The 62,550-nt window shown below is 40.0% G+C and overlaps 1 protein-coding gene and 1 pseudogene across 1 annotated transcript; both read right to left on the reverse strand.

Annotated features, from left to right (window-relative positions):
* Window positions 1-4,453: 4,453 nt before the first annotated feature.
* On the reverse strand, window positions 4,454-29,332 carry LOC131198121 (vomeronasal type-2 receptor 26-like). Its single transcript, XM_058182630.1, has 6 exons — window positions 29,157-29,332; window positions 27,915-28,242; window positions 26,389-27,240; window positions 17,482-17,709; window positions 5,579-5,705; window positions 4,454-5,355 (listed from the first exon to the last, which is right to left on the reverse strand). The coding sequence occupies exons 1-6, from the start codon at window positions 29,330-29,332 to the stop codon at window positions 4,454-4,456; spliced, it is 2,613 nt and encodes an 870-aa protein (XP_058038613.1).
* Window positions 29,333-45,633: 16,301 nt separating this feature from the next.
* Window positions 45,634-56,271, reverse strand: LOC131198122 (vomeronasal type-2 receptor 26-like; annotated as a pseudogene).
* Window positions 56,272-62,550: the final 6,279 nt, after the last annotated feature.

Below are 62,550 nucleotides of genomic sequence, written 5' to 3' on the forward strand. Positions count from 1 at the left end.
GCAGAATTCTTGGGAGCCTCCTCAAAGTGTTCTACAACTCTACTTATGAAGATGAATGAAGTAATACCACCAATGATGAGGTCACCTGGTTGAAAATATTTGTGAACAATTGGGATAGTGGCTTGGATTCTGCATGTTATTGTTTGAGGTTTGCAAGACATATGTGACAATAATAGAAAAAGAACCAATATATCCATGGCCTAGTTTACAAGCTTTCTATAATTTCATGTAATACTTAAAAACTTCCAAGAATATACAATAAATAAATTTGTCTCTTCCTTACATAACTTCCACTAGCTTTTGAACTGCAGAAAAAACAATTGCTACTAACCTGCCTTCCATTGAGGACCTGTATACTGCACGAATCAAGAAGAGGGCTATGAAAATATTTACAGATCCCTCACATCATGGACATAAACTGTTTCAACTCCTACCTTCAAAAGACGCTATAGAGCACTGCACACCAGAACAACTAGACATAAGAACAGTTTTTTCCCTGAACGCCATCAGCCTGCTAAACAAATAATTCCATCAACACTGTCAGACTATTTACTGAATCTGCACTACTATTAATCGTTTCATAGTTCCCATCACCAATCTCTTTCCACTTATGACTGTATGACTATAACTTGTTGCTAGCAATCTTTATGATTTATATTGATATATTGACCATCAATTGTGTTGTAAATGTTGTACCTTGATGAACTTATCTTTTCTTTTATGTATACTGAGAGCATATGCACCAAGACAAATTCCTTGTGTGTCCAATCACACTTGGCCAATAAAATTCTATTCTATTCTATTCTATTCTATTCTATTCTATTCTATTCTATTCTATTCTATTCTATTCTATTCTATTCTATTAGAATAAAAATCATTCTGAAACATCATTCCAATAATGATCTTACTTGTCCCCAAACTCTAAATATATGTTTTTCAAAACATATGAAATAATTAAGCTGTCCGTCTTTGAGGACTTTCAGAAGCAACAAGGTCAATAATAATCTTTTTGATAATTATAAGGGAGGTTGAAGAAAAGTGCAACTTTGAAATTGCCATTGCTCTGTAGAATTAAGAATATACTTCTCTATTCTGAACAAAATATTAGCAATTCCATCCATTTATCAAATAACAGGACTGAGACGTGACAACAGTCCTCAGATATTGCACAATATATGTGATGAAAAGTGAGGGGCATAAATTACCAATGAATGTGTGTTTGATTCTAAAACCAGGCCCAACTTGTAACTCTCACATTCATTTTTTTTATTTTTTTATTTTTATTTACATTTATATCCCGCCCTACTCCGAAGACTCAGGGCGGCTTACTGTGTGTAAGGCAATAGTCTCGTTCTATTTGTATATTTACAAAGTCAACTTATTGCCCCCCCAACAATCTGGGTCCTCATTTTACCTACCTTATAAAGGATGGAAGGCTGAGTCAACCTTGGACCTGGTGGGACTAGAACCTGCAGTAATTGCAGGCAGCTTTGTTTTAATAACAGGCTTCTTACAGCCTGAGCCACACCGCGGCCCTTTAAAATAAAAGTATTTTAAAAATACTTTTATGTCTTGTTGCTGACAAGTAGCAGTAGCTGATGTTATTTCATTTCAGTATCAAACTTCTCAAGTTCTTTTGATTACAACTAAGTGTTGTAGCTTTTGATTACCTATCTCCTCCCACTCTCTCTCTATATAACTATATATATATAACTATATTCGGAAAACAAATAAATATATAAATATATATAACTATATATTAACATCATAACTATGTAGTATGATGGACTTACAGGGCTCGCACAATATGTAACATGTTCATACTGTTGTAATAAGACTGGGTGTTTGTTAACATGATTTATTGGGTTAGGGATTTTCTGTTTCCACTGTGAGTTGTATTGTGTTGGGTGGGGGGTTGCACTGAGGGAGTTCCACCAATCTCATTGTACATATGTTGTGCAGTGACAATAAAGGTTATTATTAATATGTTGCTTGTATTTTATGATTTATATTGTTCTGTTTGTTTCCTAGTTTGATTTCATTGCTTATTAGTAACCTATTAGTAACCTATGAGTATCACTAAGTTATGATTCTTGATGAATGTATTTTTTTCTCTTTTCTTTTTTTTTTCCTTTTATGTACACTGAGAGCATATGTACCAAAGACAAATTCCTTGTGTGTCCAATCACACTTGGCCAATAAAGAATTCTATTCTATTCTATTTAAGGAATCTCACAGAACTGTCTTAACACCTTAGGGCCATGAGTCAGGGTGAAATGCTCCTGGTTTGGACCAGATCGCCCAATTCGGTTGTTCTGGTGGTTCAGAGAACTGGTAGCAAAAATCCCTGAAACCACAACCCCCCCATGCCCATGCCCAGCTGAGCCGCACAATCATCAGAGATTTTTTTTTACTTTTAAAAGCAATTTTTCTTCAGCCGAAAAAATGCTTTTAAAAGTAAAAAAAAAAAAAAAAAACCTCTGTTGATTGTGCAGGTCACCTGGGATCATCAGAGGCTTTTAAAAGCATTTTTTCTACAACCTCTTTGGCCGAAGAGGCTGTAAAAAATGCTTTTAAGGGTTCTGGCGATCAGGCAACTCAGCTGCGATCTTCAGAACCCTTTAAAAGCATTTTTTAAAAGGCTCCTCTGGCAATCTCAGCTGAGTTGCCTGATCATCAGAGGCTTATCAGAGTTAAAAAAAAAAAGTTGGCCATGCCCACCCAGTCACATTACCCCCCCACACACACCAAGCCATGCCCACAGAACCGGTAGTAACAAATTTTACATTTCACCCCTGCCATGAGTGTCCAACATGCAGGTTTCAGGGGGCCTCTCGAGAGCAGCAGTCTTTGTAGATATCCTCATTGAGAACCTCCTTACAATATTCCATCAGGGCCTCCTGGGACCACCCCCTCATGTGGTGCACCAGCTTGTGAAACTCCTGGGTGTATTCAGCCACCGATCTCCACCCCTGATTTGTAGTTTTCATCCTGATTCTAGCCTTTCGCTCAGCTAAGGGGTCATCAAAGTGCACTCGGAGGACAGTCATAAACTGATCATAATTCCTCAGAAGGGGAAAATCCTGATTATGGACACTCACCATCCACTCAGCTGCTATCCTCTCCAGGGCAATGGTGATGCACCTCAAGCATGCTGATTCCAATGTAAAATCCTCTCCATATTCTTGCATATGGTTCTACACTTGGGCCAGGAAGAATTCCAAAGCCTTGGGATCTCCTTCATATTTGACTGCTAGATCAGGAACCTTTGGAATTCAATACCTCTGGGGGACTAACCCCCCTCTAGGGGGCGTGAGCTGCAGCTGCAGCTTGAATTCCAGCAGCCTCCACTAGCTCTGGCCAACCTCTAGGCATCTTTTCTTGGCATGCAGAGGCTTCTGCTCTCCCCACCCCCAGGTATTCATTCAACCTTCCAGGCAAGGAATACCTTTCTTGTGTTCTTCAACTTTTAAGGGCTTCTTTCAGGAGGTGCAGGGCTTGAGTCACCAGGAGGTCTTCTTTACCGGCTTCCTGCCAGGCTGTTTCTCCTTGCTGGTGTCTGGCAGCTGTTACCTTGGGGGGGGATCTCCTCTGGAATTTTTATCTGGCCCACACCCAGTGACCATTTGGCCCTAACTGGCTTTTCTTCAATTTGAAGTTCAGACATTCACTCCAAGGCTTCCCAGCTGTGGCGGAACTGGGGGGCGGGAATGGATCCAGCAGCCCCCATGTCCTCCTAGTCACTGCCTTGGTTAGAAATTCTTTGTTCAGCTCCCACAGTACAGTTCTCTCTAGGATAACAGTTAAAGTAGATTTTGCTTAATGTCAGGTGTGCCTCCATTCAAAACTCAAGAAAGAAAAACCCCAACTCCATGTTTGTAGAGAAAGATACTTTTACTGAGCATGAACTAAATGCAATGAAAAGAAAGCAAGATCTGAGGCAATAGATGCAAAAATTACATATTGAAATTATTCCCAAATTCCTCCCCCCAAAGGACCCTGGCTGAATGTCCAATCCCCAGCTCCCCAAGACATCATGTCAGGTGCATCTTCAGATGGTCCCATCCATCTGGTATGCCAGAACAGTTGACTTTGACTGGCTATCAACAAGTCCATTCAGCTGCGCTGAAGACAATGAGAATTTTCCTCCCTTTTGGCCTCATCACGAGAAATCTCCACCAGCTAACTTCTCCCACCCAAATACCTATACAACGTCCCCATCACTATGGCAGCCAATAGCAAACAAGCATCACAGAGGCTGACACATGGCCTCTTAATATATCAGATTTTTAGTTAAATGAGGGATAATTTGACTGGCTTTTACTCCTACATTTAAAACTTACTCAAACATTTTCATTTCTTCAAATTCAATGATGAATTTACTAGAGCTTTAAACAAATGCTTCTAAAATAGAGAAATGATTATAGGAGAAGAGAATTTGGTTCATATTTTATCAACTTTTTCTCTTAATGAGTTGCTCCCGATTGTTTAGCTGTGGTTTACAAATAATTATGTAACATTTGGGAAAATATATGCAGACAAGCAACCCTGCACTGGAGGCCAAAATGGAGAAAACCTCCACAGCCACCATGTATTTGCCTTTGGTGCTCAGGTAAGATGGAACAAAAGAGAGCCACACACTGCAGAAGATCAGCATGCTGAATGTGAGACATTTGGCCTCGTTGAAATTGCTGGGGAGATTCCTGGAGAAAAATGCTACTGTGAAACTTGCAGCTGCCAGAAAGCCCATGTAGCCCAGGGCACAATAGAACATGGTAGATGAGCCTTCACTGCATTGCAATATGATTTCTTCCATTTCTGAATGGGTGTCAATGTCAGGAAAAGGAGGAAATGTGATGAGCCATACGGTGCAGATGCCAGCTTGAATCAGGGAACAGGTAAGAACAATGGATGTGGCCAGACCTCTTCCCACCCAACTCCTCATTCTGGATCCTGGCTTGGTGGCCATGAAAGCCAGAACCACAGTGATGGTTTTTGCCAGCACAGAAGATACAGCCACTGAGAAGATGATGCCAAAGCTAATTTGTCGGAGGAGACATATTATATTGCCTGGTGCAACGAGGAACTGCAGTGAGCAAAGGAAACAGAGGAGAAGGGAGGTAAGTAGAACATAGGTGAGATTTTGGTTATTGGCCTTGACGATGGGTGTTTGGTGATATTTCAGAAATGTTGCCAGAACCAGAATTGTGCAGGCAGAAAAGAAAAGCGCCAGAATCAGTAGACATATTCCCATTGGTTCCTCAAAGGATAAGAATGAAATTCTCTTGGGAAGACATGAATCGTGGTTCTTATTTGGATATTGACCATCTGGACATTTGGAACAGTCATCCATGTCTGGAATTTAAATATACATGTATTATATATAAACATACATGCATTTGTGTATATATTGAAAGTTCTGCTTGTGTTTTGTGATTATTCTATGAATATTACTATGGAATATTAAATTGTCTTTCTTAACAGCAAAAATGGCATTGACATTATCCATTTGACTTACCAGACTTATACTAGGATTTTAACTAGACTCTAATGCAATTTGGTTCATGGTGCTTCTTACCCTTCTGGCTTGATATTTTCTCTTTTGGACATGGATGACAATCATAGCAGCAAAACGGCTTCGCCTCCTGCTTTCTTTTGTAATTACCAGGGGAGCAGCTCTCAGTACATACTGAAATAGGCAATGTCTACCCAGTAAGTAAAATAAGAAGGGGAACATTAGTATTCACTCTGGTGTTTGAAAAGAAGATTTAAAAAATCATGATTGTTTAATATTTATTTATTTATTTATTTATTTATTTATTTATTTATTTATATGCCATCCATCTCACTGATTAAGTGACTATGTGGTTTACAAAGAGTAAAAGACAAATATAAAATCAATTAAAATTTTAAAAATTATATGAACATCAAAACCAAGGAAATAGAAGGCAGGAGAGATGTTTGTCTTGCCCCCATCAACCGTCTTCAGCAGTGAACACTCTTCTTGGAGCACCAGGACAACAGGCAGAACCAAGTTCTGATATTCATCCAGAAGGCCAAAAGGATGGGATTACTTCCTACCTTTGGTAATAGAGCATTTCACATTGTCATGGCTCTAAATGAAAAAAGCTCTTCTCCATCACCCTACCTATCAAATTTCTTATCAGATAGGACCCACAGCAGCCCCCTTCTGCTGGAATAAGTGGGATGGGTTAGTTCCACTGCTCCTCAAATGTCCTGGAACCATGCTACATAAGGCTTTAAAGGTAATAGCACCTTTTATTGGACCTAGAAGCAAACTGGTAACCAATACAACTTGCACAACAGTGGTATTATGTATGCCACCCTAGGAGCCCCCAAAACTGTGTGGATCACTGCATTTTGTACCAATCTAAATTCCAAGTACTCTTCAAGAACTATATAGAGTATATTTGCAGCAATCCAAATGAGATATGATCAGGGCATGATTTAAAATGCACAGGGCTTCACAATCCATATAAGTATAAAAAGGTGCAACTGGTGCACAACAAGAAGTTACACAAAGGCCCTACTAACCATATTTTCCTTTTTTATGGATTACTGCCTTGTCATGGCAAGGGGGCTTCTGTGGCTCAATGAAACTATGAGCTATGCCATGCAGGGACACCCAAGATGGACAGGTCATAGCAGAGAGTTCTGACAAAATGTGATCCACCGGAGAAGGAAATGGCAACCCACTCAAGTATCTTTGCCATGAAAACCTCATGGACAGTACAAAAAGGGAAAAAGATATGATGCCAGAAGATGAACCCCTCAGGTCAGAAGGTGTCCAATATGCTACTGGGGAAGAGCGGAGAGTGAGTATTAGTAGCGCCAGAAAGAATGAAGTGACTGGAGCTGAAAGGACGCTCAGCTGTGGATGTATCTGGTGGTGAAAGGAAAGCCTGATGCTGTAAAGTTTTTTTCTCCATAGGAACCTGGAATGTAAGATCCATGAATCAAGGTTAGCTGGACATGGTCAAACAAGAGATGATAAGACTGAATATCTACATCTTAGATATCAGTGAACTAAAATGGACAGGAATGGGTAAATTTAATTCAGATGATCATAAGGTATACTACTGCAGGTAAGAATCCCTCAGAAGAAATGGAGTAGCTTCATAATCAATAAAAGAGTAGGAAAAGCAGAAGGGAGACTTCCGCTGGCAACGCAGGCTTCGCGGACGTTCCTTTGGGATCGTCTGCCCTGGGTTTCGTCAAACCGTCCCTGACAGCATACATGGGCTGTCAAACGGTTTGGAATTCTCTCCCCCGGGTGAAGGGGGAGGGAAGAGTGGTCAGGTTTTGGGTAGAGCTCCCCGGGACCCCCTGGAATTTAACCAGGGGATCGAAGGGTGAGAGCTCCCCTTTAGCCTGACGAAGCTCCGTGCCCAGGGTGCTTCTGTTTATACAGAACGAGAAGCCGCGACCATCTCTGTGCCAAGATTTATTTCTAAAGAGAATTCAACACAGACAGAACAAAGTAGGAGGACTAGCAAGAATTTGCAAGTAATAAATCTTAACTTCAGCTCTTAAATAGCTTTCCTTTGAACTAACTTTCAACTTGAGTGGATTTAAAATGGCGTTTGCAATATACAAAGGAAAGCGAAACTTTAAAAAGACAAAGGAAGAAGAACATAATAAGCTACTTTTTTAAATGGAATAAACAAGAATTGTTAATGATTTTTTTTCTCTTTAATATTGTTTAATTTTTGGAGGACAGATAGAAAAATTTATGGATGTAATGTCGGTATTTGGATAAATAGAATTTAATTGTTATGACTGATATATTTTGGATATAAGTTATAATTTTAATAATGTTATTTGATAGATGTAAGGTAAATTGAAGAAATATTAATATTTGCAATGTTATTTGATTTATGTAAGTGATATTTTTGGAGATTGAAAATGTGTAAGGAAATGTGTAAGACAGAAGACAAGGAGAAATGCTTAAGATGTGATTTTGATGGTATTTTTTTTTTAATATATATATATAGGGTTTAATTTTTACAACTGACTTATTTTGGGTATAAGGTGTTACTATTTGATATATGTGAGGTATAAAGGAATGGGAAGATGGAATATTGTTTAACTTTTGGAGGATGTAATGTTGGTATTTGGTAAAATAGAATTTAATTGTTATAATTGATATATTTTGGATATAAGTTATAATTTTAATAATGTTATTTGACAGATGTAAGGTAAATTGAAGAAATATTAATATTAGTAATGTTATTTGATTTATGTAAGTGATATTAAAGATATGAGAAGGTAGAATATTGTTTATTTTTGGAGATTGGATAAAAATTTAAGAATTTAAGCTGGAAATATGAATTATATTTGGGACACTGTTTAAGGAAGAAAGGTATATTATAGAAGAATTTCTGATGAATACTGGAAGATGGAATATCATTTTGGTCTTGATCGATGAAGATTGGATATTATTGATGAACTGGAAATACTAATTTAATTGGAAGATTTTGAAGATTTTAGGAGTGGAATGGACTGATATATAATGGACTGGAAGAAGAACGTACTTTTTTGTTTCTGGAAGGGGAGTTAGGGTCTTAGAGAGAGGAGTGACTATGGATTTGAATTATGTTGTTGAGGCCCCTCCTCAAGAAGCCTTCCCTGGACCTGACTGTTTTAGGTAATTATCATCCGGTCTCCAATCTTCGCTTCGCGGCGAAGGTTGTAGAGAGTATGGTGGCATATCAGTTTCCCCTGCACCTGGAGGAAACTGTCTATCTAGACCCGTTCCAGTCCGGCTTCCGGCCCGGCTACAGCACTGAGACGGCTTTGGTCGCATTGGTGGATGATCTCTGGAGGGCCAGGGATAGGGGTTGTTCCTCTGCCCTGGTCCTATTAGACTTCTCAGCGGCTTTCGATACCATCGACCATGGTATCCTGCTGCGCCGGTTGGAGGGATTGGGAGTGAGAGGCACCGTTTATCGGTGGTTCTCCTCCTATCTCTCCGACCGGTCGCAGATGGTGTTGACGGGGGGGCAGAGGTCGACCCCGCGGCGCCTCACTTGTGGGTGCCGCAGGGCCGATTCTCTCGCCCCTTCTGTTCAACATCTATATGAAGCCGCTGGGTGAGATCATCAGTGGCTTCGGTGTGAGGTACCAGCTGTACGCTGATGACACCCAGCTGTACTTTTCCACACCGGGCCACCCCAATGAAGCTATCGAAGTGCTGTCCCGGTGTTTGGAAGCCGTACGGGTCTGGATGGGGAGAAACAGGCTCAAGCTCAATCCCTCCAAGACAGAGTGGCTGTGGATGCCGGCATCCCGGTACAGTCAGCTGAGTCCACGGCTGACTGTTGGGAGCGAGTCATTGGCCCCGATGGAGAGGGTGCGCAACTTGGGCGTTCTCCTGGATGAACGGCTGTCTTTTGAAGACCACCTGACGGCCATCTCCAGGAGAGCTTTCCACCAGGTTCGCCTGGTGCGCCAGTTGCGCCCCTTTCTAGACCGGGATGCCTTGTGCACAGTCACTCATGCCCTTGTGACGTCTCGTCTGGATTACTGCAATGCTCTCTACATGGGGCTCCCCTTGAGGGGCATCCGGAGGCTTCAGTTAGTCCAGAATGCAGCTGCGCAGGTGATAGAGGGAGCCCCTCGTGGCTCCCGCGTGACACCTATCCTGCGCAGGCTGCACTGGCTACCTGTGGCCTTCCGGGTGCGCTTCAAGGTGTTGGTGAATGTCTTCAAAGCGCTCCATGGCATAGGGCCGGGCTATATACGGGACCGCCTGCTGCTACCGAATACCTCTCACCGACTCGTGCGCTCTCACAGAGAGGGACTCCTCAGGGTGCCGTCGGCGTGACAGTGTCGTCTGGCGATGCCCAGGGGAAGGGCCTTCTCTGTGGGGGCTCCCGCCATCTGGAACGAACTCCCCCCAGGACTTCGTCAACTTCCGGACCTCCGAACCTTTCATCGCGAGCTTAAAACTCACTTATTCATCTGCGCTGGACTGGGTTAGTTTTTAAATTTATGGGTTTTTAAATGGGTTTTTTATCCTAAATTTTTAATCTTGGCCAATTTAATAAGTTTTTTAATTGTATTTTAATCATATTTATATTGTATTATTGTGTATTTTTTATCTGGCTGTGAACCGCCCTGAGTCCTTCGGGAGAAGGGCGGTATAAAAATTTAAATAATAAATAAATAAATAATAAATAAATAATTTATGATTGTTAATTTTATACCCTGTACTTTGTTCTGGGAAGTCTCGGGGGGTGGGAGGGGAGGGAGGAAGTGGGGAGAGGGGAGATGAAGGACCAATGTAAAGGAATGATTGAAGATATGTAATTAAGAAATAGAAATAATTTGAAATGAAAGCGGGGCTACTCAGCTGCCATTTCAGAAGGGAATGGAAAGGGAGGGGAGTGAGTGAAGGAAGAAAGTAGGTAGGAAAGAGAGAGGTAGAAAAGGGGGAAAGGAGAGGAAGAAGAAAGGGGAATGAGAGAGGGTTAGAAAGGGTGGAAGAGAAGAGTAGGGAAGGAGGAGAGGATGTAGAAAAGTGAAGGAGAGGAAGGATGAAGAAAGTAGAAGAAAGTAGAGAAGGGAGGAGGAAAGGTTTGTTAAGGAAGGAAGTGGTAGCTGGGCAGGTCCGAATAAGTAACAAATGAAAATTAATGATTAATGTTGAATAAGAGACTGTATATTGAATAGGTTGTTGGAAAATGAAAATAAAACTTTTTACATAGAAAAAAAAAGAGTAGGAAAAGCAATACTGGGATCACAATCCCCAAATTGACAGAATGATCTCTGTTCAAATCCAAGGCAAACCATTCAATATCACAGTAGTCCAAGTCTATTCCCCAACCACTGATGTTGAAGAGGATGAAATTGACCGGTTCTATGAAGCCCCACAGCACCTTATAGAATTAACACCAAAAAATGTTGTCCTTATCATCATGGGGGATTGGAATGCTAAAGTAGGAAACCAAAAGGTAACCGGAATAACAGGCAAGTTTGGCCCTGGAGTACAAAATGAAGCAGGGCACAGGCTGATCGAATTCTGTCAAGATAATATGATAGTCAAAGCAAAGACTCTTTTCCAACAACCCAAGAGACGACTCTACACATGGACATCACCAGACAGTCAACACAGAAATCAGATTGACTATATGCTCTGCAGCCAAAGATGAAGAAACTCTATACAGTCAGTAAAAACAAGACTGCCTGTGGCTCAGATCATGAGCTTCTCCTTGCAAAATTTAGGCTTAAATTGAAGAAAGTAGGGAAAAGCCCCAGGTCACTCAGGTACGAACTAAATCATATCCCTGATGAATATACAGTAGTGGTGACAAATAAATTTAAGGAATTAGATCTGATAGACATAGTGCCTGAAGAACTATGGAAGGAGGTTTGCAACATAGTACATTGACTATGCTAAAGCCTTTGATTGTGTGGATCAATCAAAGAGATGGGAGTACCAGACCATATTATTTGGCTCTTGAGAAACCTGTATGCAGGTCAAGAAGCAACAGTGAGAACTGGACACGGAACCACTGATTGGTTCAAAATTGTGAAAGGAGTTCAGCAGGACTGTATACTATCCCCCTGCCTATTTAATTTATATGCAGAGCACATCATGAGAAAGGCGGGGCTAGATGAATCAAAAATTGGAATTAAATTTGCTGGGAGATATATCAACAACCTCAGATATGCAGATAATACCACTTTAATAGCAGAAAGCAAAGAGGAACTAAAGAGCCTCTTGATGCGGGTGAAGGAGGAGAGTGCAAAAGTTGGCTTGAAAGTCAACATTAAGAAAACTAAGATCATGGCATCTAGCCCTCTCAATCCCTGGCAGATAGATGGTGAAGAAATGGAGGTAGAGACAGATTTTATTTTTCTGGGCTCCAAGATCACCGCAGATGGGGACTGCAGCCAAGAAATTAAAAGATGCTTGCTCCTGGGGAGGAAAGCTATGGCAAATCCAGACAGTGTACTAAAAAACAGAGACATCACCCTGCCAACAAAAGTGCATATAGTCAAGGCTATGATTTTCCCAACTGCAATGTATGGCTACAAAAGTTGGACCACAAGAAAGGCTGAGTGCCAAAGAGTTGAGGCTTTGAACTATGATGCTGGAGAAGAATCCTGAGAGTCCCTTGGACTGCAAGGCGATCAAATCGGTCAGTCCTAGACAGGGGTGAAATCTAAAAATTTTCCCTACCGGTTCTGTGGGCATGGCTTAATTGGTGGGAGTGGCTTGGTGGTCAGATGACAATAAATAATAAAAATAATTAACGAAATATACAAAGCAATAAGAGGTACCAAAAACCAACTTTCACACTTTACACACACACAACACAACACAACACAACACAACCGACTCACACACAATGTAAAAGCAGCTGCACTTCACCCAAAATGGCCCCTGCAACAAGCAGGAACCTCACACTTTCACATTTTACACACACACAACACAACACAACTGACTCTCACACACACAAAATGCCACATACAGCTTTGTGAGATTTTGTGTGTTTGTTTAGTTAGAGTGAAACACTACAGGAACACACCAAATCTCAGAAAGCTGCACAAATATTTTATTTATTTTATTATTTTATTTTATTTTATTTTATTTTATTTTATTTTATTTTATTTTATTTTATTTTATTTTATTTTATTTTATTATTTTATTTTATTTTATTTTATTTTATTTTATTTTATTATTTTATTTTATTTTATTGTGGACTTCAAATCCCAGAGTTCCTCAGCCAGCAAAGCAGGAAGTCAAAGCAAGCTTTTTTTTTCTTCAGTAGCTGAAGAAAGCATAGTGTTGCCAGCCCGAAAGAGCAGTAATTATAGGTAAGTGAGGAGGGGGCATTGGGTGGGCATGGGTGGGGGCTCTTGTAAGTAGGGGCTGTTAAAGTGAGTTTAAAAGCCTGCTAGGATCAGGAAACTCCTCTGGGAGGAAAAAAAGTTTTAAAGTCAGCTCCTCTGACGATCTCAGCTGAAGTTCTCTCATAGCAGCCCAGAACCTCTTAAAATAATTGTTTTAACATGTAGAAAACATGTTAAGATTAAGAACCTTTTTTAAGGTTCTGGTGATGAGGAACTCAGCTGGGATGCCCAGAGGAGCCTTTTAAAGCCCCCCCTTTTTTTTCTTTTTTCCCCTTCTGCTGAAGAGGTTTTTTAAAAAAAAAACCTTTTAAAGTGTTCTGATGATCTCTGCTCAGCCCCGCGATCATCGGGTTTTGTTTTTTTTTACTTTTAAAGGCATGTTTTCAGCTGAAGAAAATCTTTTAAAAGTAAAAAAAAAACCTCTGCTGATGGTGCAGCTGAACAGGGCAGGGGGGCGGGGCCAGGGATTTTTGCTACCGGTCCTCCGAACCAGCAGCTGCCATTGCTACCAAATCGGGAGAGCCGGTGCGAACCGGGAGCATTTCACCCCTGGTCCTAGAGGAGATTAACCCTGACTGCTCTTTAGAAGGCCAGATCCTGAAGATGAAACTGAAATACTTTGGCCACCTAATGAGAAGGAAGGACTCATTGGAGAAGAACCTAATGCTGGGCAAGATTGAGGGCAGAAGAAGAAAGGGATGACAGAGAATGAGGTGGCTGGATGAAGTCACTGAAGCAGTAGGCATGAGCTTAAGTAGACTCCAGAGGTTGGTAGAGGATAGGAAGGCCTGGGGTCGCGATGAGTCGGACACAACTTTGCAACTAACAACAACAAAACCATGATTTCCATCTGCTCTTTGAACATCAAGTGTGTGCACCAGGTGAATTTAAGGTTGTGCAACATCATTCATAACTAAAGAAGATAAGCAACAGGATCTTGAGGTCTCCTCAATCCAGAGCTACTTCATCTTATGAGAGTTCAGCTGAAGACCTATCCAGACCCCTAGCTTCTAGGCCTTCCTAAAGGCCAAACATCAGGGGTAAAATGCTCCCAGTTCAGACTGGATCGCCTGATCCGGTAGCAATGGCAGTGGGCAGTTCGGAGAACCAGTAGCAAAAATCCCTGCGCCCCTCTTCCTGCCCATGCCCAGCTGAGCCATGCGATCATAAGAGGCTTTTTTTTTTACTTTTAAAAGCATTTTTTCAGCTGAAGAAAATCTTTAAAAGTAAAAAAAACCTCTGCTGATGGTGCAGCTGAACAGGGCAGGGGCGGGGCCAGGGATTTTGCTACCGGTCCTCCGAACCAGCAGCTGCCATTGCTACCGTCGGGAGAGCGGTGCGAACCGGGAGCATTTCACCCTGGTCCTAGAGGAGATTAACCCTGACTGCTCTTTAGAAGGCCAGATCCTGAAGATGAAACTGAAATACTTTGGCCACCTAATGAGAAGGAAGGACTCATTGAGAAGAACCTAATGCTGGGCAAGATTGAGGGCAGAAGAAGAAAGGGATGACAGAGAATGAGGTGGCTGGATGAAGTCACTGAAGCAGTAGGCATGAGCTTAAGTAGACTCCAGAGGTTGGTAGAGGATAGGAAGGCCTGGGGTCGCGATGAGTCGGACACAACTTTGCAACTAACAACAACAAAACCATGATTTCCATCTGCTCTTTGAACATCAAGTGTGTGCACCAGGTGAATTTAAGGTTGTGCAACATCATTCATAACTAAAGAAGATAAGCAACAGGATCTTGAGGTCTCCTCAATCCAGAGCTACTTCATCTTATGAGAGTTCAGCTGAAGACCTATCCAGACCCCTAGCTTCTAGGCCTTCCTAAAGGCCAAACATCAGGGGTAAAATGCTCCCAGTTCAGACTGGATCGCCTGATCCGGTAGCAATGGCAGTGGGCAGTTCGGAGAACCAGTAGCAAAAATCCCTGCGCCCCTCTTCCTGCCCATGCCCAGCTGAGCCATGCGATCATAAGAGGCTTTTTTTTTTACTTTTAAAAGCATTTTTTCTCTTCAGCCGAAGAGACCAAGGTCTCCTTGAATTGTGCTGGAAAAACCTTTTCCTTCTTCCAACTTCACAACATTCTCATGGTGACTTTCACCAACTATTGTGGAAAGACAAGGTTTTATTTATTTATTTATTTATTTATTATTTAAATTTATATACCGCCCTATCTCCCAAAGGACTCAGGGCGGTTCACAGGCATATAAAACATCGATACACAAAATTAAAATAATCTTTAAAAAACTTATTCCAATGCCCTATCATTAAAAGTAGAAATATAAATATTAAAATCAATTTAAAACCCCTATAAAATTTAAAATCTAAGCCAGTCCTGCACAGATGAATAAATGTGTCTTGAGCTCGCGACGGAAGGTACGAAGGTCCGGAAGTTGACGGAGTCCTGGGGGGAGCTCGTTCCAGAGGGCGGGAGCCCCCACAGAGAAGGCCCTTCCCCTGGGCGTCGCCAGACGACACTGCCTAGCTGACGGCACCCTGAGGAGTCCCTCCCTGTGAGAGCGCACGGGTCGGTGAGAGGTATCTGGTCGCAGTAGGCGGTCCCGTAGATAACCCGGCCCTATGCCATGGAGCGCTTTAAAGGTGGTCACCAAAACCTTGAAGCGCACCCGGAAGGCCACAGGTAGCCAGTGCAGCCTGCGCAGGATGGGTGTTATGCGGGAGCCACGAGGGGCTCCATCTATCACCCGCGCAGCCGCATTCTGGACTAACTGTAGCCTCCGGATGCCCTTCAAGGGGAGCCCCATGTAGAGAGCGTTGCAGTAATCCAGGCGAGACGTCACGAGGGCGTGAGTGACCGTGCATAGGGTTCTAATCAACAAGTAGTTGTGTTGACAGTCTTGAGGATCCAGTGTACTTCCTTAGTCCAACAGGATCAGTGTGGAGTATCCAGTCCAATTCCTCAGCTCCAATAGGATCAAACTGCTTCAGAGTTCCATCACTGGATGCTTTCAAGAAGAGACTGGACTGCCATCTGTCAGAAATGGTGTAGGGTCTCCTGCTTAGGTGGCGGGTTGGACTAGATGACCTACAAGGTCCCTTTCAACTCTGTTAATCTGAAAATCAGCTTCCAGTAAATCAGGTAAGTCCATTCCATGGGCATCTCTAATGGTCTTGCTCCATGCCTGTTCTCAAATTGAGAATGGATCTGAGTGACTTTATCCATCAGGTGTAATGGCCCTGTAAATGGTCATCAAAATCATCCTTCCCCTAGGAGGACCTCTTGATTAGGGTGGAGCTCATTCTCTGAGCCTGTGGATTGGTTTATTTCATTACCATGCTTGGTAACATCTACAGCAGAGTTGAGGGTATGCCTGGGTTTTTCTGCTTATAAGGATTTTGTGTGGTCACATCCACATCTGAATGTGTCAAGAGAGGGTCTTATGATGGGTCTTAAAAACCAGAATATATGAACATCAGCTGGCAGTAAATACCATGATCACAAATCCTTAATCTCTATCCACATCAAACAGCATCAATTTGATTGGAGTAACACCAGAATCATTGGCCATGCTACCACTAACACATGTGTGAGTTCATCTAAGTCTGGCACTCCTTAAACAATTCCATCAACAGAAACACTGACCTATAATTAGCCTACGAACCAGTGTTGGGTTTCAAATATTTTTACTACAGGTTCTGTGGGTATGGCTTGGTGAGTGTGGTATGGCTTGGTGGGTGTGGCTTGATGGGCATGGAAGGGGAAGGATACTGTAAAATCTCCATTCCCTCCTCAATCTAGAGAAAGGTTACTGAAAAATCCCCATTTCCTCCCAATCAGCTGGGACAGAATAGATGGGGTGGGGGCAGTCAGAATTTTTACTACCAGTTCTCTGAACTACTCAAAATTCAGTTCTCCAGAACTGGTCAGAATCAACTGAAACCCACCTCTGCCACGAACTCCTCAGAATTCAAATCAATCACATAATCAACCAGTAATAGCACCGTCCTTCAACCAACCCACCAACCTACCCACCAACCAGCACTTCACCTCATAGTGACCAACACCTGACATGACCTCCCCATCACAAGACCCATTACAAGATCTTCACTTGACACACCCACATCTGATCCATCACAAGATCTACTGACCATTAAAGTTTACTGTTTTTCATAAATCTAATTTTTATGCTGCCTTAATGCTCCCCAGTTATATTCAGATTCATATCAACTGAAAGAATCAGTCTTTTATCTTCTTTCTATGTCAAAAGATATAGAGCTTTCATTTGGATACAGGGGTCCTTACTATTTTCTTAGTGACTGCTCAAAGTTATGAAGAACCTTAAAAAATATTAATGACTGGTCTTCAAAGCTCTGCCTATTGCAGTGTCCCCATGGTCACGTGATCACCAATTGTGGCAACTGGCTTCTGACAAGCAAATTCAATAGGGAAACTGGCATGAAGTCATTCAATGTCCCCCTTGATGACAATGGGTGCTTTACTGATGATCACAATTGGAACTGATAGTGTAAAACAGTGCAGTAATTTTATGACTTAGCCAGAAAGTTCCAATTATGGATCTAAGAAAGTATCATCCCAGACATCCAAATAAAATTATCTACCTTCAGAACTTACTTGGTTGAAAGTGGTAGGCCATGTGATGGCTTTCTCATGAATGGTGAACACCTGGTCTTCAGCAGCCCAGGGATCTAGCTTCCCAACTTTCACTCGTTGCAATGATTGGTTGGGGAATGTGACCCAGTTCTCAATATCCAGTCCTGTAACCAATTCTCCTTTTTCGTTAAAAGAAATTTCATCCCCAGCACTGCTGTTAAATACAATTCTTTTCAAAAAGAAGTGAAGCTGAATAGAAACAATTGAACACATTTGTGAAAAAGAGAAGACCGAGAGAAAACATGGTTAAGATGTTGAATTATGAACATAATATGGAATAACATGATGAATTATTGTTTATGTTGATGATTGTATATACTGTTGTGACAAAATAAAAAATAATTTAAAAAAAAGATACAGAATTATGTGACAAACCAAAACAATGAGAGGGACTGCAAAGCAATAAAACTGGTCAGTCCCAGGGGAGATCAACCCTGAAACTGCTCCTTAGAAGTCCGGATCCTGAAGATAAAACTCAAATACTTTGGCCACTTAATCAGAAGGAAAGACTTACTGGAGAAGAGCCTAATGCTAGGAAAGATTGAGGACAAAATAAAAAGGGGGCAACAGAGAATGACATTACTAGATGGATCACTGAAGTAGTAGGTGTGAGCTTAAATGAACTCCAGAGGATGGTAGAGGACAGAAGGGTTGGAGGAACATTTTCCATGAGGTTGTGATGCGTCGGACATGACTTCACAACTAACAACAACTATTTAATAATAAAAGAAATCTAACAGCCACATCCCACCCTCCTCCAGTACATCTAGAAGAATTTAATTCTCAAAAGTATACCTAATTGGGTAGGCAGGTGTTATTTATCACACAAAGATGGTAAAGTTTGTACTATTATTTTGCAAGTACTAAAAAGAAAATCTGCCCAGCTATTATTAGAGATATGCAAATGAGGGAAGATTCAGATAAAAAATTATAGATCTACAAATAATGTAATAGACACAATTATTGCAGCCATAATTGTAGCTTGCTACATTCCATATCTGGATGTCTGAAATACTCTAACCAGTCACTTGTGACAATAGAGAGAATTAGAAAAGGCTTTTTGCTGCTATCTAGTGGTTGACTGAGTTTTTACAACCCTAAAAGAAAAATAGCACCAAATATTTTTGTGATATTCCAGAATTCTGAATGAGGCTGAGTTATTCTATCCAAAATGGCACTACTGAAGGCTGCCTCGGTGAAATGCTCTCTAATGGTTTCTTTATTTCTAATTATTCTCTGCGATTCACTACGGATTTCCTACTCACGAGACCATCTGCTAAAAATTAAGCAACATTTCTTTAAGGATCAGCTCTCCAGGATCTCACCCCTCCCTTTACAAACACAGAGGAGATTCTAACACAAGAAAAAGCAATTTCCCTGGAACCATGGATTACCAAAAAAAACCAAACGAAAGAAATGAAAAAAAAAGAGGTAAATGGGCTGGGATTTTAAATAGATTAAGGAATAGAAGAAATAAAATTCTGCCTTCAATTTTGCTAACAAATGTACGTTCACTTGCTAATAAAATGGATGAAATACTCCTCTTAAACAGATACAATTCTGATTTTCACAATTCAGCAGTCCTATCCTTCTGTGAAACCTGGTTACATGAATCAATTGAAGATAGCAGCCTGCATATCCCAGGGTTTCAAATTGAACGATCAGACAGAATTATAGAAACATCTGGTAAAAAGAAGGGAGGAGGCTTATGCTTATGTATTAACCACAGCTTGTGTCAAGATTTAACTGTAATTTACAAATTCTGTGATGAAAATTTAGAGACATTAATTATCAACTGCAAACCACACTATTTGCTTCATGAATTTTCCTCATTTCTTCTAATTGCTGTTTATGTCCCACCACAAGCCTGTGTAAACAAGGCATTATGAACTCTAGCTGACCAAATCATGGAGGCTGAAGCCAAATACCCGATTCACTGGCCATTATTTTGGGAGATCTAAACAAGGCAAACTTAAGGAAAGAGCTACCAAATACTTTCAGCATGTCAATTGTCCCACTAGAGGCAAGAATACTTTAGACCATTGCTACACAACACTAAAAGATGCTTATTGGTCCTTACCATGAGCAGCTGTGGGACTCCCTGATCATTTTATGATTCACCTTATACTTGCTTACAGGCAAAGATTTAAAACCACAAAACCAGCGATTAAATCAATGAAGACCTGACTGAGGAGGCAAACTTAAAACTGCAGGCTTGCTTTCACTGCACTGATTGGAATATACCTCTGCAGATACCTCTGCAGATCTGGATGAATTCACAGATACTGTAACATCATATGTCAGCTTTTGTGAAGACCTATGTGTACCGACAATGAACTTTAGTTCATAGCTAAACTTAAGCAGCTAGTCATTCCAAAGGGGAAGCCTACAGAAAAGGTGATAAAATGCTGTACAATCAGGCCAGAAATGTATTAACAAGGGAGATCAGAGCAGCAAAAAGAGGCTACTCTGAAAAGCTAAAGAATCAGTTCTTAACAAATGAACCAGCAAACATGTGGAAAACTCTTAAAAATATCACCGGCTACCGCAAACCTCCTTCCCAGGCAAAAGGAAATCAATAACTGGCAAATGACCTGAAAGGAAACTACAGCCACCTATCTCCACAACATACCAACAACAGCTAAGCTTCCTACAACTGACCCCATCCACCTATTTCACAGACAAAAGCCAGAAAAGCCCCAGGCCCAGACAAGATAACTCCTTCTTGCTTAAAAGTCTGTGCTGACCAGTTGGCCCTCATCTTCACCCGTATCTTCAATAAATCACTAGAGATGTGCTATGTTCCTTCTTGCTTCAAATGCTCTACTATCATCCCATTGCCAAAGAAGCATTTAATACCATCATTCCAGATTCTTCTAACTAAGCTAAACCAGCTACAGGTACCTGAACACACTTGTAAGTGGATCCCAAGCTTCCTAACAAACAGGAAGCAGCAGGTGAAACTAAGCAGAATCACATCAGATACCTGTACAATTAGCACAGTCCCCCTCCCAAGCTGTGTGCTCTCCCCACTTCTCTTCTCTCTGTATACCAATGACTGCATGTCCAATGATCCATATGTTAAACTATTGAAGTTTGCATATGACACAACAGTGATCGATCTCATTCGAGACAATGATGAATCCATATACAGACGGGAGTTTGAACGACTAGCCTTGTGGTGCGACCAGAATAATCTGAAACTGAACACACTCAAAACCATAGAAATTGTCATAGACTTTAGGAGAAACCCCACCATTCTTTCACCTCTCATAATACTAGACAACACAGTATCAACAGTCGGGCCGGGATAGCTCAGGCTATTAAGAAGTCTGTTATTAGAACACAGTAGCCTGCAATTACTGCAGGTTCAAGCCCGGCCCAAGGTTGACTCAGCCTTCCATCCTTTATAAGGTAGGTAAAATGAGGACCCAGATTGTTGGGGGGGGCAATAAGTTGACTTTGTAAAAAATATACAAATAGAATGAGACTATTGCCTTATACACTGTAAGCCGCCCTGAGTCTTCGGAGAAGGGCGGGGTATAAATGTAAACAAAAAACAAAACAAAACAGTAGAAACCTTCAAATTTCTAGGATCTACCATTTCGCAAGATCTAAAATGGACAGCAAACATCAAAAACATCATCAAAAAAGGACAACAAAGAATGTTCTTTGTGTGCCAACTCAGAAAGCTCAAACTGCCCAAGGAGCTGCTGATCCAGTTCTACAGAGGAATTATTGAGTCTGTCATTTGCACCTCTATTTGCACCATGAAGCCAAACAGCAGCAGTGCAACTCACCAGCTCAAATAGTGTAAGCCGCCCTGAGTCTTCGGAGAAGGGCGGGATATAAATGCAAAAAAAAATAAAAAAAAAAAAATCCCCCTGCAACTCAGACTAATCTGAGCATAACCAAACCCCCACCCAAACAGGACACACCCCCATCCAATCAGAGCACAAAAAAACCCCTCCATCCAATCAGAGCACACCCAAGCTCCCACCCAATCAGTTCAAACCCCCACTAGCAGTTAAAAAGGAAGAAACAGCTGCAATCACACATTGCTCCCAGAAGCACAAAGCTGAAGCCTGAAGATGACGAATGAGACTTCGTTGAAACGTCGCCAAGACACTTCCAATTTTATGCGGGAGAAAACCCGAATAACCAAAGACCTACACACACACACACACACACACACACACACACACACACACACACATATATATATATACACACACTCTCACAAACGTACTAACATCCAATGGATTCCAGAGAAATAAGATTACCAAACTAATCCAAAAAGAACCCCCCACTAAAATCCAAGACAGAGAACAAGAAAACGGCAGAGCCCTCCTCCCATATATAAAAGGCACCACAGACAGAATCAGCAAGATCCTCCACAAACATAACATCAAGACAGCATTCTGCACAAACAAAAAAATATCCACCATCCTAAGAAACCCCAAAGACAAAATTGAGTTAGAAAATCAAAGAGTATATGAAATCCCATGCACCGCCTGCCCCACCATATACATCGGACAAACCAACAGAAGAATAAGTGCACACATTGAAGAACACAAGAACTCAGTCAAAAAAGAGGAACCAACTTCTTCCCTGGTCCAACACTTTAAAGCCACAGGACACGATATTGACTTTAAAAAGACCAGAACTATCGCCAAAACTGAACACTTTAACAACAGAATAATCAGAGAAGCCATCGAGATAGAAAAACGCCCACACAGCATGAACAAACGAGATGATACCTCCCGCCTACCAGCTATTTGGAAACCCGCCCTTATTGACAAACAAGTCCCTAACACGAGGAATGACACCAGACCCACACTCACGAGGTCCACACAGGATGTCACCACCACACATCCACCCAGAAAGCAGACCCAAACCCACACTGATCAGGAAGCAAGACCAAGGACCAGAAGCCAGACCGCAGCTGCAACATTAGCCATTTCAAACTCCTCAAATCCATACATACAGCAGACAGACACCCACTATGAAGATGTAGCACGACCACAAACACAAAGCCAAACAACAGCAATGCAGCTCACCAGCTCAAATCCCCCTGCAACTCAGACTAATCTGAGCACAACCAAGCCCCCACCAACACAGGACACACCCCCAGCCAATCAGAGCACACAAAAAAACACCCCATCCAATCAGAGCACAGCCAAGCTCCCACCCAATCAGTTCAAACCCCCACTAGCAGTTAAAAAGGAAGAAGCAGCTGCAATCACACGTTGCTCCCAGAAGCACGAAGCTGAAGCCTGAAGATGATGAATGAGACTTCATCGAAACGTCGCCAAGACACTTCCAATTTTATGCGGGAGAAAACCCGAATAACCAAAGACCTACACACACACACACACACACACACACACACACACACACACACACACATATATATATATACACACACTCTCACAAACGTACTAACATCCAATGGATTCCAGAGAAATAAGATTACCAAACTAATCCAAAAAGAACCCCCCACTAAAATCCAAGACAGAGAACAAGAAAACGGCAGAGCCCTCCTCCCATATATAAAAGGCACCACAGACAGAATCAGCAAGATCCTCCACAAACATAACATCAAGACAGCATTCTGCACAAACAAAAAAATATCCACCATCCTAAGAAACCCCAAAGACAAAATTGAGTTAGAAAATCAAGGAGTATATGAAATCCATGCACCGCCTGCCCCACCATATACATCGGACAAACCAACAGAAGAATAAGTGCACATTGAAGAACACAAGAACTCAGTCAAAAGAGGAACCAACTTCTTCCTGGTCCAACACTTTAAAGCCACAGGACACGATATTGACTTTAAAAGACCAGAACTATCGCCAAAACTGAACACTTTAACAACAGAATAATCAGAGAAGCCATCGAGATAGAAAACGCCCACACAGCATGAACAAACGAGATGATACCTCCGCCTACCAGCTATTTGAAACCCGTCCTTATCGATAAACAAGTCCCTAACACAAGGAATGACACCAGACCCACACTCACGAGGTCCACACAGGATGTCACCACCACACATCCACCTAGAAAGCAGACCCAAACCCACACTGATCAGGAAGCAAGACCAAGGACCAGAAGCCAGACCGCAGCTGCAACATTAGCCATTTCAAACCCCTCCAATCCATACATGCAGCAGACTGACACCCACTATGAAGATGTAGCACGACCACAAACACAAAGCCAAACAATAGCAATGCAGCTCACCAGCTCAAATCCCCCTGCAACTCAGACTAATCTGAGCACAACCAAGCCCCCACCAACACAGGACACACCCCCAGCCAATCAGAGCACACAAAAAAACACCCCATCCAATCAGAGCACAGCCAAGCTCCCACCCAATCAGTTCAAACCCCCACTAGCAGTTAAAAAGGAAGAAACAGCTGCAATCACACGTTGCTCCCAGAAGCACGAAGCTGAAGCCTGAAGATGACGAATGAGACTTCGTCGAAACGTTGCCAAGACACTTCCAATTTTACGTGGGAGAAAACCCGAATAACCAAAGACCTACATACAAACACCCGCGAAAACCTCAGAAAACATATATATATATATATATAATTATTTTTTGAATAAATTATGTAATTAGTAATGAAGCAGTATCTTTCTTATTACTTCTATTTTATTTATTGAATAATTTTTATAATTATTCAATAATTGAGGAACATGAACTGTTTCAACTCCTACCCTCAAAATAATGCTACAGAGCACTGCAAACCAGAACAACTAGACACAAGAACAGTTTTTTCCTGAATGCCATCACTCTGCTAAACAAATAATTCCCTCAACACTGTCAAAATATTTACTAAATCTGCACTTCTATTAATCTTCTCATCGTTCCCATCACCTATCTCCTTCCACTTAGGACTGTAACTTTGTTGCTTGTATCCTTACGATTTATACTGATATTGTTTCCTGATTGCTTATTTGTACCCTATGACTACCATTAAGTGTTGTATCATTAAGTGTTAAATTTGTACCCTATGACTATCATTAAGTGTTGTAAGTGTTGTACCTTGATGAAGGTATATTTTCTTTTATGTACACTGAGAACATATGCACCAAGACAAATTTCTTGTGTGTCCAATCACACTTGGCCAATACAAAATTCTATTCTATTCTATTCTATTCTATTCTATTCTATTCTATTCTATTCTATTCTATTCTATTCTATTCTATTCTATTGGAACTGGCTGTTTGAAAGTGTTTTTATGACTTCCCTTTTCTTGCATGCAAGCTGCAGTTGATACTTTCTCTTCTGAGGGAGGAGATCAAGTTCAGCAAATATTTAAAACTCATAAGTGGTAACAAAAGGAGTTTTTGATGTTAACAAACATCTAGGGCAGGGCTGTCAAACTCATGAACCACCTGAATGGGGGGAAAGTCATGATACATCACGTGACGACACCATGATGACACAAGTTTGACACCTCTGATCTAGTGAAACCATAGCTTTGGATTGTGCAATAGTTACCTGAAAGCACATTATTATTATGGGATACATGCTGGTGGATAAGCTCTTGGATAAGGGTATTATAATTTTTCATGAGTGGATCAGGAGATTCAGTTTATTTTAGAGATCTGAGGTAGTTCAGTTATCATTTGATTTAGATGGGAGTCCACTTGGCTTGGCAGAAAATGTTTCCTCAGTATGTGTTTCTTGAATGAAGCATTTTAATGGAAAAGGATTGAGAGGTGTTTGATGTCATATTACTAGAACCTTGGCAAAAGGAAGAAGGTCTCTAAAGTTTATTAAATAGGTAATACCCAGGCACACTTTTATAATTATTGATTTCTGAGTTTTGACAATGCGTGAGTAGGAATTCTTCGGCCTCAGGGTTGGGAAGGAGATATTTGTGCCCTGCATAGAGGATATGATCATTAGGATCCAATCCCCTATTGAGGATCCCTCCCAGGTCAACCAGTACATTTACAACGTAAGTTACCAATTCATCCCATATGCATCTGATCTGGGGTTTCTGCCTCATTGGGGGCATTGAGGAATTTATTATCAAAAGGGCATAGTAGCTAGATTGGATTAACACAACTTGTATGAGGAGAGGGACATGCATATGGTTTATAGAATAGAAGAGACTAGGATTCCAGATTGCCTTTTGCTCTTCAGTGCGTCCCAACTGCAAATTAATGTAATCTATTAAGTATAAGTTTTTTAACAATTTATCAGCAATACATTTTCATCACTAACTTAGTTTCAAGGTTAGAAGGGTGACTTTATGCTGGTCACTTAGATATCAAGCAGTTGTCTTCCAAACCAGGACCTATAAGGGTAATTTTTGCGGGAGTGGTAGCTTTCCATTAGCTTATGCCTGGAATTGTAATTGTGTCTCTAAGTGGTACCAGGTTGTTATTTGCACCCAAAGGATGGGAGTGGAATCTAGTGGAATGGATCAGATATTAAAATAAAATCTATATTTGAATGATGGTGAAGGAGCAGACCTGAAAAATTGGTCTCCATAAGAAAATTAAAAAAAAAACATTTTGATGTGTCCTTATTAGAGAATATCCACTGGCAAGATTTTCTTAGCTAACTTAGCTAACTGTTTTTAACAGAAGCTATTTTAAGGGTGTTCCTGAAGAATAGGAATCCAAGGAGGAAATTGTTCAGGAAAGGACTTAGAAAAGAAGTGAGGTTGGAAGACTAAAGCAGGAGCAAACTACTCTGGGGCTGGTAATTTTCCCAAAAACTAAAAAAAAAAAATACTAAGAAAGAATACAAAAGAAATTCCTAACTTTCTATTCACAGAACACTGTCACTTCTAATTCAAAATTCATGTCTCATTTTCCTCATTATTTAACTCTTGAGAAAATTACCTGCCACGGCGGTACATCTTGAAGATTAGGTTTCCTGCCACTCAACCTTCTCCTATGTGGTTGTTGAGTCACCTGTATGGCATGTAAAGCATGTGCCACAGCATACACGGCATAGTATATGCTGTAACTGGGACTGGACATCCTCATTTCAAAAAAAGCCCCAGGAAGGCTCTCCAGTTTCTCCTTCCCAGTGCAGATACCCTCAGTTTCCTGATTCACAAATGGGTCTGGAAATACACAGCCAAATGCATGTTCCCATACATCTTTAATGAAACCATCTTGGGGAAAGAATGAGAAATGGTTTCTTGTCTGAAGAAAATGTTGAAATCCTTCAACCTCATTTGAGTAACCTGCAAAGGACAGTGCACCATGGAGAACTTGTATGTCCCAGCTTTTCTGATAAAAGAATGATGCAATACTGATTTGGGAAGCCACAATCCATACTTTACCTTTTGGCTTTATAGAAACCATTTCCATTTCAGGTAGATATAACAACCATCTTAAACGTAAAACATATTTATCATTGATTATCACAACATTAGCTTTGCTGTTAATGAAACTGTGAAATATTTCCACAAACCATTTCAGACCATCTTCCACATTGCTGATATAAATTGTCCTGAGCTCCTCTAAGAAAGCAATACAGATCCCATGGAGAGGAAACCATGAAAATATCAGTTGTTCAAATTTTGCTCCACCATCTCCTTTCATAAGGATTCCAACCCAGGTCCACCTGAAATGAACCAGTAACTGAAGAATCCCCCTATAACTTAAGTCTTCACCTGGAACCATGTGGTAATAGAAGGGGATAGCAGTTTTACCATTCATACTTGGAGGAGGGCCATATAGGAACTATAGGAACAAAAAAATATACAGAAAAATGGTTAACAAAACTGATATGCATCTTCTGCAAATAAAGAGTTCTGAAATGTTTCAGGATATGCTTTCACACTATTTATGTATAAGAAATATTTGTGAGAGTAGCTTTGCAGTAAATGATTGTTGAGTTCCCTTTCATCTGCCCAGCTGAATGATTCTCTCTGTCCTCTTTCTATTGAATTTGCAGATTACTTCTTTTTCTTCAGCAATAAACATAATTTTGTTCTTGAATGTGGTTCATATTATTGTAGAACCATAGAACATTTTAAGCGTTTTGTGCTGCAGCCTAGATATATATGGATGTGTATGTATATGTGTACATATATATGTCTGTATGTATCCTGTTTCTCCCAAAATAAGAAATCTCCTGATAATCAGCCCAATCAGGCTTTTGAGCACAATAGCAAATTCCTTGAAAAAGCTCCTATACAACCGGGAATGTTTAATGATTATTAATTATTGAAATTGACCTATCATATCAAATTCTGAAAATAAATTCACTTTGCTTTCTGCTTTGATAAATACATTTTCTTAAATATACTTCATTGTTAAATGTATACTAAATTAAATAAATCTTAATGTCTTGCAATCAATCCATCTGAAAATATAAAACAATGTATGGACAACTTACTATTAATGAATCTTACCTGGGGAACCTTGTAAATGCCTAAAATGTCTTCTATTGTAAAAGAATATTCAGGATCAAGAGTTCCAAGAACAGATATGAGTTCGTTCAAGATGCCACATTTGTAATTGGGAATTAATTGGTTCTGACTGGAAAAAAGTTCCATTGTGGCATAATATGAGTACTCTCCACCATAACTATCATATATTCTGAAGCCCAAGGTGATGTTAGATAAGAGCTGGAGGTCATTGATCTTCTTCACAGCAAATATCAAGCTCAAAACATGCTGATAAAACTTGATCAGAACTCTGCAATGGCAATTAGATGCTGAATCAAATAAAGTACTGGGTCTAAAAAGGGCAGTGAAATTTAATTCCATAAGAATAATGTTAGCTGATTAATTAGTTACTATTCAGTTTTCAGTAGAATCGCTGCTTGCTTTTCATGAGTATATTTGTTAAACTATATTGATTATATGATACTGAGCAAAAAAGAAATACCACTGATTTTGGCTTTGGTTTCTTTTACCTTTTCTTTTTTCTTTTTTTTAAAAAAGACTTTTATTTATAATATAAATTTAAAACAGTGGACATAGCCTGACATCTCCGGTTTAAACGTTTTCATCAAATTTTGTCATATAATTTACATTTTCTTCTGAGAGTATCAAAGTCCTGTTCCAGAATCTACAAAAAATATTATTCTTTGAGCAGCATTATCAGGCACAAAATAGGTTGTAGATCATTATATTATATCTATAGTAAATAATTTACCGTATATACTCGAATATAAGCCGATCCGAGTATAAGCCGAGGTCCCCAATTTTACCCCAAAAACTGGGGTAAACTGGGGACTCGAGTATAAGCCGAGGGTGGGAAATGAGGCACCTACCGGTTGGGGAAAGCCTCCCTCCCTCAGCTGAGAAGGCTGGCGGCTCCCCCGGCTCGGTCTCTCACTGCACCGGCAGGGCTTCCGTCCGGTAAAATGTGAAAAAAAGAAGAAAAAAAACCTCGAGTATAAGCCGTATATACTCGAGTATAAGCCGAGGGGCTTAAAAAAAAAAAAACCTCGAGTATAAGCCGTATAGACCCGAGTATAAGCCGAGGGGACGTTTTTCAGCACAAAAAACGTGCTGAAAAACTCGGCTTATACTCGAGTATATACGGTAATAAGCGTTTTAAAATCCCATAACATGCAAAAACCAGTTTAAGCAAAATCCAAAGGTTTCTTATCTAAGCCACTACCAATAATAATAATAATGCCTTACAGTGGTTCACCAACAGCAGAATTCTTGGGAACCTCCTCAAAGTGTTCTACAACTCTACTTATGAAGATGAATGAAGTAATACCACCAATGATGAGGTCACCTGGTTGAAAATATTTGTGAACAATTGGGATAGTGGCTTGGATTCTGCATGTTATTGTTTGAGGTTTGCAAGACATATGTGACAATAATAGAAAAAGAACCAATATATCCATGGCCTAGTTTACAAGCTTTCTATAATTTCATGTAATACTTAAAAACTTCCAAGAATATACAATAAATAAATTTGTCTCTTCCTTACATAACTTCCACTAGCTTTTGAACTGCAGAAAAAACAATTGCTACTAACCTGCCTTCCATTGAGGACCTGTATACTGCACGAATCAAGAAGAGGGCTGTGAAAATATTTACAGATCCCTCACATCCTGGACATAAACTGTTTCAACTCCTACCCTCAAAAAGACGCTATAGAGCACTGCACACCAGAACAACTAGACACAAGAACAGTTTTTTCCCGAAGGCCATCACTCTGCTAAACAAATAATTCCATCAACACTGTCAGACTATTTACTGAATCTGCACTACTATTAATCGTTTCATAGTTCCCATCACCAATCTCTTTCCACTTATGACTGTATGACTATAACTTGTTGCTAGCAATCTTTATGATTTATATTGATATATTGACCATCAATTGTGTTGTAAATGTTGTACCTTGATGAACTTATCTTTTCTTTTATGTATACTGAGAGCATATGCACCAAGACAAATTCCTTGTGTGTCCAATCACACTTGGCCAATAAAATTATATTCTATTCTATTCTATTCTATTCTATTCTATTCTATTCTATTCTATTCTATTAGAATAAAAATCATTCTGAAACATCATTCCAATAATGATCTTACTTGTCCCCAAACTCTAAATATATGTTTTTCAAAACATATGAAATAATTAAGCTGTCCGTCTTTGAGGACTTTCAGAAGCAACAAGGTCAATAATAATCTTTTTGATAATTATAAGGGAGGTTGAAGAAAAGTGTAACCTTGAAATTGCCATTACTCTGTAGAATTAAGAATATACTTCTCTATTCTGAACACAGTATTAGCAATTCCATCCATTAATCAAACAGCAGGATTGACATGTGACAACAATCCTCAAATATTGCACAATATGTGAGATAAAAAGTGAGGGATATATATTACCAATGAATGTGTGATCGATTCTAAAACCAGGCCCAATTTGTAACTTTTACATTTATTTTAAAAATACTTTTATGTCTTGATGCTGACCAGTAGCTGTATCTAATGTTATTTCATTTCAATATTAGATTTCTCAAGTTCTTATCACTATCACTAAGTATTGTGGCTTATGATTACTTAACTCCTCCCATTCATGACTGTAACTGTAATGTATCTTTAAGAGTTTTGGAGGGAAAATTGAGCGGGAAATAGCACGTTGCTGATTGGCTGAAGCCACCGACTAAACTGTATATAAAGAGGGGTTTTTCCGAGTGCTGGTTGCTGGGTTCACCATACATTAAAGAGCTGTTGTCATTCACCTGGTCTCCTGCCTCGTTACTGCCCGAATCTAACACTGGCGACGAAGGTGGGATCTCGAGGCAAAAGAGCGCCAGGAAAAGAGCTGAGCTAACCAGGAATACGCGAACCCAGCAAATAAGGGGCGGAAAGCAGCGATGTCCAGCTACACACCGCCAGCGCCATTCGACCCAGCAAAGGAGAAATGGGGGTCATACATGGCTCGTTTCGACTGCTTCCTCGAGGCGAACGAACTCCAAGGAGTCTCAGACAACAGGAAGCGAGCGTATTTCCTAAGCCACTGTGGTCCAGAGGTTTTCGACACCGCAGAGTCGCTTTCGGAGCCAACGCCGGTACAGTCGGTACCGTGACAAACGCTGCAAACGGCACTTCGGGCACACTACGCACCGACGCCCTCAAAGTTCGTCCAACGGTTCGAGTTGAGGCAGCGGGTACAGAGAGAGGGCGAGTCGATCAGTGTGTACATGGCGGCGCTGAGAAAAGCCGCGAACCATTGTGAGTATCGAGACTTGGAAGACGCATTGCTCGACCAGCTCATTTGTGGGGTCAGGGACATCCGTTTGCGACGGCGGCTGCTGTCTAGAAGCAACCTAACGCTGGCAATCGCCTTGGACGAAGCCAGGGCTCACGAGATGTCCACCCAAGCGGCAGAAACCCTACAAAAGCCGATCGCGCCAGGGGCTGGAGCGAAAACAACCCCGGTCCACAACGAGGAGGTCCAGGCCGAGTCGGAAGGTGAGGAAGAGGAAGGAGTCTTCCACACCGGGAGGCCGGAGAAAGAAGACCGGGGCGAATGCGCGAGTTGCGGAGGGCAACACCAACAACAACACTGCAAGTTTAAGGATGCGACTTGTCGGCGGTGCGAAAGGAAGGGGCACATAGTGCAGGCCTGTCGAGCGCCCCAACCTTCCCGCCAAAAATTCAAACCGACCAATCAGAGCGCGGGGCATGGGCGGCCGTGATTGGTCAATTCAAAAAAGGCGCGAAGTTGAATCAGACTGCCGTGAGAGTGGGTCACGCTTCAACGCGCCTAGAAAAAAAGATTTTCACGAAAACACACATTGAGGGGGTGCCGTGCCGAATGGAAGTGGACACCGGCTCATTGATCACGATCATGTCCTGGGACACTCTCGTGAAAGCCTTACCCGCCATTGCGAAGCGCAAGCTGCAACCACAGAAGCTAAAGGTACAGGACTACCAAGGGAATCGCATCCCTGTTCGAGGGGTAACGTCCGTCCACGTCGAGTATGGACAATACAAGAAAACTCTGCCCATCACCATAGTTGATGGAACCTTGCCGAGCTTGTTGGGACTGGACTGGTTCCGAGCATTGGGCATAGGAGTGACTGGAATCTTCCGAAACGAAGTCGACCTCAAAGACGCACTAATGAAGGAGTTCGAGGACGTTTTCAAAGACTGCCTGGGCAAGTACAAAGGGACCCCTATCTCCTTTAACTTAGACCCACAAGTTGCCCCTATCCGGTTAAAGGCTAGGAGGGTCCCATTCGCCCTTAAGCCCAAGATTGACCGGGAACTGGACAAGCTAGTAAACCAGGGAATACTAGTGCCAGTTGACCATGCGAAGTGGGAGACACCTATAGTCACCCCAGTCAAACCGGACGGGATTTGCGCTGACTACAAGGCAACGCTTAACAAAGCATTGCAAAAGAGTGCTTACCCCATTCCAGTAGTACAGCACTTACTGCACTCATTGGGGCAAGGGCAGGTTTTTGCCAAGCTAGACTTGGCCCAAGCCTATCAACAGTTACCTGTAGATAGCAGCACGGCCGAAGGGCAGACAATTGTGACGCACAGGGGTGCCTTTAAATGCACCCGGTTACAGTTTGGGGTTAGTGTGGCTCCAGGGTTATTTCAGAACCTAATGGAGCAGCTATTGCAGGGACTACCCGGGGTGGTACCATACTTCGACGATGTATTGGTATCCGCTGAGAATCTAGAGGAATTAGGGGTGAGGCTGAGAAAAGTTTTGGGCATTTTCCGGTCTGCCGGTCTCAAAGTTAAACTGAACAAATGCCAGATCGGGGTAGGATCTGTGGAATTCGTGGGCTACCGGATAGACAGGGAAGGGATCCACCCCACTGAAAGCAAGGTACGGGCCATCAGGAAGGCCCCAGCTCCCCAAAACAAAACGGAGTTACAGGCATTCTTAGGTCTGGTCAATTTCTACGCGGTATTTTTAAAGAATAAGGCAACAATAGCCGAACCGCTTCACAAATTACTAGCAAAGACAGCTGTGTGGTCTTGGGGAAAGGCGGAAGCTAGGGCATTCGAAGGGGTGAAAAACCTCCTATCTAGCGATAGCCTCCTTATTCAATACAATGGCACGTTGCCATTAGTGTTAAGTTGTGATGCATCTCCCTACGGGGTGGGGGCTGTGCTCAGCCACAGGTTGCCAAATGGCACAGAAGCCCCTATTGCATATTACTCCCGAACAATGTCATCGGCTGAAAGGAATTATAGCCAGCTAGATAGGGAAGCCTTGGCTATAGTCTCCGGGGTAAAGAAATTCCATGAATATGTATTTGGTCGTGATTTCGAAATAATCACGGACCATAGACCCTTACTAGGCCTGTTGGCAGGCGACCGCCCAACGCCCGTGGCACTTTCGCCCAGACTGACCCGATGGACTATCTTCCTAGCGGCGTATTCTTACAAATTACTACACCGGCCAGGAAAGGAGTTAGGGCATGCGGACGCCCTGAGCAGATGCCCGTTACCAGAGACTATCGAAGACCCCACTCCAGGGACACCCGTCCTGCTAATTGACTCTTTGGACTCTGGCCCAGTCACATCCAAGGAGGTGGCTTGGGCTTCTTACAAGGACATTACAATAAGGACTGTAATTGGTTGGGTACAAAGAGGTTGGCCCGCTGCGCCGGGCGAGCGTTTTAAAGAATTTGTGAAAAAACGTGGGGAACTCTCAGCTCAAGGGGGGTGTCTGCTATGGGGGGATAGAGTGGTGATCCCGGAGAAATTACGGAAGAAGGTATTGGAACTCCTGCATGAGGGCCACTCAGGGATCGTGAGAATGAAGGGTTTAGCGAGGAGCTATGTGTGGTGGCCCTTGATGGACACGGAAATTAGTGACAGGGTAGGGAAATGCCAGGCCTGCCAGGAGTCCAGACCACTACCCCCAACGGCCCCGATTCGGGAGTGGGAGAGACCCCAGGGCCCATGGTCTAGGATTCATATCGACTTTGCTGGCCCCTTCCACGGCCAAACCTTCCTGGTAGTAGTCGATGCCTACTCCAAATGGCTGGAAATCATTCTTATGAGATCCATGACAGCCGAGGCCGTAATTTCAGTCCTATTTGTAACCCACGGGTTGCCCGACACTTTAGTCTCCGATAACGGCCCGCAATTCACGGCGACCCAGTTTGAAGGGTACTTGGTGGAGGAGGGCATCCGACATGTCCTCTCGGCACCTTTCCACCCTGCGACGAACGGACTTGCAGAACGTTTCGTTTGGAGTGCAAAGGAAGCATTGTCCAGAATCAGGCCAGGTGATTGGCAAACAAAAATCGATACCTTCCTAGCAGTCCAACACAGAACCCCCTGTGTAACAACTGGCCGCAGCCCGGCAGAGCTATTGATGGGTAGGAAGCTTAGGTGCCCGCTAGACCAACTAAACCCAAACTACACCCCAGACGGTTACAAGGGGGCACACGGTAAAACAAGAGAGATGACAAGGGGCGACCTAGTGTGGGCACACAACTACAACGAGGGCCCTACTTGGTTAAAAGGAAAAATCCTAGAGATAACAGGACCAAAATCATATCTAATAGAGATAGAGGATGGCCGGGTATGGAAGCGCCACATAGACCAAATAAGGAAACGCATAACCGGTAAAGCAGAAACAGACGAAACAGGCCCTGACTACCCAATGTTTGAATCCACAGCTGACTCAAACCCGGGGCAAACGCGGGACTTATCTGAGTTCGATGAGGTCCAGCGACACCAACCGGTTCCTCCTGAAGACAGCAGGGACGACTCTGCAAATAATCCAGGGCCGGATGGCCTAGAGGAGGAGCTGAGAGGAACAAACAGTCCCTCCGGCCAGCTCGACTCACTCCCAGAAAATGAATTGCGCAGGTCCGAAAGAGTTAGGAGATGCCCAGTCTACTTGCGTGATTACGTAGAGAAATAAGATGCTAATTTCATGTAAATATGGGTAAAATGTTTTCTGGGAGGGAAGGAGTGTAATGTATCTTTAAGAGTTTTGGAGGGAAAATTGAGCGGGAAATAGCACGTTGCTGATTGGCTGAAGCCACCGACTAAACTGTATATAAAGAGGGGTTTTTCCGAGTGCTGGTTGCTGGGTTCACCATACATTAAAGAGCTGTTGTCATTCACCTGGTCTCCTGCCTCGTTAATGCCCGAATCTAACAGTAACCATGGTTTTTTTATTATTTATTTTGTCACAACAGTATTCACAAACATTGACATAAAACAACAACACATCATATAAACATATATATAAGCAAAATTATGCAACAACTATGTTAATTTGATATAATGAAAGGGAACAACAGGACAGGAACAGTTGGCACTTTTGTGCTCTTATGCACACCCCTTATAGTCCTCTTAGGAATGGGGTGAGGTCAATAGTAGACAGTTTTTGGTTGAAGTTTTTGGGATTTTGAGAAGAGACCACAGAGTCAGGTAGTGTGTTCCAAGCATTAACAATTCTGTTACAGAAGTCATATTTTCTGCAATCAAGATTGAAGCAGTTAATATTAAGTTTGAATCTATTGTTTGCTGTTGTATTACTGCGATTGAAGCTGAAGTAGTCTTTTACAGGAAGGATATTGCAATAGATGATTCAGTGTGTTAAACACAGGTCTTTTTGGAGTCAGCGGAGTTCTAAATTTTCTAATCCCAGGATTTCAAGTTTGGTGGTATAAGGTATTTTGTTGTTTTCTGAGGAGTGAAGAACTCTTCTTGTAAAATATTTCTGAACGTGTTCAATTGTATTAATGTCAGAGATGTGGTATGGGTTCCAGACAGGTGAGCTGTATTCAAGAATAGGTCTAGCAAATGTTTTGTATGCTCTAGTTAGTAGTGTAGAGTTTTTGGAAAAGAAGTTGCCTAACCCTAACCACTAAAAGAATCTAACGGCAAAGAAAATAATGATGAAACAGTTAAAGCAAACCTCTTTAACACATTCTTTGGCTTAGTCTTTGTTAACATTAATGGCTCATACCTGACATTCCCCAACCGCACCAACAACAACCTAACACATATAGATTTCACTGAAGAAAATGTTGAAAAAGCTCTTCGCAAACTGAAACCATCTCTATCTATAGGACCTGATGGACTATGTGCATACTTCTTAAAAAAACTTTCCAATAATATAGCAGAACCCCTAAACATAATCTTTGGAAAAGCCTTCATGACCAGTTCCCTTCCCAAACTTTGTTCACTAGCCACGGTTATCCCAGTCTTCAAAAAAGGAGACCCCAGCTTAGTTGAAAATTACAGACCAATCTCTCTATGTTGTGTCACCTGTAAAGTTATGGAATCTATCATCAACCAATCCATTATCTTCTACTTAGAAACAAGCAATCTACTCTCTAATAAACAATTTGGTTTCAGAAAAGAATTATCATGTAACTTACAACTTCTTCACTGCAGAAACATATGGACTACAAATCTTGATCAAGGCAAAACAATAGATGCAATTTATATAGACTTCTGTAAAGATTTTGACCCAGTGGTACATGACAAATTTCTAAAACTAAAATCCTACGGCATCTCTGGACCCCTCCACAATTGGATATCAGCGTTCCTGTCAAACAGACAACAAGTGGTCAAAATAGGCAGTGCCCTATCAAATCCTGTTCCTGTCAATAGCGGCATTCCCCAAGATAGTGTTCTTGGACCAGCACTCTTCATATTATACATCAATGATCTCTGTGACCATATTAAAAGTAATTGTGTTCTTTTCGGTGATGATGTCAAACTATTTAACACTACCAACAATACAGCTACCCTTCAAAAAAACCTTGACTTTGTGTCAGAATGGTCAAAAACATGGCAACTCCAAATCTCAACCAGCAAATGCTCTGTCTTACACATTGGAAAAAAGAATCCAAACACTAAATACAAACTGGATGGACATTACCTTACAAATGGCTTAGGGCCGGGTTACCTACGGGACCGTCTGCTGCCACCGATTGCCTCCCACCGACCCGTGCACTCTCACAGGGAGGGACTCCTTAGGGTGCTGTCCGCCAGGCAGTGCCGACTGGCGACACCCAGGGGAAGGGCCTTCTCTGTGGGGGCTCCCATCCTCTGGAATGAACTTCCCCCAGGACTCCGTCAACTTTCCGACCTTAGAACCTTTCACCGCAAGCTTAAGACACATCTATTTATTTGCGCAGGACTGGACTAGAATTTTAATTTTAAATTTAGTTTTTAATGGGGTTTTATTATTTTAATTATAATTTTAAATTCGGCCTTATTCAATAAGTTTTTTAATTAGTATTTTATCTTATATTTATATTTGTGTTTTTATTAGGCTGTAAACCGCCCTGAGTCCCTCGGGAGATAGGGCAGTATAAAAATGTGATTAAATAAAATAAAATAAAATAAAATAAAATAAAATAAAATAAAATAAAATAAAATAAAATAAAATAAAATAAAATAAAATATTTGTGCAGCTTTCTGAGATTTGGTGTGTTTATGTAGTGTTTCACTCTAACTACACAAACACACACAATCTCACAAAGCTGTATGTGGCATTTTGTTTGTGTGTGTGTGTGTGTGAGTGAGTCAGTTGTGTTGTGTTTGTGTACAGTGTGAAAGTTGGTTTTTGAGCTTTTTGTAGACTGTGTAAGGTTACTGCTTGTTGCAGGGGACATTTTGGGTGAAGTGCATCTGCCCAATGTCCGCAGTCATGAGTCAGAGCCTCATTAGCCTTGAGTCAGGGTTTGTTTCTCCCCAGTCATAGAGTATCCAGGCATTGGAACAGAACCTCAACAGTCTCACTTGTTGAGAAAGGATTGAAAAGTGAAGAGAATATAATATTGATGCTACGCTATTCCCCCTTAAGAATAGATTAGTGGGTTGTCATCTTATCTCCAAGCCTCCCATTCTGGGCAGGTTGTTCAAGAGGTGATCATGCTGTAATTTCAGGATGAATAATCTTTACCCCTTTCAATTGGAATTCAGCCCGAAATATAGGGCCCTCAGCACTGCTATGCAGGATCCCATAGTGCTTTCTCTCTGCTGTAAAACATCTACAAGAAGCCATTGGGTGAAATCATCCATCACCACAGAATGAGATATCATTTTTATGCTGATTATCTTCTATTGTACATCTCTGTCCATGTGTGTTAAACCCTGTCACAAATATCCTTTCTTGGTGTCCAGAGGCAACAGATTAAAACTGAAGCCTAGCAAGACTGAATAGTTTTAAGTTCAGACATCCTTGGTTCCTGGATAATTATTATCATTGGTTGTGAATGGGGTTGCACGGCCCAGACAGACATGGTGCATAATGAGGGCATGCTCCTTGACTTGTGACTGCTTGAGGAACAGGTGGCAATTGTTCCCACAACAGTCTTTGCACAAGTATGAGTTGTACACCAGTCATATCCTTTCCTGTCTTGGGAAGGTCAAGCCTTTCAGTGGCAGCCTCATCATTTGGGATACCCTTCCATGAGATTTAATAGTCCCCTAAACCTGGCTCTAACAGAAAGCTGAATGATCTGACTTCAGAACTTCACAGATCTCAAGTTTCATACCATTTCAAGGCCTAGAGTAAAAGTCAAATCATTCAACATTCTAGAATACCCAGGTTTAGAGAATGCTAATTCTCATGGAAGGATATCCCAAAGAATGAGGATGCCACTGAGAGGCTTGATGCTTACGTGTTTCTACATGATTATATTTAAGCAGTGAAACATAAAGTGGTCTCCTCTGACAGTATAATCGGCAGATACCCTTGGGAAGAGGCACACATAAGGAAGAAATGTGGTGATAACCAGCAACCTTGACTTGTGACTGCTTGAGGAACAGGTGGCAATTGTTCCCACAACAGTCTTTGCACAAGTATGAGTTGTACACCAGTCATATCCTTTCCTGTCTTGGGAAGGTCAAGCCTTTCAGTGGCAGCCTCATCATTTGGGATACCCTTCCATGAGATTTAATAGTCCCCTAAACCTGGCTCTAACAGAAAGCTGAATGATCTGACTTCAGAACTTCACAGATCTCAAGTTTCATACCATTTCAAGGCCTAGAGTAAAAGTCAAATCATTCAACATTCTAGAATACCCAGGTTTAGAGAATCCTAATTCTCATGGAAGGATATCCCAAAAAATGAGGAAGGCACTGAAAGGCTTGATGCTTACATGTTTCTAGATGATTATATTTAAGCAGTGAAACATAAAGTGGTTTCCTCTGACAGTATAATAGGCAGATATCCTTGGAAAGAGGCACACATAAGGAAGAAAAGTGGTGATAATCAGCAACCTTGACTTGTGACTGCTTGAGGAACAGGTGGCAATTGTTCCCACAACAGTCTTTGCACAAGTATGAGTTGTACACCAGTCATATCCTTTCCTGTCTTGGGAAGGTCAAGCCTTTCAGTGGCAGCCTCATCATTTGGGATACCCTTCCATGAGATTTAATAGTCCCCTAAACCTGGCTCTAACAGAAAGCTGAATGATCTGACTTCAGAACTTCACAGATCTCAAGTTTCATACCATTTCAAGGCCTAGAGTAAAAGTCAAATCATTCAACATTCTAGAATACCCAGGTTTAGAGAATGCTAATTCTCATGGAAGGATATCCCAAAAAATGAGGAAGGCACTGAAAGGCTTGATGCTTACATGTTTCTAGATGATTATATTTAAGCAGTGAAACATAAAGTGGTTTCCTCTGACAGTATAATAGGCAGATATCCTTGGAAAGAGGCACACATAAGGAAGAAAAGTGGTGATAATCAGCAACCTTGACTTGTATCGAGAAAGAAAATGCAAGCCAATATAGCTGATATAGCAACAGTGCAATATGAACCAAATATGTGAAACCCATAATTACTCATCTAACCATTTTTGGGGATCAAATAAAATTTCTGGATGCTCAAAGAGCTGCCCCACATAGAGCATGTTGAAATAATCTAATAATCCCATTCCAATAAAATAAAATATTTGTGCAGCTTTCTGAGATTTGGTGTGTTTATGTAGTGTTTCACTCTAACTACACAAACACACACAATCTCACAAAGCTGTATGTGGCATTTTGTTTGTGTGTGTGTGTGTGTGAGTGTGAGTGAGTCAGTTGTGTTGTGTTTGTGTACAGTGTGAAAGTTGGTTTTTGAGCTTTTTGTAGACTGTGTAAGGTTACTGCTTGTTGCAGGGGACATTTTGGGTGAAGTGCATCTGCCCAATGTCCGCAGTCATGAGTCAGAGCCTCATTAGCCTTGAGTCAGGGTTTGTTTCTCCCCAGTCATAGAGTATCCAGGCATTGGAACAGAACCTCAACAGTCTCACTTGTTGAGAAAGGATTGAAAAGTGAAGAGAATATAATATTGATGCTACGCTATTCCCCCTTAAGAATAGATTAGTGGGTTGTCATCTTATCTCCAAGCCTCCCATTCTGGGCAGGTTGTTCAAGAGGTGATCATGCTGTAATTTCAGGATGAATAATCTTTACCCCTTTCAATTGGAATTCAGCCCGAAATATAGGGCCCTCAGCACTGCTATGCAGGATCCCATAGTGCTTTCTCTCTGCTGTAAAACATCTACAAGAAGCCATTGGGTGAAATCATCCATCACCACAGAATGAGATATCATTTTTATGCTGATTATCTTCTATTGTACATCTCTGTCCATGTGTGTTAAACCCTGTCACAAATATCCTTTCTTGGTGTCCAGAGGCAACAGATTAAAACTGAAGCCTAGCAAGACTGAATAGTTTTAAGTTCAGACATCCTTGGTTCCTGGATAATTATTATCATTGGTTGTGAATGGGGTTGCACGGCCCAGACAGACATGGTGCATAATGAGGGCATGCTCCTTGACTTGTGACTGCTTGAGGAACAGGTGGCAATTGTTCCCACAACAGTCTTTGCACAAGTATGAGTTGTACACCAGTCATATCCTTTCCTGTCTTGGGAAGGTCAAGCCTTTCAGTGGCAGCCTCATCATTTGGGATACCCTTCCATGAGATTTAATAGTCCCCTAAACCTGGCTCTAACAGAAAGCTGAATGATCTGACTTCAGAACTTCACAGATCTCAAGTTTCATACCATTTCAAGGCCTAGAGTAAAAGTCAAATCATTCAACATTCTAGAATACCCAGGTTTAGAGAATGCTAATTCTCATGGAAGGATATCCCAAAAAATGAGGAAGGCACTGAAAGGCTTGATGCTTACATGTTTCTAGATGATTATATTTAAGCAGTGAAACATAAAGTGGTTTCCTCTGACAGTATAATAGGCAGATATCCTTGGAAAGAGGCACACATAAGGAAGAAAAGTGGTGATAATCAGCAACCTTGACTTGTGACTGCTTGAGGAACAGGTGGCAATTGTTCCCACAACAGTCTTTGCACAAGTATGAGTTGTACACCAGTCATATCCTTTCCTGTCTTGGGAAGGTCAAGCCTTTCAGTGGCAGCCTCATCATTTGGGATACCCTTCCATGAGATTTAATAGTCCCCTAAACCTGGCTCTAACAGAAAGCTGAATGATCTGACTTCAGAACTTCACAGATCTCAAGTTTCATACCATTTCAAGGCCTAGAGTAAAAGTCAAATCATTCAACATTCTAGAATACCCAGGTTTAGAGAATGCTAATTCTCATGGAAGGATATCCCAAAAAATGAGGAAGGCACTGAAAGGCTTGATGCTTACATGTTTCTAGATGATTATATTTAAGCAGTGAAACATAAAGTGGTTTCCTCTGACAGTATAATAGGCAGATATCCTTGGAAAGAGGCACACATAAGGAAGAAAAGTGGTGATAATCAGCAACCTTGACTTGTGACTGCTTGAGGAACAGGTGGCAATTGTTCCCACAACAGTCTTTGCACAAGTATGAGTTGTACACCAGTCATATCCTTTCCTGTCTTGGGAAGGTCAAGCCTTTCAGTGGCAGCCTCATCATTTGGGATACCCTTCCATGAGATTTAATAGTCCCCTAAACCTGGCTCTAACAGAAAGCTGAATGGTCTGACTTCAGGACTTCACAGATCTCAAGTTTCATACCATTTCAAGGCCTAGAGTAAAAGTCAAATCATCCAACATTCTAGAATACGCAGGTTTAGAGAATGCTAATTCTCATGGAAGGATATCCCAAAAAATGAGGAAGGCACTGAAAGGCTTGATGCTTACATGTTTCTAGATGATTATATTTAAGCAGTGAAACATAAAGTGGTCTCCTCTGACAGTATAATCGGCAGATACCCTTGGGAAGAGGCACACATAAGGAAGAAATGTGGTGATAACCAGCAACCTTGACTTGTATCGAGAAAGAAAATGCAAGCCAATATAGCTGATATAGCGACAGTGTAATATGAACCAAGTATGTAAAACCCAAAATTGCTCATCCAGCCATTTTTTGGACCAGATAAAATTTCTGGATGCTCAAAGAGCTGCCCACATAGAGCATGTTGAAATAATCTAATAATCCCATTCCAATAAAATAAAATATTTGTGCAGCTTTCTGAGATTTGGTGTGTTTATGTAGTGTTTCACTCTAACTACACAAACACACACAATCTCACAAAGCTGTATGTGGCATTTTGTTTGTGTGTGTGTGTGTGTGAGTGTGAGTGAGTCAGTTGTGTTGTGTTGTGTTGTGTTTGTGTACAGTGTGAAAGTTGGTTTTTGAGCTTTTTGTAGACTGTGTAAGGTTACTGCTTGTTGCAGGGGACATTTTGGGTGAAGTGCATCTGCCCAATGTCCGCAGTCATGAGTCAGAGCCTCATTAGCCTTGAGTCAGGGTTTGTTTCTCCCCAGTCATAGAGTATCCAGGCATTGGAACAGAACCTCAACAGTCTCACTTGTTGAGAAAGGATTGAAAAGTGAAGAGAATATAATATTGATGCTACGCTATTCCCCCTTAAGAATAGATTAGTGGGTTGTCATCTTATCTCCAAGCCTCCCATTCTGGGCAGGTTGTTCAAGAGGTGATCATGCTGTAATTTCAGGATGAATAATCTTTACCCCTTTCAATTGGAATTCAGCCCGAAATATAGGGCCCTCAGCACTGCTATGCAGGATCCCATAGTGCTTTCTCTCTGCTGTAAAACATCTACAAGAAGCCATTGGGTGAAATCATCCATCACCACAGAATGAGATATCATTTTTATGCTGATTATCTTCTATTGTACATCTCTGTCCATGTGTGTTAAACCCTGTCACAAATATCCTTTCTTGGTGTCCAGAGGCAACAGATTAAAACTGAAGCCTAGCAAGACTGAATAGTTTTAAGTTCAGACATCCTTGGTTCCTGGATAATTATTATCATTGGTTGTGAATGGGGTTGCACGGCCCAGACAGACATGGTGCATAATGAGGGCATGCTCCTTGACTTGTGACTGCTTGAGGAACAGGTGGCAATTGTTCCCACAACAGTCTTTGCACAAGTATGAGTTGTACACCAGTCATATCCTTTCCTGTCTTGGGAAGGTCAAGCCTTTCAGTGGCAGCCTCATCATTTGGGATACCCTTCCATGAGATTTAATAGTCCCCTAAACCTGGCTCTAACAGAAAGCTGAATGATCTGACTTCAGAACTTCACAGATCTCAAGTTTCATACCATTTCAAGGCCTAGAGTAAAAGTCAAATCATTCAACATTCTAGAATACCCAGGTTTAGAGAATGCTAATTCTCATGGAAGGATATCCCAAAAAATGAGGAAGGCACTGAAAGGCTTGATGCTTACATGTTTCTAGATGATTATATTTAAGCAGTGAAACATAAAGTGGTTTCCTCTGACAGTATAATAGGCAGATATCCTTGGAAAGAGGCACACATAAGGAAGAAAAGTGGTGATAATCAGCAACCTTGACTTGTATCGAGAAAGAAAATGCAAGCCAATATAGCTGATATAGCAACAGTGCAATATGAACCAAATATGTGAAACCCATAATTACTCATCTAACCATTTTTGGGGATCAAATAAAATTTCTGGATGCTCAAAGAGCTGCCCCACATAGAGCATGTTGAAATAATCTAATAATCCCATTCCAATCCCATCCCATTCCAATAAAATAAGAAGCCACTTCACCAGTACAGTTCATTTAACTGTATGGTTCCTAGCTTGTGTTATATATGCAGGCATATTTGCTTCTAATAACTGTATGATATTTGCTGTATTTGCTTTATAATCTCTCATCTCTACTATCTCTGTTTAAGATTGTAAATATGTTTTTCAGTGACATCATTAATGCTCTTAATGGTGGCAGATACTTTTATATCTGGCAAAATAGTATTCTTTAGAATAGAAATAGCAGTAGCCCATAGTCTTTCCAGCATTCTCTAGGAAGTTGATAAAGTCAGCATATTGCAACCAACAATCTGGGTCCCCATTTCACTGACCTTGGGATGATGTAAGGCTGAGTTAACCTTGATCTGGTCAAGATCAAATTCTTGGCAGAGGGCAGAGTTAGCCTGTAATACTGCATTCTAACCAATGCACCATCACTGCTTAGTCCCTACCACTGCTTTTTTATACTAGAAAAGAAAGCAGGACCAGACATTTTCAACTTTTTCCATTTTAATCAATGAAGACTAATTTTTTCAGATTGAATTTGTGATGTTTTATCCATCATTCATAGAATAATTGGTTAATGCTTCAGATATGTTTCTTAGTAATAAAGTTCTTGATGTAGAACCTGTCAGGGTTAGTATTAGAAGTTTTTACACTTTTTTCTTTTTAAAAACAATCCCATCATTTCAAAAATGATGCAGAGCTAGGCATATTCATACTTTTTATGGAAATATTTGGAAAGTTTGTTAGCTTGTGTTTCTCTTTGTGTGTGTGTTTTCAAATTAAATCTTAATTATTTCAATAGCATGAATCAAATCAATAGGTCCTCAAATTCCAATTTACAAACTTAAAATGAATCATGGCCTCTTAATATCTCAGATTTTAGTTAAATGAGGATAATTTGACTGGCTTTTACTCCTACATTTAAAACTCACCCAACCATTTTCATGTCTTCAAATTTACTGATGAATTTACTAGAGCTTTAAACAAATGCTTCTAAAATAGAGAAATGATTATAGGAGAGTTTGATTCATATTTTATCAACTTTTTCCATTATAGAATAAGAATAAATCAGGTTTTTTAAAAATAATAATAACTAAAATATTTTTCTCAAATTATAGATTGTAACCTTAAATAGACTCATCATCTCTTAAGAGATCACTTTTCCATTTTAATCAATGAAGACTAATTTTTCAGATTGAATTTGTGATGTATTATCTGTCATTCATTGAATAATTGGTTAATGCTTCAGATATGTTTCTTACTATTGACATTCTTGTTGGGGAACCTGTCAGGGTTAGTATTAGAAGTTATTACACTTTTTTCTTTTTAAAAACAATCCCATCATTCCAAAAATGATGCAGAGCTAGGCATTTTCATATCTTCCTATGGAAATATTTGGAAAGTTTGTTAGCTTGTGTTTCTCTTTGTGTGTGTGTGTGTTTTCAAATTAAGCCTTATTTCAGTACCATGAATCAAATCAATAGGTCCTCAAATTCCAATTTGCAAACTTAAAATGAATCATGGCCTTTTAATATCTCAGATTTTTAGTTAAATGAGGGATAATTTGACTGGCTTTTACTCCTACATTTAAAACTCACCCAACCATTTTCATGTCTTCAAATTTACTGATGAATTTACTAGAGCTTTAAACAAATGCTTCTAAAATAGAGAAATGATTATAGGAGAGTTTGATTCATATTTTATCAACTTTTTCTCTTAATGAGTTGCTCCCTATTGTTTAGCTGTGGTTTACAAATAATTATATAACATTTGGGGAAATATATGCAGACAAGCAACCCTGCACTGGAGGCCAAAATGGAGAAAACTTCCACAGCCACCATGTATTTGCCTTTGGTGCTCAGGTAAGATGGAACAAAGGAGAGCCACACAGTGCAGAAGATCAGCATGCTGAATGTGAGACATTTGGCTTCATTGAAACTGCTGGGGAGATTCCTGGAGAAAAAAGCTACTGTGAAACTTGCAGCTGCAAGAAAGCCCATGTAGCCCAGGACACAGTAGAACATGGTAGCTGAGCCTTCACTGCATTGCAATATGATTTCCTCTATTTCTGAATGTTTGTCAATGTCAGGAAAAGGAGGAAATGTGATGAGCCATACTGTACAGGTGCCAACTTGAATCAGGGAACAGGTAAGAACAATGGATGTGGCCAGACCTCTTCCCACCCAGCTCCTCATTCTGGATCCTGGCTTGGTGGCCATGAAAGCCAGAACCACAGTGATGGTTTTTGCCAGCACAGAAGACACAGCCACTGAGAAGATGATGCCAAAGCTAATTTGTCGAAGGAGACATATTATATTGCCTGGTGCAACGAGGAACTGCAGTGAGCAAAGGAAACAGAGGAGAAGGGAGGTAAGTAGAACATAGGTGAGATTTTGGTTATTGGCCTTGACGATGGGAGTATGGTGATATTTCAGAAATGTTGCCAGAATCAGAATTGTGCAGGCAGAAAAGAAAAGTGCCAGAATCAGTAGACATATTCCCATTGGTTCCTCAAAGGATAAGAATGAAATTCTCTTGGGAAGACATGAATTGTGGTTCTTATTTGGATATTGACCATCTGGACATTTGGAACAGTCATCCATGTCTGAAATTTAAATATACATGTATTATATATAAACATTGTAAATTGCTTAGACAGGAATGTAAAGCTCTGTGAAATGGTATATAAGTTTATGTGCCTATTGATTATTATGGTGAACAATATAAAGAAGAATAAACATAACAAGAATGTGCTTTGATCACTTCATCCATACTGAATTTTCTTCATTTTGTATATTCCTGCAGGATAAAATGTGTGTTCATATCCATAAATGCAAGTAACATTCAAGGAAAATAGCTAACGATTAGCGTCCTTTCCATATATTTTCAACACAATCATGTGACACAGATATTATGGGAGAATAAATAAGACACAGTTACAGAAATGACATAGTAATCCCACTGTAAGGGAAATCGGGAATTTTAATATTATGTTAATAACTCAGTTAATTGTTTGCTTCTTTTTGTTTGTTTGTTAACCCAGAGCCATAGTTAAATGCTTAACTCTTTATCTTAAGTCTTCCTTTCAGTTGGTAAAAGAATCCTTCCTTCAGAGGACAGCATAATATCTCAACAAACAAAATAATATAACTCAGCTTTCTGTAGAGTTGTAATGCAATTTGGTTCATGATGCTTCTTACCTTTCTGGCTTGATATTTTGTCTTTTGGACATGGATGACAATCATAGCAGCAAAACGGCTTCGCCTCCTGCTTTCTTTTGTAATTACCAGGGGAGCAGCTCTCAGTACATACTGAAATAGGCAGTGTCTACCCAGTAAGTAAAATAAGAAGTGAAGATTTAAAAGTGAAAAGTTAAAGTTCACTTTAAAAGTTAAAAGTGAAAAGAAGATTTAAAAAATCAATATGGCTTCACAATCTATATAACTATATAAGGGAGCAATTGGTGCAAAACAAGAAGTTACACAAAGGCCCTACTAATCATGATTTCCATCTGCTCTTTGAACGTCAAATGTGTGCACCAAGTGAATTTGAGGTTGTGCAACATCATCCATATCTAAAGATGATAAACAACAGGATCTTGAGGTCTCCTCAATCCACAGCCACTTCATCTTATGAGAGTTCAGCTGAAGACCTATCCAGACCCCTACAGCCTCCAGGCCTTCCTAAAGGTCAACCATTACATTATTTAGATCACCCGAGATAGAGAACTAAAGCTGAGTATCATCTATGATATCTCATCCTTGGTGCCAGATGATCTCAGCCAGTGGTTTTATGAAGATGTTTAAAAGGACTGGAGAGAGTACTGTGCCCTATGCCACCTCTCAAAGGAATAGTTATAGACTGGACCTCTCACTCCATATTAACACTGGCTACAAATGGCCTTGAAGAAAGAAGCCAAACCAGTGAAGTACAGCACTACTGACTGCAAAATCCTGCAGTTGGCCCAAAATGATACCATAGTCATTATACAGGAATCCACTGAGAGGTCAAAGGGAGGCCCTTCTTGATAAGTGTCCAGAAGTCAGAGCAGAGAATGGAGCAAAGAATGCAGATGCAACGTTGTTTTCCGGCAAACTGAAACTGGTCTTCTTTTAAGTCTTATGGGAGGGGCCAATTATCTCTGGCCCTACTCCTGAGTTGACCTCTCTGCTTGAGCTGCCCTTGCCTTTTGGCAGCTCTTCTCATGTGTGCATTAGGAACAGGCTCTTCCAGTTCCTCTTCCTCACTAATCTCAGACTCTGGAGGCTCCGGAGTCCGCATCGCAGCCTCATCGCTGACAGATTCTGTTGCCAGCTCCATAGGCTGCTGAGGGACCACAACAGAAACATCATAAAATAACGTCCTGGCTTTCGAATTAGATTTGTGTATTCTTGCAAAAAGGATAGAATACTCCTCATTAGCCTTATCAGTCTAATATCTTTCCTTTCTCTCTCCTCTTTCTTTCACTTTGTCTCCCACCCCCTTCTGTTCTCTGCCCTTTCAGTGTCAGGGAGGCAGGATGAGGTATAGGGGAACTCCTACCCCTCCGCTTCCTTCTCCTAACAAGCACTATAAGCTGTTTAGCCTTGTCCTAGTAAACTCCTTCCCTTTTCTGGAGAGGCCCCCTCCCCATATTTTGTGGCTGGATCTCATTCCTTCTCTCGGCCGCCTCTGGAGGCTCCAAATTGACAGAGCCTCCCTCTAAACTGTAGCCCCTGTTCTACTCCCAAAACCCCTGAGCATCCTGTGTACCCAAAAGCCTGACGCGAATGGGCCGTGACCAAGGGACTGGGATAGAGGGGCTGTGGCCCAAAGTGCCAAGGCGTAATGACATGGAGGTGAAACTGTGATGGAGAAACAGGCAACACCAAGAGTTTGAGGCGAAAAGTCCTAGACCCACCCACATCTCACCCATCACAAGATCTACTGATTAAAGTTATTTTTTTCCATAAATCTTATTTTATACTACATTTAATTCTTCTCAGTTATAGACAGATTCATATCAACTGAAAGAATCAGTCTTTTATCTTCTTTCTCTGTCAAAATATATAGAAGTGTCATTTGGATACAGGGGTCCTTACTATTTTCTTAGTGATTGTTGTGAAGAACCTGAAAAAATATTAATGACTGGTCTTCAAACCTCTGGCTATTGCAGTGTCCCCATGGTCACGTGATCACCAATTGTGGCAACTGGCTTCTGACAAGCAAAGTAAATAGGGAAGCTGGCATGAAGTCATGCAATGCCCCCCTTGATGACAATGGGTGATTTGCTAATGATCACAGTTGGAACTGATAGTGTAAATCAGTGCAGTAATTTTATGACTTAGCAACAAAGTTGTTGGCTCCAATTATAGATGGTAAGAAAGTATCATCCCAGACATCCAAACAAAATCATCTACCTTTAGAACTTACTTGGTTGAAAATGCTAGGCCATGTGATGGCTTCCTCATGAATGGTGAACATTTGGTCTTCAGCAGCCCAGGGATCCAGCTTCCCAACTTTCACTCGATGCAATGATTGGTTGGGGAATGTGACCCAGTTCTCAATATCCAATCCTGTAACCAGTTCTCCTTTTTCATCAAAGGAAATTTCATCCCCAGCACTGTTGTTAAATGCAATTCTTTTCAAAAAGAAGTGAAGCTGAATATAGAAACAATTGAACACATTTGTGAAAAAAAGAAGAGAAAACCTAGTTAAGATACTGAATTATGTGACAGATCAGAACAACAAGGGGGATTATGTGCAATGTTCTGGTGATCCACTAGATACATTTGCTTTTCTGGCATTATAGATAACAAATTATTTTGCCACAGTCTACAATTATTTAATAATAAAAGAAATCTAACAGCCACATCCCACCCTACTCCAGTACATCTAGAAGAATTTAATTCTCAAAAATAAACCTAATTGGGTAAGCAGGTGTTATTTATCACATAAAGATGGTAAAGTTTGTACTATTATTTTGCAACACTAAATAGAAATTCTGCCCCGCTATTATTAGGGATATGCAAATGGGGGAAGATTCAGATGCAAAATTATAGATCTACAAATAATATAATAGACACAATTATTGCAGCTATAATTGTAGCTTGCTTCATTCCATATCTGAATGTCTCTAACTCTAACCAATCACTTGATGGCAATAGAGAGACACAGAAAAGGCTCTTTGCTGCTATCTAGTGGTTGACTGAGCTTTTACAACTCTAAAAAAAAAAGACCAGTACCAAGTGTTTTTGCAATATGCTAGAATTGTGAATGAGGCTGAGTCATTGGAACTAGCTGTTTGAAAGTGTTTTTTATGGCTTCTCTTTTCTTGCATGCAAGCAGCTGTTGATCCTTTCTCTTCTGCTGGAGGGGATCCAGTTCATCAAATACTTAAAATTGGTAAGCGGTAGCAAAAGGAGTTTTTTATGTTAACATACATCTAGTGCAGGGCTGTCACAGCCAGCCTGAAGGGGGGAAAAGTCACGATACATCATGTGATGATGCCATGACGATGCAAGTTTGAAACCCCTGATCTAGTGAAATCATAGCTTGGGACTGTGTGATAGTTGCCTGAAAGTACATTATTATTATGGGATACATGCTGGTAGAGCTCTTGGGTAAAATGTTATAATTTTTCATGAGTGCCTCAGGAGATTCAGCTTATGTCAGAGCAGACTGAAAGTACTGTTGGAGATCTGAGGTACCTCAGTTATCATTTGATTTAGATGGGAGTCCATTTGACTTGGCAGAAAATGTTTCCTTAGTTTGTCTCTCTTGAATGAAGCATTTTAATGGAAAAGGATTGAGAGGTGATTGATGTCATATTACTAGAAACTTGGCAAAAGGAAGAAGGTTTCTAAAGATTAATATATAGGTAGTAGCCAGTCACACTTTTGCAATTATTGATTTTTGACAATGCGTGAGTAGGAATTCTTTGACCTCAGGGCTGGGAAGGTGATATTTGTGCCATGCATAGAGTATATGGTCATTAGGATCTAACCCTAATGTAATCCATTAAGTATCAGTTTTTTATCAGTTTATCAGCAATACATTTTCCTCACTAATCTAGTTTCAAGGTTAGAAGAGTGACTTTATGCTGGTCACTTAGATATCAAGCAATGGCCTTTTTAACCAGGACCTATAAGGGTAATTTTTGCAGATAGCTTTCCATTAATTTATGGCTGGAATTGTAATTGTGTCTCTAAGTGGTGGAGAGTAGGGTCCCAGGGTATTATCTGCATCCAAAGGATGGGATGAAAGGAAGTGAAAAAAGACTACAAAAGCAATAAATGACAAAAAAAGGACTTTACCAGATACATTCCATGAAATGATGCAAGAACTATGCTTATACAATACATGGCGAGAAATAAATAAAGAAAAGAAACAATATACTGTACATTCTATTCAAATCCACAGCAATCGTGGTGTAGGATTGATATGGTATGGATGACACCAGAGCTCAGAAAAGAAACAGAAGAGGTGGAAATAATGACAAATATCTGGCAAGTCCTAATCCATTACGAGTGATATGGAAAGACCAGAAGAAAAGAAAGAAATGGATGATGAACAAAGAAATATTAAAAGAGAAACTATATATACAAATGGTTGAAAAAGAAATGAATATATTTTGGGGGATAAATACAAAAAAAGAAACATCGCTCCAAAATTTATGGATCATTGCAAAAGCATATATAAGAGGGCTCACAATTGCATACACAATAAAAAGAGACAGAAAAAAAGAACAAGAACAAGGTAATTTGCCAAGAAGAGCTTAAAAGATTAGAACCAGATTTACAGAAGGAACCCCAAAATAATAAAATTAAAGAAAGAAGAGATTTAATAAGACACAAATTAAATTTGGCCTCACAAGTTGATATGGCAAAACCATTTTGAACATGCAAACAAAACTGGGCAATACAAATTGAAAAAAGAGAAAAGAATAATACACCAGTTACAAGATGAGAAGGGAGAGATACACTATAGAAGAGAAGAAGAAAAAATAGCAAAAAATATATATTTCAGAATCTATATTCCCAAGAGAATATAGACATTAAACAATATTTAGATAAGATGAACATAGCAAAACAGGAGGAGATACAAAGGGAGACACTAAATGGGACAATTACAATGACAGAACTGGTGGGGGCGAGAAAGAAACAGAAAACTAAAAAAACACCAGGCCTAGATAGACTTCCAGTAGAATTATATAAGACAATTCAAGAACCACTAGATGGAATATTGTTAGAAATCTTTAATGAAGCACTCATGGAGCCAGAATACGTAATTCTTGGACAGAAGCCCTCCTCACCCTTATCCCAAAAGAAGACACAGATCAACAACAAATCAAAAATTACAGACCCATAATCTGCATTACAAAATGCAGATTATAAATGCTTCACATCAATAATTTCAGAAAGATTCAAAAAAGTGATAAATGAGTATATACGCCTTGACCAGAACAGATTTTTACCAAAAAGGCAGATAAAAAACTACATGAGAACTATAATAAACATATTAGAATATTACGAGGCACACCCAGACAAACAAGCAGCATTAATATTTTTGGACGCACAAAAAGCCTTTGATAGTTTAAATTGGAGTTTTTTATTTTGCAATTAGAAAACATGAAATTTGAAGAGAAATTCGTAAAAATGGTAGAAAACATATATTCAATACAAATGGCAAAGATAATAACAAATGGAGACACTACCAAAAAATTCATTATAGCAAAAGGAGTGAGATAAGGATGTCCCCTATCTCCCTTATTATTTATACTAACATTAGAAGCATTGTTAATTAAAATTAGAGGTGAAAATGAAATAAAAGGCTTGAAAATAAAAAAAGAAGAGTATAAAGTTTAAGCTTTTGCTGATGACCTAGTATATATTTTAGAGCAACCAATACAGAAAGGACCCAAACTAATACAACAAATAGAAGAATATGGAAAAGGAGAGGGACTTAAAATTAATAAACTCAAAACAAAGGCCTTAACGGAAAACTTCACCAAGAAACAGAAAAATGAACTGGAAGATAAAATGGGCATTCAAACGACCAAAAAACTAAAATATTTAGGAATTTGGTTAACAAATAAATGTTCATCGATTAAAGAGGATAATTACAACAAATTAATATCACAGATAAAGAAAGACTTAGAAATTTGGAGAAACTACAAGTATTGTTCATAGGAAAAGTAGCATCAATCAAAATGAAAATTTTACCACAAATATTATTTTTATTTCAAGTAATATCCATAAAATTAGAAAAAAAAATCTTTAAAGATCTAAACAAATGGTTTAGACAACCATAACAAATGGTTATCTCAGGATAACCATCTGACTGAGATGGTGTAGGGTTTCCTGCCTGGGCAGGGGGTTGGACTAGAAGGCCTCCAAGGTCCCTTCCAACTCTGATGTTATGTTATGTTATGTTATGTTAAATTAATAGCCAACTATGTCTCGCAAGGGGAAAAAAATCAAGAATCAAAATAAAATCATTACAAGATAGTAGGGAAAGAGGAGATTTCAGACTTCTAGACTGGGAAACATACTACAAGGAAACAAACCCTATTTGGATCAAAGACTGGATGGAATTAAGGAACAAAAGAATTTTAACATTAGAGTAACATGATTTACAGATAGGGTGGCATTCCTTTTTATGGGATGGAAAAAATAGACAACACAGTTACTTAAAGAGACACTTAATCAGAGATGCACTATTACAAACATGGCAAGGGATAAAAAAAATCATTACAATAAAATTCCAAAATGGTTATCAGCAATGAAGGCATTAATCTATCCAAATGTATTGGACATTGATAAAATTAAAAGTTACAAAGATTTACTAAACAGTCAAGGAGAATTGAAAACAAGACAAGAATTAAAAGAACAGGGTACAGACATTGATTGGTGCCATACATGCAAATACAATTCAGATACAGGACAAATTTAACACATATGGATTTCAAAAAGAGACACACGAATTAGATAAAATACTTCAAGGCATAGAAGATAAATTGATAAAGAAAATATAATCATTTATTAAGATACAAAATGAAAGAGGAGGCAGTTAAAGAAAACATGATAATTTGGGCAAAAAAATTCAGATGTAACATTGAATTGGATAATCTGGAGAAATTATGGAAACAGAATTACAAATTTATAATGTCTGTATCCTATAAAGAAAATATGCACAAAATGTTCTATAGGTGGCATCTTCCACCGGCAAGGCTGACTAAAATGTTCCCCAATACCTCATCAGTGGAAAGGATTTAGAAAAGAAGTGAGATTGGAAGACTAAGGCAGGAGCAAACTACTCTGGGGATGGCAATTTTCCCAAAAACTAAAAAAAAAAAAAATACTAAAGAAAGAACACAAGAGAAATTCCTAATTCTATTCACAGAACAATGTCACTTCTAATTTCAAATTCATGTCTCATTTCCCTCATTATTTAACACTTGAGAAAATTACCTGCCATGGCGGTACATCCTGAAGATTAGGTTTCCTGCCACTCAACCTTCTCCTAGGCGGTTGTTGAGCCACCTGTAGGGCATGTAAAGCATGTGCCACAGTATACACTGCATTGTATATACTGTAACTGGGACTGGACATCCTCATTTCAAAAAAAGCCCCAGGAAGGCTCTCCAGTTTCTCCTTCCCAGTGCAGATACCCTCAGTTTCCTGATTCACAAATGGGTCTGGAAATACACAGCCAAATGCATGTTCCCATACATCTTTAATGAAACCATCTTGGGGAAAGAATGAGAAATGGTTTCTTGTCTGAAGAAAATGTTGAAATCCTTCAACCTCATTTGAGTAACCTGCAAAGGACAGTGCACCATGGAGAACTTGTATGTCCCAGCTTTTCTGATAAAAGAATGATGCAATACTGATTTGGGAAGCCACAATCCATACTTTACCTTTTGGCTTTATAGAAACTATTTCCATTTCAGGCAGAAATAACAGGCTTCTCAGATCTAAAACAAATTTATCATTGATTATCACAACATTAGCTTTGCTGTTAATGAAACGATGAAATATCTCCACAAACCATTTAAAACCATCCTCCAAATTACTGATATAAATTGTCCTGAACTGCTCTAAGAAGGCAATACAGATACCATGAACAGAAAACCATGAAAATATCAGTTGTTCAAATTTTGCTCCACCATCTCCTTTCACAAGAATTCCAACCCAGGTCCACCTGAAATGGACAAGTAGCTGAAGAATCCCCCTATAATTTAAGTCTTCACCTGGTACCATGTGGTAATAGAAGGGGATAGCAGTTTTACCATTCATACTTGGAGGAGGGCCATATAGGAACTATAGGAACAAAAAAATAGACAGAAAAATGGTTAACAAAACTGATATGCATCTTCTGCAAATAAATAGTTCTGAAATGTTTCAGGATTTGCTTTCACACTATTTATGTGTAAGAAATATTTGTGAGAGCAGTGTTGCAGTAAATGATTATTGAGTTCCCTTTCATCTGCCCAGCTGAATGATTCTCTCCATCCTCTTTCTATAGAATGTTCAGATTACTTCTTTTTCTTCAACAATAAAAATAATTTTGTTCTTGAATGAGGTTCACATTATTGTAGAACCATAGAACATTTTAAGCATCTTTGATGATCCTTGCTTCAAAAAATACAGAGATTAGATGGGGAGTGGAAAGATCCAGGTTCAAGTCTATGTTAATCAAGGAAAGTGTGAAAGAAAGATAGATTATGGGCAGATTAAGTTTAATCTTAACTAAAGGATCTCACTGTGTAATTTTGGGCACTTCATGGTCTTTCACACTGATAGTTGGAGAGAAATATAGGAGAAAGGAATGTGTAGCTCCAGGAACATCTGAATGCATCTGAGTCTAACAACAGAAATAAACACAATCCGGAAACCTTACATCTTTTTTTTTTTTTTTTTTGCTCATTACAATAGCAAATTCCTTGGGAGGTAATCCAAAACTCTTACACAGGAGGGAATGTTTAATTATTATTAATTATTGAAATTGATCTATCATATCAAATTCTGAAATTAAATTCACTTTGCTTTCTGCTTTGAGAAATACATTTTCTTAAATATACTTCATTTTTAAATATATACTAAATTAAATATATCTTAATGTCTTACAATCAATCCATCTGAAAATATAAAGCAATGTATGGACAACTTACTATTAATGAATCTTACCTGGGGAACCTTGTAAATGCCTAAAATGTCTTCTATTGTAAAAGAATATTCAGGATCAAGAGTTCCAAGAACAGATATGAGTTTGTTCAGGATGCCACATTTGTAGTTGGGAATTAATTCATTCTGACTGGAAAAAAGTTCCATTGTGGCAGGATATGAGTACTCTCCAGCATAACTATCATATATTTTGAAGCCTAAAGTGATGTTAGATAAGAGCTGGGGGTCATCATTTATCTTCTTCACAGCAAATATCAAGCTTAAAATATGGTGATAAAACTTGATCAGGACTCTGCAATGGCAATTAGATGCTGTATCAAATAAAGTTCTGGGTCTACAAAGAGCAGTGAAATTGAATTCCATAAAAACGTTAACCAATTATTTAGTTACCATTCAGTTTTCAGTAGAATCATTGCTGGCATGAGTGTATTTGTTAAACTATTTTGATTATATGGTACTAAGCAAAAAAGAAATACCATTAATTTTGGCTCTGGTTTCTTCTACCTTTTCTTAAGAGAGTATCTAAGTCCTGTTCCAGAATCTACAAAAAATGTTATTCTTTGAGCAGCAACACATTACCAGGCACAAAATAGGTTGTAGCTCATTATGTTAAATCTATAGTAAATAATTTAATAAGCACTTTAAAATCCTATTTCATGCAAAAGCCAGTTTAAGTAAAATTCAAAAATTTCTCTATCTAAGCCACTACCAATAATAATAATAATAATGCCTTACAGTGGTTCACCAACAGCAGAATTCTTGGGAACCCCCTCAAAGTGTTCTACAACTCTACTTATGAAGATGAATGAAGTAATACCACCAATGATGAGGTCACCTGGTTGAAAATATTTGTGAACAATTGGGATAGTGGCTTGGATTCTGCATGTTATTGTTTGAGGTTCGCAAGACATATGTGGCAATAATAGGAAAAGAACCAATATCACCATGGCCTAGTTTACAAGCTTTCTATCATTTCATGTAATACTTAAAAACTTCCAAGACAATAAATAAATTTGTCTATTCCTCACATAACTTCCATTAGCTTCTGAACTTTAGAATAAAAATCATTCTGAGACATCATTCCAATAATTATCTTATTAGTCGCAAACTCTAAATACATGTTTTTCAAAACACATCGTCAATAACAATCTTTTAGATAATTATAAGGGGGGGTTGAAGAAAAGTGCAACCTTGAAATTGCCATTACTCTGTAGAATTAAGAATATGCTTCTCTATTCTGATACGCTTCTCTATTCTGAAATATTAGCAATTCCATCCATTAATTGAAGAACAGGACTGAGACCTGACAACAATCCTCAAATATTGCACAATATGTGAGATGACATAAATTACCAATGAATGTGTTATTGATTTTAAGCCAAGCCCAACTTGTAACTTTCACATTCATTTTAAAAATACTTTTATGTCTTGATGCTGACCAGTAGCAGCAGCTGATCTTATTTCATTTCAATATCAGATTTCTCAAGTTCTTATGACTATCACTAAGTGTTGAATCTAATGATTACCTATCTCCTACCACTCATGACTATAATCATGTTCCTTGTATTTTTATTTATATCATTTTGTTGTTTTCTAGTATGATTTGATTGCTTATTAGTAAAATATTAGAATAGAATAGAATAGAATAGAATAGAATAGAATAGAATAGAATAGAATAGAATAGAATAGAATAGAATTTTTTATTGGCCAAGTGTGATTGGACACACAAGGAATTTATCTTGGTGCATATGCTCTCAATGTACATAAAAGAAAAGATACGTTCATCAAGGTACAACATTTACAACACAAATGATGGTCAATATATCAATATAAATCATAAGGATTGCCAGCAACAAAGTTACAGTCATACAGTCATAAGTGGAAAGAGATTGGTGATGGGAATGATAAGAAGATTAATAGTAGTGCAGATTTAGTAAATAGTTTGACAGTGTTGAGATAATTATTTGTTTAGCAGAGTGATGGCCTTCGGGGAAAAACTGTTCTTGTGTCTAGTTGTTCTGGTGTGCAGTGCTCTATAGCATCATTTTGAGGGTAGGAGTTGAAACAGTTTATGTCCTGGATGTGAGGGATCTGTAAATATTTTCACGGCCCTCTTCTTGATTCATGCAGTATACAGGTCCTCAATGGAAGGCAGGTTGGTAGCAATTATTTTTTCTGCAGTTCTAATTATCCTCTGAAGTCTGTGTCTTTCTTGTTGGGTTGCAGAACTGAACCAGACAGTTATAGAGGTGCAAATGACAGACTCAATAATTCCTCTGTAGAACTGAATCAGCAGCTGCTTGGGCAGTTTGAGCTTACTGAGTTGGCGCAGAAAGAACATTCTTTGTTGCCCTTTTTTGATGATGTTTTTGATGTTAGCTGTCCATTTTAGATCTTGCGATATGATAGAACCTAGAAATTTAAAGGTTTCTACTGTTGATACTGTGTTGTCTAGTATTGTGAGAGGTGGAAATATGGAAGGGTTTCTCCTAAAGTCTACCACCATTTCTACGGTTTTGAGCGTGTTCAGTTCCAGATTGTTTCGGTCGCACCACAAGGCTTGTCGTTCGACCTCTCGTCTATATGCGGATTTGTCATTGTCTTGAATGAGACCAATCACTGTTGTGTCATTTGCGAACTTCAGTAGCTTGACAGATGGATCGTTGGAGATGCAGTCATTGGTATACAGAGAGAAGAGAAGTGGGGAGAGCACACAGCCTTGTGGGGCCCTGTGCTAATTGTACAGGTATTTGATGTGATCTTGCTTAGCTTAACCTGCTGCTTCCTGTTTGTTAGGAAGCTTGTGATCCACTTACAAATCTGTTCCGGTACCTGTAACTATTTTAGCTTAGTTAGAAGAGTGTCTCCTATCTCCACAAGAGTGTCTCCTATCTCCACAACCCCCATCTCAGACACACCAACAACAGCCAAGCCTCCTACAACTGACCCCATTTCATTGGGTTCACAACCCCTAGTGATCACAGAAAAGGAAGTGCAGGACCTATTTCACAGACAAAAGCCAGGAAAAGCTCCAGGCCCAGACAAGATAACTCCTTCTTGCTTAAAAGTCTGTGCTGACCAATTGACCCCCATCTTCACCCATATTTTCAATAAATCACTAGAGATGTGTTATATTCCTTCTTGCTTCAAATGCTCTACCATCATCCCAGTGCCCAAGAAACCCACCATCAAGGAACTGAATGACTACAGACCAGTTGCTTTAACATCTGTAGTCATGAAAATCTTTGAAAGGCTAGTGCTTTCCTACTCGAAAACCATCACAGATCCGCTGTTAGATCCCTTGCAATTTGCATACCGAGCAAATAGATCAACAGATGATGCTGTTAATATGGCTCTGCACTATATCCTACAACATCTTGAGTCTCCAAAGACCTATGCAAGGGTCCTTTTTGTAGACTTTAGTTCAGCATTCAATACCATCATTCCAGACATTCTTCTAACTAAGCTAAACCAGCTACAGGTACCGGAACAGACTTGTAAGTGGATCACAAGCTTCCTAACAAACAGGAAGCAGCAGGTGAAGCTAAGCAAGATCACATCAAATACCTGTACAATTAGCACAGGGCCGCCCCAAGGCTGTGTGCTCTCCCCACTTCTCTTCTCTCTGTATACCAATGACTGCATCTCCAATGATTTATCTGTTAAGCTACTGAAGTTTGCAGATGAAACAACAGTGATTGGTCTCATTCGAGACAATGACGAATCCGCATATAGACGAGAGGTCGAACGACAAGCCTTGTGGTGCAACCAAAACAGAGGAATTATTGAGTCTGTCATTTGCACCTCTATAACTGTCTGGTTCAGTTCTGCAACCTAACAAGAAAGACACAGACTTCAGAGGATAATTAGAACTGCAGAAAAAATAATTGCTACCAACCTGCCTTCCATTGAGGACCTGTATACTGCACGAATCAAGAAGAGGGCCGTGAAAATATTTACAGATCCCTCACATTCTGGACATAAACTGTTTCAACTCCTACCCTCAAAACAACACTATAGAGCACTGCACACCAGAACAACTAGACACAAGAACAGTTTTTCCCCGAAGGCCATCACTCTGCTAAACAAATAATTATCTCAACACTGTCAAACTATTTACTAAATCTGCACTACTATTAATCTTCTCATCTTTCCCATCACCAATCTCTTTCCACTTATGACTTTATGACTGTAACTTTGTTGCTGGCAATCCTTATGATTTATATTGATATATTGACCATCATTTGTGTTGTAAATGTTGTACCTTGATGAACGTATCTTTTCTTTTATGTACACTGAGAGCATATGCACCAAGACAAATTCCTTGTGTATCCAATCACACTTGGCCAATAAAAATTCTATTCTATTCTATTCTATTCTATTCTATTCTATTCTATTCTATTCTATTCAGTGTTATATCTTATGATTTTTGATTAATGTATTTTTTTTCATATACACCAAAGGCAAATTCCTTGTGTGCTGAATCACACTTGATAAATAATGTATTCTCTTCTCTTCTCTTCTCTTCTCTTCTCTTCTCTTCTCTTCTCTTCTCTTCTCGGTATCTCACAGGAGTGTCTTAACACCTTAGGGCTATGACTGTTCAACAGAAAGGTCTCTCAATTCAAGAAAGGATGCAATTGGCACAACAGATGGAACACACAACTCCCATCCCCAACCACAGTTACCAACTGCTTCTTGACCGATACTTGTGAATTCAAGAGGATCCCCAGTTTGTGCATCAATCTTGAATTGGGAAATGCAATTTAACCCAAGATTATGGATCAAAAATCCTCAGATGTAGATGAGGGGGCAGCCCAATGTCCACAGTCATGAGTCAGAGCCTCTTTAGCCTCAAGTTGGGGTTTGTTCCAGGGGTGAAATGCTCCCGGTTCGGACCGGCTCACCCAATCTGATAGCGATGGAGGTTGGCGGTTCAGAGAACCGGTAGCAAAAGTCCCTGGCCCTATCCCCTGCCCCTGCTGAGCCGCACCATCATCAGAGGTTGTTGTTGTTGTTTTACTTTTAAAAGCAGTTTTTCTTCAGCCGAAAATATGCCTTTAAAAGTAAAAAAAAAGCCTTTGAGGATCCCATGGCTCAGCTGAGATCAGAGCCCTTTAAAAGTTTTCTTTAACAAACTCTTTGGCTGAAGAGATTGTAAAAAAAAGGTTTTAAAAGGCTCCTCTGGCGATCCCAGCTGAGTTCCTCATCACCAGAACCTTAAAAAATATGTTTTCTACAAGCTTTTCAGCTGAAGAGCTTGTAAAAAATCTCCTTTTAAGAGATTCTTGGCAGCGATGAAGCACTTACCTTATACTGTTCCTTTCCGGCTGGGAAAGCCATGCTTTACATCAGTTGCATCAGCTAGCAACTGAATCTGCCTGCCTGAAATCCATTTTCTCAGTCAGCAACTTAATCTGCCTGATTTGCTGGCTGAGAAACTCTGGGAATTGAAGTCCATAAACCTTAAAGTTACTAAGGTTGGAGACCTCTGTTCTAAAAAATGTAAATAAAATAAAATATTTGTGCAGCTTTCTGAGATTTGGTGTGTTTATGTAGTGTTTCACTCTAACTACACAAACACACACAATCTCACAAAGCTGTATGTGGCATTTTGTTTGTGTGTGTGTGTGTGTGTGTGTGAGTGAGTCAGTTGTGTTGTGTTGTGTTGTGTTTGTGTACAGTGTGAAAGTTGGTTTTTGAGCTTTTTGTAGACTGTGTAAGGTTACTGCTTGTTGCAGGGGACATTTTGGGTGAAGTGCATCTGCCCAATGTCCGCAGTCATGAGTCAGAGCCTCATTAGCCTTGAGTCAGGGTTTGTTTCTCCCCAGTCATAGAGTATCCAGGCATTGGAACAGAACCTCAACAGTCTCACTTGTTGAGAAAGGATTGAAAAGTGAAGAGAATATAATATTGATGCTACGCTATTCCCCCTTAAGAATAGATTAGTGGGTTGTCATCTTATCTCCAAGCCTCCCATTCTGGGCAGATTGTTCAAGAGGTGATCATGCTGTAATTTCAGGATGAATAATCTTTACCCCTTTCAATTGGAATTCAGCCCGAAATATAGGGCCCTCAGCACTGCTATGCAGGATCCCATAGTGCTTTCTCTCTGCTGTAAAACATCTACAAGAAGCCATTGGGTGAAATCATCCATCACCACAGAATGAGATATCATTTTTATGCTGATTATCTTCTATTGTACATCTGTGTCCATGTGTTTAAGTTCCTGTGACAAATAACCATTCTTGGTGTCCAGAGGCAACAGATTAAAACTGAAGCCTAGCAAGACTGAATAGTTTTAAGTTCAGACATCCTTGGTTCCTGGATAATTATTATCATTGGTTGTGAATGGGGTTGCACGGCCCAGACAGACATGGTGCATAATGAGGGCATGCTCCTTGACTTGTGACTGCTTGAGGAACA

Source organism: Ahaetulla prasina, chromosome 4 (genome assembly GCF_028640845.1).
Source record: "Ahaetulla prasina isolate Xishuangbanna chromosome 4, ASM2864084v1, whole genome shotgun sequence".
Classification (NCBI taxonomy): domain Eukaryota; kingdom Metazoa; phylum Chordata; class Lepidosauria; order Squamata; family Colubridae; genus Ahaetulla; species Ahaetulla prasina.

Coding starts and splice junctions, on each gene's coding strand:
- LOC131198121 (XM_058182630.1), bottom strand. CDS start 29,332: ATGTCTTGCAAACCTCAAACAATAACATGCAGAATCCAAGCCACTATC. Junction 27,241..27,914: donor GCATTTACAAGGTTCCCCAG/GTAAGATTCATT, acceptor TTGTTCCTATAG/TTCCTATATGGCCCTCCTCC. Junction 5,706..17,481: donor GGCCTACCACTTTCAACCAA/GTAAGTTCTGAA, acceptor CTTACTGGGTAG/ACATTGCCTATTTCAGTATG.